The sequence below is a fragment of the Homo sapiens genome, chromosome 7, assembly GCF_000001405.40.
Source record: "Homo sapiens chromosome 7, GRCh38.p14 Primary Assembly".
Classification (NCBI taxonomy): Eukaryota; Metazoa; Chordata; class Mammalia; order Primates; family Hominidae; genus Homo; species Homo sapiens.
The window spans coordinates 56,631,405-56,703,493 of NC_000007.14; the positions used below are offsets into that span (position 1 = coordinate 56,631,405).

Consider the following 72,089-nt stretch of genomic DNA (forward strand, 5'->3'; position numbering starts at 1 on the left):
AAATTAAGATGTTGATCCTTTATTTTAATTAGGTCGTCATACAAACCTTTTGTTTTCATGAATTTTCATGCCAGTCATTGAATTTCTGTTTTCCTCTTTGTTCAAATTGTCACCTGTTTTAGAGGCAAAAATCTTAAAAAAAAAAAGCCTCACAAATACTAACAGTTGACAGCAATTTATTTAAAATGTAATTAGATTTCTTAAATAAGTAAATAATTTAAGAAAACAGCTTATATTACTTGTATGAATTATTTTACATCTTATCTTCAATCTTAAAAAATTTTGGCTAGGTATGCAATTCAAAATTGACAGATTTTTAAAATTACTATTATTTTGAAAAATTGCCCAATTCATAGTCCAAAAAAAAAATACCAATCTTACTGGGTTTTACTACTAGCAGAAGCTGGGTTATCTTAGGATCTGATGCAACAAAACCACTCTTTATATATCACTCAATTGCCCAAAATCTACCCAAAACTGAAGGCCGATCCTGTCAGTTCCTAAGAAGACAGTCTTAAAACATGCCCAATTTTCATTTAGCCTTGTTTCCCACTTCTACCTTCCAGTAATGTCTGCCAGAACTACACTTCTGAGAGCCCAGGATAGCAGGGCAGAAATAAAATCTCCTTGGGTTATAACACGTTTGGTTTTGTTCTTCCATATCACACAGGTTTTCTCATCTCGGAGACAGTAAGTTGAAGATGTGCTGTGTCAAGATCTAGAACCAAGGCTGGGTGCAATGGCTCATGCCTGTATTCCCATTACTTTGGGAATCTGAGCGGGGCAGATCATGAGGTTAGGAGATCAAGGCCATCCTGGCTAACACAGTGAAAACCCATCCCTACTAAAAGTACAAAAAATTAGTCAAGCACGGTGGGGGGGTTGCCTGTAGTCCCAGCTACTCGGGAGGCTGAAGCAAAAGAATTGCTTGAAACTGGGAGGTGGAAGTTGCAGTGAGCCAAGATTGTGCCATGGAACTCCAGCCTGGGCGACAGAGCGAGACTCCATTTCAGAAAGAAAAAAAAAAAAATCTAGAATAAATTCTACTTGAAATGGCTTGATAATTCTGTCTAAGCCAGAACATAGACAAGGAAGACTAAAACCCTATTTTGTTAATCTAAATGAAAAGAGTTCAGGGCATTTTCAGTTTCAAAACTGGTGGAGCATACTCTTAACATGTGTCAGCAATTCCAGATTTGACAGCAAAGACTTCCCCTCTAACTCCCTCAATAGATGTTCAAATGTAGAAACACAATCCAAAAACTTTACAAGGTTTTCACTTAGTTTTGCTAAAATGTCCATCTCTTCGTCTTGTTTTAATTGGGAGAGCCAATTGTGCACCATAGGTACAATTATGCTCTCTTCATATGCAGAACTAATGTCACTACTATAAATATTTTCAGTTTTTCACCTGAGACCACAAACTAATTTCAAAGAGAATATTGATTTCTAATTACGTAGCTTCTACTACATAGCTAGTATTGTTTTTGTTGGTTAACTTCATGTATATGCCAATATTAAATGTTCAACTGTTTACTTGAATAAATTGACCCAATATATTTAATAAAGTATATCAATTTTATAAAGTAAAATGATCAATAACTAAATGAAAATTGGATTAAATAGCATTCTCTAAACAAAACAGAAAATGTACTGAATAAATAACACACAATAATAAACTCAGTGTGAAATTACTCACATGTGAAAATTATTCTGTGAACACCATTAAATTTTGTCAGTCACTGTCATAATCTCTGAGGGGATTATACAAAGAATGTTTTATGAAATTAGATGAATAGAAAAGTATATATTATGTCTATGGTGAGCAACAGGCAAACAGACAAACCAAAAAAAGAAAAAGAGAATTTGCACAAAATAATTCTAAGCCAGAAGCAATAACATTTTAGATAAATGAATTTCATACAAAGCAGAGAAAATAGATTTGCTTTCAAAATCTTTGAAATTTCTGGTTTGCTGGTAAGATATCAACACTTGTAAAATTATCTGTTTCATTCTAATATTTTTCTTTTCAAAATAGGTATACAAACATAAACAAATGATTACTTTCTCTATAAATCTGTTACAACTAAAGTTTATTTTACATTACACGTCTGTATATTTAAATCTATATATATCAAAACTAAAGGTCTCTATGTTTAACAGACCAGATACGTCACATGTTCAACAGAAAAAAGAATATTTTGTAACTAGTTGTTCAGAATTCAGAAACATATAGCTCCATTATACTCATATAATCTTCATTACAACCATCATAATAACCTGTAGTTACAAGAAAAACAAAAATGTTAATTTGTAGGAATCATATTCTCCAAATTATGTTAAGTTAAAGACCACTGACAAAGAAATCACTAGAGATGTTATTCCACAGTCACACAATAGTATATTGTTACCATCTGTTGACCTACAACCTTGGGTAAGATGAGATAATTAACATCAGTGGCAAGACACACATTAGGTGTAAAATAGCCTTAACTCAATAACAACAATTTTGGTTTATTAAAACAAGTTCACACATTGTCATTAAAAAGGCATTTTGAAATTCACTGTATTTTAATTACCTTAGTTTGCAAATGGTAAAGCAATTTTCTCCTAAAATTCAAATTGTTTCTCTTACTATGCAGAATATTATCCTAATCACTTACCACACTTCTATCACCCTGTCACTTATAATACTGCTGTAAGCCAACCACTAAGTGGCCTTTCCACTTAGAATTTCTTCATGTATCTTAGATTTCAGTTTCCTTAATCTTCCATGGGAAAGTACATAAATCTTTTTATCTAATATGGAAGAACTTCTCCTAACTCTGGTGCAGCAACCATTGACCATGTTCTTTCACATAAATTCTAGAATGAAGACATAGCATCAAATGTAAGAGTTAAATTATGTGAATACTTGCTTTTGAAAATATATTAAATTCTTTTAAAATAAAAAAGTAGAAGGAGCTAGACTGTGTAGCTTCATAGAGAGGAATGCAAGGTGTGTGTAGATACAGCACCTTCAACTGAAACATCCAGGTACTTGCATTGGAACTAATGAAAGAAACAACTTAACTTACGGAGAATGGAGTAAAGCAAGGCAGGACAATGGGCCACCCGGGAACAACATGGAGCCAAGGGAACCTCCCCACCCAGTAAGGCAGTGAGTGCATGTGTGACCCTAGAAACCCATGATTCTCCCACAGACCTTTGCAACCTTCAGGTGAGGAGATACCCTCATGAACCCACTTCACCAAGGCCTTCAGTTTAACACACAGAGCTACACGGAGTCTCAGCAGAGCAGCCACTGAGGCCTGCATAGAGATTCAAGAGTCTTAGATACTCTGGCTTTCCAGGCTTCCCAGAAAAAGTAGCTGCAACTCTAGCAAAGTAGGGCATTACACCTCTGTACATACCCATGAGAAAGAGGCGGGACCCAAGTGGCTGAGCAGTGATGGTCTGTAGGACCCACTTCCACAGTGCCTCACAGGGTAACACCTACTGGCTTAGAATTACAGCCAACCACTGGTAGCAGCACTGCACCCCCCAGGGATGGAGCTACCAGAAAGAGGAATGGGCCATCATCTTTGCTTCTTGGGCAACTTAGCCATTCCAGCCTTCATGCTTTGAAGAGCCCAAGCTGACTGGGGGCAGAAAGCATCTCCTAGCACAGTACAGGTGCTCTAAAAAGACATGGCCAGACTATCTGTTAAAGCAGGTCCCCAATCTAGTTCCTCCTAACTGCAAACTACTTCCCAACCAGGGTCTCCAGCTACCACCACTGGTGCTCTTTGATCAGTGGAGTTTTGAATCCTCTTTGGGATACAGTTCCTAGAGGGAAGAGTGAGCTGCCATTTTTGATGTTTGTGTGACTTAGCTGTTCCAGCCTTCTGGCTTTGGAGAGTCCAAATAAACTGGGGGTGGAAGTGGTACTTCAGCACAACAGAGCTATCCTATAAAAATGTGGCTAGACTGCTTTTTTTTTGGGACAGAGTCTCACTGTCGCCAGGCTGGAATGAAGTGGCACAATCTTGGCTCACTGAATCCTCTGCCTCCTGGGTTCAAGCAATTCTCCTGCCTCAGCCTCCCGAGTAGATAAGATTACAGGTGCGCGCCACCACACCCAGCTAATTTTCTTCTTTTGTATTTTAGTAGAGACAGGATTTCACCATGTTGCCCAGGCTAGTCTAGAACTCCTGAGCTCAGGCAATCCACCTACCTTGGCCTCACAAAGTGCTAGGTACTGCACCCAGCCTACACTACTTTCTTAGGTGGGTCCCCAATCATGTTCTCCTCACTGGCTAAGACTTTTCAACAGGGGTTTCCAGGTACCTTCTACAGGTGCTTTGGGGCTGGAAACAGGCCTGTACCTCCCTGGGATGGAGCCCTTAGAGAAAAGGGCATGTTGTCATTGTTGCTGTTTTGCAGCATTCAGCGGTGTTAAAAGTCAGATGCTGGAAAATCTGAGGTGACTAGAAACTGCAGTGGACACCCAGCATACTGCAGCAGCCCTTCAGTAAAGTGGCCAGACTGTTACATGAGTGCCTTTTCTCATATATTCTCACTGGTCAGGTTCTCCAGGCCTGGGCCACTAGCCAATTTCTTCCAGAGCTATTCAGCCAGTAGCAACTTAGAAACTCCCTGGCCAGAGCCTCCAGGGACAACTGAAAATATTTCTGCCTCTGCTTCTGCAGTAGAACTGTCCTTGCTACTGTCAGACTAATGAAAAATCCAAAACCCTAAGTGCCTTATTCACACCTCAAACAAGCTGCAGTTTACCCAAGGAGAGGAGGCCAGTCCATCCTCCATGGGTCCCACAAACTACACACTGCTTATCACCAGACAGTGAACAACTAACTTGGCCAAAAGCACAGATCCTCCATCCTGGGCAGACTGCACTGAGTGATTACTGGCCTAAACGTCTCTGAGATGCAGCCCCCAGAAGACAAGCAAAGAGGTGGGGCAGCAAGCCAGCTCATGTGGTGCCCAGAGGGTTGAGCTCAAGAGCATCTGTAATAAAGTGTGGCCATTGATGGCCATTTCTCTAGGCTCAACTTTCTCCCATAAGAGACTTTATCCTTAGGGGAACTGTTGGACCTAATTTCTGCAGGATGGTCTTGCAAATCAGAAGAAGCTGGTCCAACTGAGCACTCCTTGGTCTGCTGGCCTCTCCCAGGAACTCAGTCTGACCACAGCTGCTTACAGGGCAGTCTCAGGTACATTAGGAGCCCATATCAGAGCATATGCACTGGTGGGCCATGCCTGACCCATGAAGAGCTCCAGCAAGGTAGCGTCTATGAATGGACCAGCCCACATGTTTCTTCTCCATACTACAGCTTCCCCTGAGACCATGACAACTCCCCAAATTACTTTGCTGGCATATGCCTGCAAAGGTGAGTTTGGCTTTGCTTGCTCCACCATCAAATGGAAATGCAGTATGACCCTGCCACCCCCAAGCAATTGCCATTGTAGATGAAGCTTTGGTGGGTAGACAGCCAGAAAGCCCCACCCTGGCCTTTGTGGTAACACTGTGGGGAGAACAGGGTATCCTCCCACACTCTGAACAATCACTCCTTCTTGGGGGACACAGAGAAGGCATCAGAACCTTCACTGGCCAGTATCCTGCCCCAAGCCAACAATACCTTTAGTGCAACAGCACACAGTCTCCAGCAGGTAGCCCCTACTCCCCCACCAGCGGCTTTGCTCCTGCCACTGAGGTGAATACCCAAAGACAGGCAGAAACCCCATATCCACTAGCACTCTGCTACAGCTGTGGCACGTTAGTCCCATAGAGTGGTGGACTCCAAATCACAAGGAGCCACAGAACACAGTTGGGGCTCAATACAAGTCCCCCAGAGTTAGAGTATACAGACTCTGAGTTGTGAGCTGAGCATTACCTCCTCTCCGTCACCAAAAAAAAAAAAAAAAAAAAAAAAAATCTCCCAGGAACAAAGCTTGTTGGCTGAATCCACCTTTTACCACAATCAAATACTCAAGACCATCAAATAGGATCCAAAAATCCAAAACCCCATTCAAGGTTCAGCAACTTCAAAGATATGCCCACAGAGATGAGAGAAAATCAGTGCAAAAATGTTGAAAACACAAAAAGCCAGAGTGACTTATTTCATCCAAATGACCAAATTACATTTCCAGTATGGCCTAAGCTTAATGACAGAAGCAAAATTCAGAATATGGATAGAGACAAAGTTCATTGAGTTACAAAAGTAAGTTGCAAGGAAGGACAAATGCAAGGAAGGACAAAATTGCAGGAACTGACAGAAAAAAAACAACCAGTCTAGAGAAAAATATGGCCAAATTAATAGAGCTGAAAAACACAATACAAAACCTTTATAATGTAACCACAAGTATTAATAGAAGAATACACCAGGCAGGGGGAAGAATCTCAGAGCCTCAAGACTGACTTTCTGAAATAAGACAGACAAGAATACTGAAGAAAGAATAAAGCAGAATTAACAAAACCTCTGAGAAATATGGGATTATGTAAAGAAACCTGTGAAGAAACCAAATCTATGATTAAAGAGAGTGCCTGAAAGCAATAGGAGTAAGAAAACAACTTGAAACACATATTTCAGGATAACATCCATGAGAACTTCCCTAACCTAGATACAGAGGCCAACATTTCAAAGGCAGAAAATGTGGAGAACCCCAGTGAGATACCCCATAAGGTGGTCATCCCCAAGATACATAATCATGAGGTTCTTCAAGGTCAAAATAAAAGAAAAAATATGTTAAAGGCAGCTAGAGAGAAAGGCCAGGTCACTTCTAAAAAGAAGCCCATCAGACAAACAACAAAACTTTCAACCGAAATCCTACAAGTCAGAAGAGATTAAGGGCCAATATTCAACATTCTTAAAAAATAATTCTAACTCAGAAGTTCATATCCGGCCAAAGTAACCTTCGGAAGCAAAAAATAAATATGATCCTATTCAGAAAACCAAATGCTGAGGAAATCTGTTACCACAAGACCTGCCTTACAAGAGCTCTTGAAGAAGGCACTAAACAAGAAAAAGACGATTACCAGTCACTACAAAAACATACTGAAGTACACAAACTGCTGACACGATAAAGCCACCACATAAAAAAATGTGCAAAACAGCCAGCTAAGATCATACTGACAGAATCAAATCCACACATATGAATATTAACCCTAAATGCAAATGGGCTAAATGCTCCGATTAAAAATAGAGTAGCAAGCTGAATAAAGAATCAAGATCTAACGGTATGCTGTAATCGAGACACCCTTCTCAAATAAGCTCAAAATACAGGGAAAAAGAAAAATCTACCAAGCAAATAGAAAACAGAAGAAGAGCAGGGATTGCAATCCTAGTTTCTGGAAAAAGAGACTTTAAATCAACACAGATTAAAAAAAAAACAAAAAAAGACAAGGGCATTACAAAATAGTAAAAGGCTATATATGCACCCAACACAAAAGCACCCAGATTATAAAACAAGTTCTTAGAGACCCTCCAAGATGTTGAATGTTCTTCAACAGTCATTAAATTTATACTTTATTTGTTCAGTATTGTCTCTGATGTTGAACACAATATGACAACTTGTTAAAGGCTTCTCCACATTTTTAACACTTGTGGAGCTTCTCTCTAGTATGAATCCTCTTATGTCTAATGAAGTGTGAGAACGAGCTCGATGCTTTTCCACATTCTTCTCATTTGTAGGGTTTCTCTCCAGTGTGAATTCTCTTATAATTAGTGAGGTCTGAGAAGCACTTAAATGTTTTGCTGCATTCTTCACATTTGTAAGGCCTCTCTTCCATATGAATTCTCTTGTGGTTAGTAAGGGTTGAGGAGCGGGTAAAGGCTTTGCCACATTCTTCACAGATGTAGGGTTTCTCTCCAACATGAATTATTTTATGTTGACTAAGGGCCAAGATACACGTAAAAGCCTTTCCACATTCATTACATTTGTAGGGTTTCTCTCCAGTATGAATTCTCTTATGTTGACTAAGGGAAAAAATCCACGTAAAAGCTTTTCCACATTCATTACATTTGTAGGGTTTCTGTCCAGTATGCATTATCTTATGTCAAGCAAGGTTTGAGAACCACTTGTAGGCTTTGTTACATTCTTCACATTTGTAGGGTCTCTCTTCCATATGAATTCTCTTGTGGCTAATCAGGGTTGAGGAGCGGGTAAAGGCTTTGCCACATCCTTCACAGATGTAGGGTTTCTCTCTAGTATGAATTTTCTTATGATGACTAAGGACCGAGATCCATGTAAAAGCTTTTCCACATTCATTACATTTGTAGGATTTCTCTCCAGTATGAATTCTCTTATGTTTAGCAAGGTGTGAGAACCACCTGTACGCTTTGTTACATTCTTCACATTTGCCGGGTCTGTCTCCAGAATGATTTCTCTTGTGTTTAATAAGGGTTGAGGAACAGGTAAAGGTTTTGCCACATTCTTCACATTTGTAGGGTTTCTCTCCAGGATGAACTCTATTATGTTCAGTAAGGTTTGAGAACTTTTTAAAAACTTTGGCACAATCTTCACATTTGTAGCATCTCTCTGCAGTATGGATTCTCTTCTGTAGAGTAAAATCTGAGAACAACCTACAGTCTTTGCCACATTCCTCACATTTGTAGCATTTCTCTTTGCTAAAAATTTCCTTATGTTCAGTGAAGATTGAGCACAACCCAAAAGCTTTACCACATTTATTACATTGACTGGTTTTGCTACGGGTAGTTGACAAACATTGATGAAGGCCATTGTATCTGCTTTTCTGCCCCTTGCAATTACCCACACTTTGGTAGTCTTTCTTTAAATGTAAAGTATTAAGGTCACTGCTTCCATATTTTCTAAGAATCACCTTTTGAAATGAATCTTTTATGTCATGCTCTGGCAATACCTCCGCAGTAAAATGAAAACAGCAAGGTGAAAAAAAAAAAGAACAAAATGTCTCCCTCATTACACTCAGGTGAATATACTTTACAAATATATAATTATACAAAGCACATTAACAAGGTGACACAATAAAATACCACAGGCTCTAATTCCTTTATAGACATATAAACTTAACAGAAATATACTGACCAAAATGCCTTTGTGAGAAGTGTTAAGAACCAGTTAAGCATTTGCAGCACCCCAAGTGAGCAAAATGCCAAGAACCATATAGAAGTGTAATAAAAGTATTTCATATTTGCCCACCACAGCCATTCTTCATCCCATGATGACTTAAATATAGACTCCTGTCTTCCCCCTCCAAAAATAAATAAAATAGTGGTACATATGTCCATGCTTCTGACTTTTTAAGACCTTACCAAAGACTAATTTCTGTATTCCATGACAGTGTTGAAAGGAAAGGTGGTATAGTTTGACAGTTTCGGACAGCGGAGACCAAAGGTAAATGACTGTTACAAGAGAAGAAAGACTTCAGCATCACAGACAGAGAATGGGTATAGCAAGTGATTACAGGGTCTCAATAAGAAACATGAGGGATGGCAAGGAGTAGTGGCTCATGCCTGTAATCCCAGCACTTTGGGAGGCTGAGGTGGGCAGATCACCTGAGGTCAGAAATTCAAGACCAGCCAGGTCAACATGGTGAAACCCATCTCTACTAAAAATACAAAAACTAGCCGGGTGTGGTGGCAGGTGCCTGTAATCCCAGCTACTCAGGAGGCTGAGGCAGGAGAATCACTTTAACTCGGGAGGTGTAGGTTGCAGTTAGCCAAAATCACGCCATTGCACTCCAGCCTGGGCAACAAGAGTGAAACTCTGACTGGAAAAAAAAAAGAAATCTTTTTAAACTAAAAAACACATTCCCAGAGAAAATATCCATAGAACCAGCTTGAGAGACTCCAAGAATCTCCAGCCTAAAAAATTGGTATCATATTCCCCCAGACAAAAACCACTTAATAAAGATCTTGACATGTGGCTTTTTATTATACAAATTAGAACCTAAGATTACAACAAAAAAGTCTAAGCAAGAATACTATATCCAGCAAAAGTATCCTTCAAAATGAAAAAAAAAATCTAACCATATTATGATCTATATCAAGACCTAAATATGTCATGTCTTCAAGAGACTCACTTCAGAGCCAATAAAAAAAAATAGACTGAAAATGGCAGGATGAGAAATACATTCCATGCAAGTGTCAACCAAATGAGAAGAGGTAACAATTTATTACATCAAAAACTCTCATATTTCATATAATTTAAGTCAAAACTCACAAGAGAGAAAGTAGGACATTCAATTATAGCAAGAGGGTTCATTCGCTGAGAATCTGTAAATATATCTGACAGTTTTCACAGACACATAGAGCAAACATTGACAGAATTTAAGCAAAATTAGACAGCAATATAATAATGGAAGGATACATCAATATCCCACTTTCAGTAATAAATAATGAAGACAGAATATCAATAAGGGAACAAAAAACTTCAATGCACTATAAAATAATTATACCTAACAAATGTATACAGACAGCAAAATACACATTCTTTTCAATAACTCATGAAACATTTTCCTAGATAGACCACCTGTGACACCACGAAAGAAATCTTAACAATTTTTTTTAATTGAAATTTTACAATTCTTTATGGCCCAAGTGGAATGAAACTAGAAGTCAGTAACAGAAGAAAAGCTGAAACATTTAAAAATATATAAAAATTAACCACACACTCTTTTGTGGTTTTTTTTTTCTTTTTTTTTTTTGAGATGGAGTCTCACTCTGCCACCAGGCTGGAGGTGCAGTGGCATGATCTCGGCTCACTGCAACCTCCACCTCCCAGGTTCAAGTGATTCCCCTGCCCCAGCCTCCCAAGTAGCTGGGACTACAGACATGCACCCCCATGCCCAGCTGATTTTTTGTATTTTAGCAACAGGGTTTCACCATGTTGGCCACGATGGTCTCAATCTTGTACTCTTCCCACCGGCCTCCCAAAGTGCTGGGATTACAGGCGTGAGCCACCACACCCAGCCAACAACACACTTTTGAGCATGCTCTTTTTCAAGGGCTGGAAGACATAATGTGAAGATGTCCATGCAGCTTAAAGTGACCCACACATTCAACACACCCCTTTTCAATTTAATAATTTTCAAACACAAAACAAACCTACAGTAATCAAAGCACTTTGGTATTGGTATAAAGGTAGAACACCAAAGTAATGAAACAAAATGCAGCACAGATATAAACTCTGGAACATATGGTCAAGTAAGTTATTTGCACACCATACTGAAGCATTATTCATGAAAGCCAAGAGGTAAAATCAATTTAAACTTTCCTTACCAAATGGATAAATATAATTTAAGATACAAAAAAATGGAATATTAATTAGCTTTTAAAAAGCAGGAAATCTTCCAATATCTATTATAAAGACAAATTTTGAAGACATCATGCTAAATTTAATAAGCCAGACACACACACACACACAAATACTCTATGAATCTACTTACATGGAATATCTAAAATAGTTACATCCTTAAAAACAGAAAATAGAATGATGTTTCTTAAGGGCCAGACAATGGGAAAAATGAGTAGTAGATTCATGTGTATACCACATTTCTTTTATAAAAATAAAAATGTTCTAAAGATATGTTGCTAACCATCTCAATATACTTAACAAAGCTGAACTATATAATTGAAAACATTAAAGATTATAAATGTTGCTATATTTTATATATATATATATATTTTTTGTTTGTTTGTTTGTTTTAAAAGATTAAGTTTTACTTTTGATGCCTAGGCTGGAGTACAGTGGCACAATCTCGGCTAACTGCAACCTCTGCCTCCCGGGTTCAGGCGATTCTCCTGCCTCGGCCTCCAGAGTAGCTGGGATTACAGGCACGCACCACCACACCTGGCTAATTTTGTATTTTTACTAGAGATGGGGTTTCACCATGTTGGCCAGGCTGGTCTTGAACTTCTGACCTCGGGTGATCTGCCCACCTTGACCTACCAAAGTACAGGGATTACAGGTGTGAGCCACCATGCCTGGCCCTTGTATTTTTTACAATTAACAATAAAACAATCATTGACTAATAACAACAACAACAAAAAGCAAATATACAAGTCATAAAATAGGGGCAACATTTTACACAGGCAAACAAACACAGAAATAATTATACTGGCAATATACATATGACTGATTCATACTGGTATATTATGTATTGCTAAGTTGTGGGATATTGCTACTACTACTCAGGTAGATAGCACAGCACCCAATAGGTAGCTTTTCAGGCCTTGTCTCTTTCCTCCCTTCCTCCGCTAGTGGTCTCCAGCATCTATTGTTTCCATCTTTATATCCAATGTATACCAATATTTAGCTCTCACTTATAAGTAAGAACATGCAGTATTTGGTTTTCTGTTTTTGTTTTAATTTACTTCAGATAATGGCTTTCAGCTGCATCAATGTTATTACAAAGAACGTAATTTTTTTTGGCTGTGTAGTATTTCATAGTGTATAGGTACCACAAATTTATCCAATCCACCACTGATGGGCAACTAGATTGATTTTGTGTCATTGCTATTGAAGACAACAAAGTTTGAATAACTAGAATACAGTGATAGCAATAACATTTTAAAGAAAATGCATTATAATCATTGATAAAAAACTTTGATTAAAAATATGAAGAAATAGGCCCTTAAATAATACTGGACATATCTATTATGTCATTAATATATAGCTGCTATTTTAGCACAAAATGTAAAGGCAATAAGGCAACCTTTGGAAGCAAAGCAAAGCATTACATTACTAAATAATATAAATATAAATATAGTACAATACGATATAAAATAAAATGAATTAGCAATAAATTTATACAATTACGTAGACAAAGTTTGAGAAAAGTTGATGAAAATGCTGATAATTTTGTATGTAGTAAACATAAACATATAAAAAAGATTTTAATACATGTGGTGTGCCTATTATCTAATTCACTTTTTATATAACATACATTTGAGCACATTAGCTCAGAACTTGTGAAATTACAGGCATAGTTGGTATACAGCAAACCAGAAAGAAAAAAATATACATAGGACAGAGCCCTAGTAAAATTCATAGTAAAGAAGATAAAATTTAAAAATAATAGTTATTAAGAAATAGATAATGATTTGGAAATTATATGCTGGACAGTGTTCTAAGTAACCTATGGTATTACTGTTTTTAGGAATTCTGTGAGCTGGGTAGATAAAATCAACTATTCCACAGTAGAGGTATTTGCCATACAGCATTTAAATTTCTAAGCTTAGTTCCTGCTTAAAAAAAGATACTTTCGAAGTGAAATAGATGTTTAGATTTTCTTGTAATCAGAAGCTTTGTGCTCTGATAAAAGTTCTCACTTTCATTTTCTGTATAAAGAATTGACTGGAAATTATAAAGCAGAAGACACATGACATCTGTCCCTAGCCTCTCTCAAATCTCTTGACCAAATCTGAATGTCTCCCTAGTCCTCTCACAGATGTCTAACATAAGGCACAAACAGATTTTTAAAAACAGCTTAACATAGTGGTCTCCAAAAATCTGCACAAATTTTCCAGATCCCTCAAAGAAACAGAAGAGCAGTTAGATTATTTAGAACCTCACAACATAAAAAGAGGAGTTTGTCTCTCACTGTGAATGCACCAGCAGATTATTAAATGAACTGAAGACAGAGAATTCAAAAGCCTAATAAGCATACACCAAAAAATTTTCTTCCATGACAGTAAGAGGCTTTTCAAGAATCAATTCCATTGGAGAACAGCTTCCCAATCCACATTTTAAGCTCTTGTTTTCTCCTTCACCTTTGGACATTTCACATATGTTATCTGCTAAATCATTCATACCTATCTGAGTGTATGGCTATTCTCTCCACTCTTCTCACATTCTGGTAATATTTTCTATACTGCAGAAGGTAACCAGGTCTAGCTTAAAAGACTTTCCAACACAACCTTTCTTTCACTCAACTGCAACTGGGCTAAGTAAAGCACAATCAACTCCCAGTATTACCCTCAGGAGAGATCTAGAAGAGTGGGTCTGTTTAAAGTTCTGAAATTATACGAGATGGTCTAATTAATAGAGTCTGTCTCCCTCAACATGAAAATGATGGAGTAATGAGAATTATAGTTTGTATGTACTAGATGAAAGGTGAATGTTGCAATAGTAGAGGAACTGCAATGCCACAGTCAACTAGGGAAGCAAAAAATTATAGAATCTGAAAAGAAAATGAGAAAAAAATCTCTTTAACTTAGAAATTACACACAAAAGTCCAAAGACACAACTGAGAACATGTTTGTGAAGCACTGAAAATCTATAGCCTGGCTCACTGCTGTAGCCAGTCTTTAAGCAAATCCTTAAATATTAGATTAGAAGGCTGTTTTTAAGTTTCCAAATTTCATAAAAGGATCACATGACATAAAAAGAAAACATACCCCACTTGAAGAAATAAATTTCCAAAACTCAATCCTTAAGAAGATCTTTGCATTATCTGACAAAGATGTCAAAATAATGATACTAAGTATGCTCAATAAGAACAAAAACAAAAAAAGAACCCAGAAGAAATTGTGGAACAGAAAAATAATTGTTGAAAAATTTTGTAGAATCACAACAGAATAACTGACCAGAAGACAAAAATCAGAAAACTAAAGACATGTTATTTATAAATATGGAGTCATGAAAAAAAAATTGAAAAACATCAACATGGAATATGTAACTTATTAGATACCATTAAGGAGACCAATATATTCATGAAAGGATCCTTTGAAGAAGAATGCAGGGGAAAAGTCATAGGTAGAGAGGTTATTTGAAGAAAAAAGGGACTAAGAACTTCCCAAATTTCAAGGTGATGAAAAAAAAATGCTACCAACCAAGGATACTTAATCTGGGAGAAATTTACTTTAAAAATAAGAAAAAAATAAAGACTTTCTAATATGAACAAAAGGTAAGGGTGTTCATTACCCCTAGAACAGTCTTATAAGAAATACTACATGGAGTCCATTATGTTGACAGACATCGTGGTTCACACCTGTAATCCTAGCAACTTTGTAGGTTGAGGCAGAAGCAGCATCATTTTAGGCCAGGAGTTTGAGACCAGCCTAGGTGATATGGTGAGACCCCTTCTCAAAGAAGAGACCATTATAATAATTTTGTTTTTCAGGGAGAGGGTTTTAAAACCTGCTAGGGCTAAAGATTGATTGGAGTCATTTTGAAAAGGCAGGCCCTCATTCAGGTGGCAAACTTGAAAACCCTTGGTCTTGGCTACAGACCAAGAAATGGTTCACCTATTTTGACCCCACTTAAAATTTTGCAGTGACTCCATAACCATCTCCAGCTCCTCCCAGCCATAGTCTAGGAGTGGTTCTGCACATCCAGGGACCCAGAGTAAGATGCCTATTTGTGGTTACAGTGGTAGGTCTGCAGACCTTGGCCTTTACTGTGCTCTCTGAAACAGTTCAGAGACTCAGTTTCAGCACTGATAGTCACAGTTTGTGGCCAGTTCTACCAACCTAAGTACCCAGAGAGTGAACTGGGGAAATCCTGCCACATACTCAGTAAGAAACACACATCAGGCCCACCATATACCAACCCTAATGCACAACACTGCCCTAGAGCTAGCCCTACAGATCAAAGTCCTAAAGGCAATTCAATCTGCCAAGAAATAAGACAGGATTAACAACTACCCAGGCTCCTGGTAACAAACCCACAAAACGCAAACTCCATAACAGACCAAGAAGCAGCCATGTGACCCACGTATAACCCCTCTCCACTGCATACCCAAAAAGGATTCTACCAGCTAATTGACCCAAGAGAAGATTTTTGTCTGCTGAAATCAGACTATAAAATTGGAAAATTTAGATTCAATAAATCCCCTATTAAAATTTTAGTAAAATTTTTCAAAGTAATAGAAAATGCAATCTTAAAATTTATATGAAATTACAAGAAACTTTGAATAGCCAAAGCAGTTTTGAGAATTAAAAACAAAGCTGGGGCATTATACTTTCTAATTTTAAACTACGTTTGAAGGCTATTGTAATAAAAACAGGATGCTCTGTGGATAAAAATGCACACCGATATCAGTGGAGCAGAATGGAGAGCCCAGAAACAAATCCATTCATGCGAGATCAACTCATCTTTGACACTGAGGCACTAAGAATACACAATGCAGAAAGTACAGTCTCTTCCATGCTTGGGGCTGGGAAAAGGGAATACCCACAAGTAAAAGAATAATATTAGACCACTTTTCTTACACTGTATTTAAAATTAACTAAATATAAAATAAGGACTCTAATGTATGACAAAAATCTCGTTTTTTTTTTTTAGTATTTATTGATCATTCTTGGGTATTTCTCGCAGAGGGGGATTTGGCAGGGTCATAGGACAATAGTGGAGGGAAGGTCAGCAGATAAACAAGTGAACAAGGGCCTCTGGTTTTCCTAGGCAGAGGACCCTGTGGCCTTCCGCAGTGTTTGTGTCCCTGGGTACTTGAGATTAGGGAGTGGTGATGACTCTTAACGAGTATGCTGCCTTCAAGCATCCGTTTAACAAAATTCTTAATAATCTTAAAAGAAAACATATTAAAAGACCTTAATATTGCTCTTCGAAATAAATTTTGGGATACGACAGCAAAAGTACAGCAATAAAAGCAAATATAGACAAATTAAACTGCATCAAACTAAAACACTTCTGCATAACCAAGAAAAAACAGAATAAGAAAACCATACCTGGTAAGTGGTTAGAATCAAAAATATATAAGAAACTCATACAAATAAAAGGTAACAACTATACTAATAGTAATAATAACAAGATTTAAAAGATAAGCCAAGGACTAAATAAATGTTTATTAATGAAAACATTTAATTGGGCAACGGGTATATAGAAAGGTGATCAATGTCACCAATCTGGCAGATGCAAATTAAATTCATGGTGAGATATTACTTATACCTGTTAGGATTGCTAATATCAAAAAGAAGATTTATAGCAAGTGTTGACAAGAATATATTAAAGAAAAGAAATGCTTTACGTTCTTGGTGATGTGTAATTTTTTGAGACATTATGAAAACCAGTATGAAGGTTCTTTAAAAATTTTTTTAATAGTACTACTGTACAATTTAGCTATCTCACATCTGCATTTACAATAAATTTACTATCTCAAAGAAATACCTGCACCTCCATGTTCATTGAACATTTTTCACAATTGTCAAGATACAAAAGCAATCTAAAGTGTTTGTGGAAACTGACTGCACAAAGAAAACATGGTATATATACAAAACAGAATATTATTCAGCCATAAAAAGTAATAAAACCCTGCCGTTTCTACAACATGGATGGACCTAGATGACATTATGCTAAGTGAAACATGAAAGAAACAGAAAGTATAATCTCACTTCTATGGAGAATATAATAAGGTTGGACTCCTAGAAGAAGAGAGTACAGAGATGAGTGCTAGGCCGTGGAGGTGGGGAAAGTGGGATATGTTGTTCAAATGGTACAAATGTTCAGTTAAAAGACAAATAAGTTATGGTAGCCTAAGGTACAGCTTTATGACTATAGAAAGTAATACTGTTAGGCATGCTGAAAATTTGCTGAGATCTTAATTGTTCTCACTACAAAAAAGGTAAGTAAGTAAGGTCATAAATGTGTTTGTTCACTAATTTGATTGCATTAATCATTTCATTATGTATACAGATATAAAATCAATACACTGTATACACTATATAGGTATTCAATTTGTGAAAAACATTTGTTACTGAGATTATATATGTGTGTCATACACATACATATATACACGTGTTTATATATATACACACATATGAATGACAGTCACAGTAAGCTTTATACTAAATAAAATCACAAAATGATGTCATTTAAAATAAAGTTAAAATTGAGAGTTTAATATGTACTCAGCAATGTTTCAAGCTCTCCAATGACATAGTATATTTAATAAATGTATGAAGTAGATACACTGAACTATATTACAGTTGAGGAATTTGGCCACATTTACGAACATTTGTTTATATGAAAAGAATAACATTTGAAGTAACACAATTTTAGAGTTTGTTTCATTTAGGGAGATGCTTAGTGTTTTGATATAATTACTGAGTATAAATTCCCATAAAATCACATTTGAAGCCTCCATAGAATAGAAAATTATAAAGCAGGAAGCACACATCTTTTTGTGGTGTTCCTGGGATTTCTGATCCAAACTGCAACATCACCAAAACTTATATATTTAGACATTATCCGAAAAGAGAACTTAAAAAATGGTTTAATATAGAGTTTCTCAAAAATACAGATATTGCTGTTTCTCCCAAGCAATGGAAAAGCAGTCAAATCACACATTTTCTTTTAAGCCATGAAAACAACTTTCATTATCACTGTAAACTTAAAGAAAAAAAACCAGCAAGAACAACAACAAAATACATTACTGAAGGTGAAGTACAGTGCTTGGAAAATTCACAAGAATGGGACAAAAAATGTCCCTATGTTAAAGCAAGAGAAAGAAATGAAGGCTTCCCAGAAATGATTTCCACTGGAGCAGAGCTTCTGGAAGCACGTTTAAAGGTCTGGCTTCCTCCTTGACATTGGGATCCGTCTTTTGTGTCATTTGCTTCATTCACTCCCACCTACCTGGGTGTTTGGCTACTGCCTCCTGTCTCTTCACATTCCAGGGCTCTTTTCTTTGCTCCAGACAGGTCATCAAGTCTGGCTTAAAGATAGCAAGACCTGTTTTATTAGAAAAAAATAACATGACTCTTGCTAGGATAATCCGATTACTAATCTAGTACTATGCTCAGTAGAGAAGAAAGAACATTATAGAAGACTCTAGAAAATTAATTCCAATCTACTGTTTACTAACATAAACTTTAGAATATTTAGAAAGTATTTTAAATTTGTGGGTTCTTAGCTCTATTACCCAGTGATACTGAATCAAAAGTCAGTTGTGAAAATTGCATTTTTAGGTGTGGGTAACAATATTTTATGCATTAAATTTCTGATATTACCACTAATTTAGACTCTACACAGATGAGCTCAAAAAAGGGAAAGATTAATGTTAAGATGAAACATCTTAAAGATTATATTTTCTACCTGAACAGATACCCAATTTTTTCTTTTTGAAGCAGGATTCTGGAACTCACTTATGCAAAGCAGAACTTCCAAAAAAAAAACCAGAATAAAATATTTAATGTAGAATATGAGTTGTATATTGAAGTTATTCTCACCCAAGGAGACCAGATTTCTGTAGTTCTCCAACATCACATCCCTATACAAACGCTGCTGAGCAGAGTCCAGGCATTCCCACTCTTCTGGGGAGAATTCTACAGCCACATCCCTGAATGTCAACACTCCCTGGAAAACAAAACATATTTACCAAGTGACCATAGAAAGAACTCCTGATTTGACGTCAGGTAAAATGAGAGTAAAGAGAGCTGGTTCTGACTTACATGAGTTACTGAAGTTATCCAATAGGATACTTTCCAGCACAGAGATATTCTCTAATGTATTTTTAACTCTGAGAAAAGGTGGCATAAGATCATGAAACCAGTGTATGTGCAATACTTTTCTTGATGATACAGTTTAAATAAAGGACATTAACACAGGTATGTACATTTCTTAATGCTATATTTACATAATATAAGATGAGTTGTCTATACTTCCCATATGGAAACTTCATGGTGAGTTAAAAGCATACTTCTCACATCTTATTCTCAAATCAATTAACAGGAGATCTTGTTAAAATGTAGATTTTGACTCTGAAGATCTAGGGTAAAGCTTGAGTTTTTGAATTGATAGTTTGCCAGTGGTATCACTGCTTCTGGCCCAAGGAGAATATTTTGTCAAAAATTCAGTAAGTGGCACAGCCTAGGTTTTTAGTTTATTTGACCAGTAAAGAAAGACGAGAGCCTTCACTTTCCATAGGAAGCGATATGCAAAGAGAAGGTAAGAAGAAGAGCTCTCAGATTAAATGTGGTTTAATCTTGTTTTTGCACATCACTTGATAAAACTCCCCAAGGTACCTATTAAAAATAAAGAGTAAAATAAGTAACTCTAGAGTGAAAAAAATATGTCAAAGAGCATATTTACCAAGTAAATAAATGAAGATCAACTACATTAAAAGAAATTTGTATCAGGTGCTGATTAACAAAGAAGGATATGACACTACTGTGCTATTATTAACATTAACACAAAAAAGGGTGAACTTAATCTGAGTCTAGTCATGAAGAAACATCAGTTTTGAGCAAAAATTTAAGCTACAAATATCTTCCATGTTCTGTAATCTCTAATGGTGTATATAAATAAGTCTTTCTTTTTTTTGGTTAAACTTTTTTTTTTAACTTTAAGTTCTGGGATGCATGTGCAGAACGTGTGGTTTTGTTACATAGGTATACATGTGTCAAGGTGGTTTGCTGCACCTATCAACCTGTCATCTAGGTTTTAAGCTCCACATGTGTTAGGTATTTGTCCTAATGTTCTCCCTCCCCTTGCCCCCAATCCCGACAGCCATCAGTGTGTGATGTTCCCCTTCCATGTGTTCATGTGTTCTCATTGTTCACCTCCCGCTTATGAGTGAGAACATGCAGTGTTTGGTTTTCTGTTCCTGTGTTAGTTTGCTGAGAATGATGGTTTCCAGCTTCATCCATATCCAAGCAAAGAACATTCTTTTTTATGGCTGCATGGTATTCCATAGTGTTTATGTGCCACATTTTCTTTATCCAGTCTATCATTGATAGGCATGTGGGCTGGCTCCAAGTCTTTGCTATTGTAAATAGTGCTGCAATAAACATACAAGTGTATGTGTCTTTATAGAATGATTTATAACCCAGTCATGGGATTGCTGGGTCAAATGGTATTTCTGATTCTAGATCCTTGAGGAATTGCCACACTGTCATCCACAATGGTTGAACTAATTTACACTCCCAAGAATAGTGTAAAAGTGTTCTTGTATCTCCACATCCAAGCCATCATCTGTTTCCTGACTTTTTAATGATCACCATTCTAACTGGCATGAGATACTATCTCATTGTGGTTTTGATTTGCATTTCTCTAATGACCAGTGATGATGAGCTTTTTTTCATCTTTGTTGGCTGCATAAAGGTCTTCTTTTGAGAAGTGTCTGTTCATATCCTTTGCCCACTTTTTGATGGGGTTGTTTTTTTTTTCTTGTAAATTTGTTTAAGTTCCTTCTAGATTCTGGATATTAGCCCTTTATCAGATGGATAGATTGCAAAAATTTTCTCTCATTCTTTAGGCTGCATGTTCACTCTGATGATAGTTTCTTTTGCTGTGCAGAAGCTCTTTAGTTTAATTAGATCCCATTTGTCAATTTTGGCTTTTGGTGTTTTAGTCATGAAGTCTCTGCCCATGTCTATGTCCTGAAGCCTAGGTTTTCTTCTAGGGTTTTTATGGTTTTACATTTAAGTCTTTAATCCATCTTGACTTAATTTTTGTATAAGGTGTAAGGAAGGGGTCCGGTTTGTTTTCTGCATATGGCTAGCCAGTTTTCCCAGTACCATTTATTACATAGGGAATCCTTTTCCCATTGCTTGTTTTTGTCAGGTTTGTCGAAGATCAGATGGTTGTAGATGTGTGGTATTATTTCTGAGGCCTCTGTTCTGTTCCATTGGTCTACATTATCTGTTTTGGTACAAGTACCATGCTCTTTTAGGTACTGTAGCCTTGTAGTATAGTTTGAAGTCAGGTAGCATGATGCCTCCAGCTTTGTTCTTTTTGCTTAGGATTGTGTTGGCTATATGCACTTTTTTGGTTCTATATGAAATTTAAAGTGGTTTTTTTCTAATTCTGTAAAGAAAATCAATGGTAGCTTGATGGGAATAGCATTGAATCTATAAATTACTTTGGACAGTATGGTCATTTTCATGATATTGATTTTTCCTATCCATGAGCATGGAATTTTTTTCCATTTGTTTGTATCCTCTCTTATTTCCTTGCTTTAGCATCCTAGAGAAGAAGTCTCTTCTAATTATTTTTTATTTAGAACTTTCTGAGTTATCCTGGGCAATAAAGACCATTCTCATTAAATGTGTGTTTTTACAAGCAGTTTTGCATAGATTTAATGGAAGCTAAACAGTACATGGTCTCCTTCACTGATAACCAAGCACCTGATCCCATCTCAAACAAGAATCTTGGGCATCCACATCTTTCTATGTTCTACAGCCACAAAAGGAACATTTGTAATGTTGCAGGTTATAAATTCATGGTGACAATTTTTTCATGGCTTATTAAGAGCTGGGATGTAGAGAATAAAGATGGATCTGTGATCCCTTCCAGGTGTGACTAACTGCACAAATTAAACCTGTTTCTTGAGAATACGCCTTTGAAGCATCAGTGAAACTCCTTCCCTTGAAACCGCCACACCCACAGGCAGAAGGACCTAGAATTGCAGATAAAGTCTGCCTTTCTTTGTCCTTTATCACAGGAGAGGTTCAGAACCAGTAAACTCCTACATAAAAACAAAATGTGAGTTTCCCCTTTCCAGTACTCGTTGCCCTTCTCTGCCACAGATGCCAGCAATTTCTACTGCAGCAATGGGAATACGGGCCGCACTGACCTGCCCCTACCAAACCCAAGCAGAGCAGTCTCTATGATCTTTATCTGGGACTAAAACTAAACTCACCTCTCGTGAATGTATCTGAAAACACTTGTGGTTGACGCTGGGCTCACCTTAGCCTCACATGTGGCACTTAATTCAAACAACATGGCTGCAGGGGAGAAGAGGAGCAAGATGACTTAATAGCACCCTCCAGCAACCATCCCCCGAATAAAACACCAAATAGAATGACTATCCAAATAAGAAGCATCTTCATAAGAACCAAAACTCTGGGGAGCGATCACAGGACCTAGTTTTAGCATCACATGAAAGAGGGACTGAGGAGGGTAAACAAGAAAGCTGTTAATTGCCAACAGCAGCCCTCCTCCATTCCCTGGCAGTGCAGCTTGGCAGAGAGAGAAAATCCATGTGCTTACAGAAGGGAGAGTGCAGTGATTATGAGACTGTGCAGTAAAACTCAGAGCTGCCTGTCATAGCAGAAAGCAACATGGGGCAGAATTCAGCCAGAGCCTACAGACGGAGCACTCAGACTAGCCATAGTCAGAGAGGAAGTGTCCATTTCAGTAATCAAAACCTGAGTTTCAGGTAGCCCCATCACCATAGGCTAAAGCGCTCTGGGGTTCTAAATAAACCTGAAAGGCAGTGTAAGCCACTGGGACTGCAATTTCTGGGCAAATCCTGGTGCTCTGTGAGATGCCAACTGGGATGGCCAAGAAAGTGCCTGCATCATCCTTACCCCAGGCACAGGCAGTGTAGTTCACAGCTCCAGGAGAAAATCTTTCTTTCTACTTGAGGAAAGGGGAGAGAAGTGTAAAGAAGACTTTGTCCTGCAACTTGGACATCATCTCAGCCACAGTAGAATACAGCACCAGAAAAAGCCCTGAGGCCCCCATTCTAGGACTTAGTTCCTGGGTGACAGTTCTAGACATAGCCTGGGCCAGAAGAGAACACACTGCCTTGAAGGGAAGGTACCAGTTCTGGCAGGATTCATCACCTTTGGCCATGAATAAACATCAGCAGTAACCAAGTAGTACTTGCTGCAGCCCCTGGGGTGTGAGACCCAGTGCAGTGCAATCCAAGCTGTGGCAGCCATGTGGAGAGACTTCTGCTTGAGGAAAAGAGAGGGAAGAGTAAAAGAGGCTTTGTCTTGAAGCTTGATTACCAGCTCAGCCATAGTGAGGTAGCAGTAACAAGATAGCTCCTGAGGTCACTGATTTCAGGCCTTGGCTCCTGGATGACATTTCTGGAACCACCCTGGGCCAGAAAAGAACCCACTGCCCTGAAGCAAAAGAAGCAGGCCCAGCAGAGTTCACCACAAGCTGACGCAAGATCCTTGGGTCCTCACTGGATATCAGCAGTAGCCTGGAAGTACTTACTGTGGGCTCTGGGTGGTGGTGACCATGGGGAGTGGCTTCTTATGCTTGAGAAAGGAGAGAAAAGAGTAGGAAGGATGTTGTCTCATGGCTTCAGTGCCAGCTAAGCCACAGCAGAATAGGGCAACAAGTAGATTCCTAAGGCTTCTGACTCCATGTTCTTCCTACCAAATGGCATTTTGCTATCCCCAGCCCAGGATGAGTAACAGAGCTCACTGCCCTGAAGGCAAGGACATAAGCCTGGCTGGATTCACCACCTACTGACTGAAGAGAACTTGGATCTTGAGTGAACATCAGCAGTACCTAGGTAGTGGTCACTGTGGACCTTATGTGAGAGCCAGTCCTGTGCTGGCTTTGGGTCTGACTTAGTGTAGTCCTAGTGATGGTGGCCACAGGGGTGCTTGTGTTTCACTGACCCTAGCCCCCGGCAGCTCAGTATGGAGAGAAAATTCCACTTATTTGACAGAATGTAAAAAAACAGAAAAAGAGTCTGCCTGGTAACCCAGAGACTCTCTTGGTTCTTACCTAAGACCACCAAGGTGGTACCTCTACAAGTCTGCAAGCATCACAGTGTTATTCAGGTTGGGGTGTCCCCTAATGCAGATATGACTGCAATGATCAAAGACTTAGATTACAACACTCGATTCCCTTTGAATACCTGGGAAGCCTTTCTAAGAAAGACAAGTATTAAAAAGCCCAGAATGCAAAGACTAAAATAAATGCCTGACTTATTAATGCCCAGACATTAATGAACATCCACAAAAATTAAGACTATTCAGGAAAACATAACCTCATTAAAACCAAATAAGGCACTAGTGTACAAATCCTGAGAGACAGAGATATGTAACCTTTCAGACAGGAAATTCAAAACAGCTGTTTTGAAAAAGCTCAGCAAAATTCAAAATAACAACAAAAAAAAAGAAATTCAGAATCTGATCCAATAAACTTAACAAATTGATTAAAATCATTTTGAAGAATCAAGCAAAAATTCTGGTTCTGAAAATTTAAATGATATTGAAGAACGCATCAGAGTCTCTCAACAGCAGAACTGATCAAGCAGAAGAAAGAATCAGTGAGTTTGAACACAGGTTATTTGAAAAGATACAGTCAGATGAGATTTAAAAAAAAGCCTCAAAAGGGCTAAGAGTTATGGCCTTCAAGAGGAGGTAGAAAAAAAGTTCTGGGTAGAAAGTTTATTCAAAGGTATAATGAGAACTTCCCATACCTAAAAAATTAATATTCAAGTATAAGAAGGTTGTAGAATACTAAGCACAATTCACTTAAATATGACCACCTGAATGTCTTTAATAATAAAATTCTCAAAGGTCAAAGATAAAGGATTCTGAAAACAGCAATAGAAAAAAAACAACATTCAAACAAGTACCAATATGTTTGACAGTGGACTCTTCAGTGAAAATCCTACAGGCCAGGAGATGGTGACATGACATACTTAACATACTGAAGGAAAAAACTTTTATCCTAGAATACACCCAGCAAAAATATACTTCAACTATTAAAAAAAAACAACTAACAAACAAGATGAGAGATTTTATTAACAGCCCCAGACCTGTCCTACAAAAAATGCTAAAGGCAGTTCTTCAGTCTAAAAGAATAGAACATTAATGAGCAACAAGAAAACATCTGGTACCAAACTCACTGGTAATATGAAGCACACAGACAAACACAAAATTTTCTAGCACCGTAAATGTGGCGTGTAAACTATTCATATTTTGAGAAGACTAAAAGATTTGCCTATACTTAAAATTATTAAAAATAATAACTCTCTACCTCCTTTTTAAGGCCATAACTCATATTTTGACTTTTTAGATAACTGTCATAGTTATCCAAAATACTAATTAAAACAAGTTTAAGACATAGACAGTATAATAAGATATAAATAGAAACAACAAAATGTTAAAAAGTTGGGAGAAAAAGTTAAACTGTATTTTTTATTAGTTTTTCTCTTTGCTCGTTTGCTCATTTTTACAGTAAGTGTTAAGTTGCCATCAGTTTAAAATAATGGGTTATAAGATGTTATTTGCAAGCCTTATGGTAACCTCAAATAAAAAACTTACAATAGACACACATACATAAAATCAAAAATGAAAACATACCAGTAGATAAAATCATCTTTACTAAAAGAAAGACAGGATGAATGGGAGAGAGAAAGAGAAAATACCACAAAACAACAAGAAATCAGATACCAGAATGGCTGACATAAGTCTTTACTTACTAACACTGAATATAAATTAATTTAACTCCCCAATCAAAAGACATAGATTGGCCAAGTGGGTAAAAATAAAAACAAGACCCAACAATCTGTTTCCTACAAGACACACACTTCACCTATAAAGACAAAGACAGACTGAAAATGAAGGGATAGAAAAAGATATTCCATGCAAACAGAAATCAAAAAAGCAGGAATAGCTACACTTACATTAAACAAAACAGATTTCAAGAAAAAAACCATAAAAAGAGACAACAAAAGTTATTATATTATAATAAAGTGGTCAATTCAGCAAGAGAATATAACAATTGAAAATTAATATGCATATGCACCTAACACTGGAAAACTCAGATATATGAAGTAAATATTAGAGATAAAGAGAGATCAAACCCCAATACAATAATAGCTAGAGACTTCAACAACCCACTTTCAGCAGTGGACAGATCATCCAGATAGTAAAATCAACAAATAAACATTGGACTTAATCTGCACTGTAAACCAAACAGACCTAATAGATATTTACAAAGCGTTTCATCAAGAAGCTACAGAATACAAATTCTACACCTCAGCCCCTGGGTTATTTTCAAGGATAGACCACATGTTAGGTCACAAAATAACTCTTAAAATAATCTCCCCCCAAAATAAAATTATATCAAGTATTTTCTCTGATGATAATAGAATAAAACTAGAAATCACTAACAGAAAAAACTCTGGAAACTATACAAACACATAGAAATTGAAATATGCTCCTGAGTGACTGGTGGGCCCATACTGAAAGAAAAAATTAAAATGTTCTTGAACAAAATGAAAATAAAAACATAACGCAACTATGAATAGAGTGAAAGAATCACTTAGAAGGTTTATAGCAATAAGTGCCTACATCAAAAACAGTTTTAAAAAAATCTCCAAATAAACTATTGATGTATCATATACAACTAGAAAAGAGCAAACCAAACCCAAAATTAGAAGAAAATAAAAATTATCACAGAAATAAATGAATATAAAACAAAATATGAAAAGATAAACATAATGAAAAGTTAGTTTTTTTGAAAAGATAAACAAAATTTACAAAATGTTCTGAATCTTACAGCTGGAGGCAATTGAAAGTTGGATGTGTGATTCTCATACATGGATCCAGATCACGGGTAAGACGGTGATTTTTGAATCAAGATCAAACACCCTTGTGAGGCTGTGTGTCCCCTATTAGGACACTGCTTGCAAATGAGGTTGGGGCTGTCATGCACAGATCCTGTCCATTGTTGAGACTGTGACTTAGGTACTTGGACAGAACTCACAAGAGGTGCCCAGCACCGGATTGATTTTACTTTTCTGCCTTGGTCCAGTCTAAATGTGGGATTGTGACATATACCTAGGCCAAGCACATAGGTGATGGGACTCTCCTGCCCAGGCCAATCTCTCAGAGGTGGTTTTGAAATATTTTATTCACCAATCACCTAGATAATATGACTCTCTTCTCCTGCCTGGGATCAGCCCATAACGGGCACTGTGACATATTACTGGGTCTATCACCTAGGTGACATGACTCTCCCCTTCTGCCTGGGCCAAACCCCTGTTTGGAATTTTGACATATCCCCAGGCCTATCACCTAGGTGATATGAATCTCCTCTTTTGCCTTGGACCTGCTTGCATGGGGAATTGTGACAGATTACTGGGCCCATCACCTAGTAGATGTTACTGTCTATTTTTTACCTGGATCCTGCCTACAGAAAGGATTGTGACAAATCAGTGGGCCAAGCATCCCGGTGACGTGGCTCTTCTGTCTTAGCAATTCCTATAGTTGGAATAGTGACATAAACCTGGGTCAAGCATCTGGGTAATGTAACTCTTCTTTCTGGACACTTTTCTCAGAGAACATTGTGATATATCTTTGTGCCCATCACCTAGGTCATGTGACTCTCCTTTTTTTCCTGGGCTCTGTCCACAGGGTAATTTGTGACATACTGCTGGACCCAGCACCCAGGTCATTTGACTCTCCTGCCTTGGCCCTTCCCACAGAGGGCATTGTGACATTGAGTGGGCTCAGCAGCTAGGTGATACGACTTTCCTGCCAGGACTCTTCCAACAGAAGGGACATTGACCTACTCAGGCTCAGTATTCAGGTGATGTGGCTTTCCTTCCTAGTCCCTGCTTGCAGGTGGTATTGTGACATATAATTGGGTCCAGTTCATAGGCATGCTGATGACTATCATACATGGACACAACCAATAGAAGAGATTTTGACTCTTTTAGCTGGATTTATGACAATGTATAATGTCTTCAGCCTCCTGCTTCCGGTAAGATGGCAAAGTATGAGCAAGCTTATGCATATTCTATAATGCCCTTTGGTGGTACAGAGCATGTCATTCCGGAGCCCAGCACATAGCCAACAGTTAAAATTGTCAATCTCACACATAGAGCCCACAGTTAAGGTCCTGAATGTCACTAGTAGACACAGTTTACAGTTGGAATTTTGACTGTCATATGTGGATCTGGCCACAGGTAAAATGGTGACTTATTGCTGGACCTAGCTCACAGGCATGGTAATGACTCTTATATCTAAACCAGTCAATAGAAGAGATGGTGAATCTCATCCCTAGACTTGGAGAAATGAGTAAGATCATGGGTTCATATAGGCACAAATGTTTTGGAGTGCATTGCAAGTCTTACACATATTATCTACCGCCGCAGATGGTGCAAAGAGTAATAATATAACAAGGCCCAGTACACTGTTGAGATTTTGACTCTCATATGCATACACTGCCAACAGTAAAGATTGTCACACTCCCACATAGACACAGCCCACTGTTGAGGTTCTGATTCTCACACCCAAAAGCAGTCAGAAGTTGGTATTGTTACTCTAATATGTGGATCCAGCCTGAGTCTCTGACCAAGATTCAGCACCAATATTAGGCTTTAACTCTCCTAATAGGTGCTGTCTGAGGTTTGGCTCTCATGCATGGGTTCAATTTGCTGTTGAAATTGTGACTTGCAGCTCGGTGTGGTGGCTCACGCCTGTAATCCCAGTACTTGGGGAGGCCAAGGCAGGTGGATCACCTGAGGTCAGGAGTTTGAGGCCAGCCTGGCCAACATGGTGAAACCTGGTCTCTACTAAAAATACAAAAATTATCTGGGTGTGGTGGCACGCACTTGTAATCCCAGCTGCTTGGGAGCCTGAGGAAGGAGAATCACATGAACCCTGGAGGCAGAGGTTGCAGTGGGCTAAGATCACACCACTGCACTCCAGCCTGGGTGACAAGAGTGCAACTCTGTCAAACTAAAGAAAGAAAGAGAGAGAGAGAAAGAAAGAGAGAGAAAGAGAAAGGAATAAAAAGAAAGAAAGAAAGAAAAAGAAAGAAAGAAAGAAAGAAAGAAAGAAAGAAAGAAAGAAAGAAAGAAAGAAAGAAAAAGAAAGAAAGAAAGGGAAAGAAAGGGAAGAAAGAAAATGGTGATTTGCATTCTTGGACACATGGTTAAATTTCAAGAGGTGTGTACTTTTATACCTGGACCCAGAACATGTGCAGAAATGTAAATTCCATTCCTCAACCTTCCCACAGGTGTGATTGTGACATATAACTTTGCCCAGCCAGAATTTGACTGATTTGACTATACTGCCTGAATAAAGCCCACAGTGTGGGTTGTGACATATGCCTAAGCCAAAAGCCTCAGTAAGGTGACCCTCCTGCCTAGTCCCTTCTCACAGGTGGCATTGTGATATACCTCTGGTCTCATTCCCAGATGATGTGATTGTCATCTCCTGCCTGGGCCCGGTTCATAAAGGGGATTGTGACATATTGCTGAGCCAGGAATCATGTGATGTAATCTTTCAGCCAGGGTTCTGCCCACAGGAGGCATTGTGACAAATCACTCGTCCCAGCACCATAGTGATGTGAATTTCCTACCAGCACTCAACTCACAGAGGGGATACTAATACACCCCTGGCTGAGTATTCAGGTGATGTGACTCTCCTGCCTGGTTCTGCCCACAGGTGGGATTCTGGCATATACCTAGGTTCGGATTACAGGAATAATAATGACTGTCATGTGAGAGCCCAGCCAATAGACGAGATTCTGACTCTCATAGCTGAGCTTAGAACAATCAGTAAGCTTCTAGGTCTCCTAATTGTATCACAGTTACAGAGGATTTTGACATTCATAAATATTCTATAAAATACTTGCATCATATCAGAGCTCATTACAGAGGTAAAATTGTGCCTCTCATATGAGGCACACTATCCAAAAATTAGGATTGTCACTCTCACACCTGGACAAAGCCCACTGGTGAGGGTTCAACAGTCCACAGTTGAATTTGGGACTGTCATATGTGGATCTGGCCACAGGTCAGGTGACTTGTTTCTGGACCCAGCTCATAGGCATGTCAATGACTCTCATACCTGGTTCCAGTTAATAGAAGAGATCTTGACTCTTGTATCTAGGCTTAGGGCAAAAGATAAGGTCCTGGATTTCCTACTTTTACAGAGGTCTCAGAGAATAGCAACACTCATGCATATTGTATAATGCCCTCAGGTGGTACAAAAAGTGTCAAAACAGGGCCCATGTCAAAATTGAGATTGTGACTCATGTGTACACAGGCCACAGTTTGGATTGTAACTATTAAATCAGAACAGAGTATACTCATGAGGTCCTGGATGTCACTCACAGAAACAGTTCACAGTTGGAATTGTGACTGTCATATATGGATCCATCCACAAATGGGATGGTGACTAATTTCTGGACCCAGCTTACATACTGATGACTCTTATACCTGGACCCAACAAATAAGAGAAATGATAACTCTCATACCTGAACTTGGGGCAATATGTAGGATCATGAGTTCATACCAGCATGAAGGTCTCAGAGCAGGTTTTCATTCTCATGCATACTGTATGAAGCTCTTGAGTGGCACAGAAGGTGTCCTACAAAGACCCAGCACACAGATGACACTGTGATTCTTCTGTGCACACATAACATACAGTGAGGAATGTCATTATACTATATGGACACAGCCCATTGTTGAAGTTCTGAGTATCACTCCCAGATCAGTTGAAAGTTGAATTTCATACATGGATCCAGTTCACAGGTAGAATGGTGACTTTTATACTCAGCACACCTGTGAGGCTGAGACTGCCCTAATTAGACAGTGTTTGCAGGTGAGTTTGGAGCTGTTATGCATGAATTCTGTCCACAATTGAGATTGTAATTTGTGTACTTAAACACAATTCACAAAAGGAGTTTTCTCTTATAACTTGAGCCAGGAAATGTGTGGGACTGTGACTCTCATCCCTGGACCTTCTGCAGGTGTGACTCTGACATAATTTTTTCTCAGCACCTGATTGACTTTACTCTCTTGCCTGAGCTCAGCTAACAGTTGGGATTGTGACATATACCTGGCCCAAACACCTAGGTGATATGACTGTCCTGCCTGGGCCCTGCCCACAAGGAGCATTGTAATGTTATCTCTGAGACCCTCACCTAGGTGATGAGACTCTACTTTCCTGACTATCCCTTTCTCCAGTAAAATTTGTGACATATAATCTGGGCATGTTATCTAGGTGATATGACTCTCCTCTCATGACTGGGCCCTGTTAACAGGGTGGATTGTGACATATTACTGGGCCCAGCACCTAGATGATGTGACTCCCCTTTCCTGCATGGGCCCTACGTACACAAGGGATTGTGACATATTGCTGGGCCAAGCACCAAGGTGATCTGGCTCTTGACTAGGTTCTTCCTAAAGTGGGCTTTGTGACATATTACTAAACCTAGCATAAAGGTGATATGGCTTTCCTGCGTGGGTCCTGCCCATGGAGGGATATTGATATTTCCCCAGCCCAGCATTCAGGTGATGTGACTTTCCTCCCTGGTTCTGCCCACATGTGGGATTATGACCTATACCTAGGCCCAGGCAACAGTCATTTGATGGCTTTCTTACATGGACCTAGCCAATAGGAGAAATTTGGACTTTAATAGCTATGCTTAGGGCAACAACTAAAAACCTTGGTCTACTAATTATAAAAAGGTCACAAAAGATTATGACACACACATGTATTTTATAAAGCCCTTGGGCTTTATAAATAAAACAGGGCCGAGCACACAGGTGAGATCGTGGCTCTCAGTAGCCAACAAGTGGAACCGTCACCTTCACAAATGGACAGAACCCATTGATGAGATTCTGAATCTCACACATGGATGCAGTCCAGAGTTGGAATTCTGACTGTCATATGTGGATCTGGCCTCAGGCTGGATGGTGACTAATTTCTAGATCCAGCTTACAAGCATGGTGGTGAATCTCATGCTCAGACCAAGTCAATAGGACAGATACTGACTCATAGATAGACATAGGTCCATGGGTAAGGTCGTCTGTTTCCTACCTCTACAGAGGTCACAGGGGCCTATGAAACTCTAACATATGGTAGAATTCCCTCAGGTGGTACAGAGTATGTCAAAACAGGGCCCAGCACACAGTTGAGATTGTGACTCTCATATAGACATCTAGTCAAAAGTTAAGATTGTCAGCCTCACACACAGACAGTGCCCACTGCTGAGGTCCTAAATCTCTCATGGATGCAGCTCACGGTTGATATTGTGACTGTCGTATGTGGATCTGGCCACAGATGGGATGGTGACTCATTTCTGGACCCCACTCACAGGCACAGTGATAAATCTCATTCCTGGACACAGAAAATAGGAGAGATGTTGACTCTGGGCTTAAAGTAATAGGTAAGATTGTGTGTCCACACAAGCATGCAAATCTCACAGATTATTGTGACTCTGGTGCATACCTTATAATGCCATCAGGTACTACAGAGAGCATTATAAAAGGGCCCAAAACCGGTGAAATTGTTACTCTCATATGCACAACCAGCCAACAGTATGGTTACTTTCCAAATGAACACAGTGCACTGTAAAGGTTCTGAATCTCACACCTAGAGGCAGTCAAAAGTTGGCATTTTTACTTTTATATATGGATTCTAAACACAGGTAACATGGTGATTTTTGCACCAAGAATCAGCACCACTGTGATATTTTGACTTTTTGACTGGGACACTCTCTGCGGGTGGAGTTGGGGCTCTCATGCATGGATCCAGTCCACTGTTGAGGTTGTTACTTGCCTTTTGGGTGAAACTCACAGGAGGTATTGACTCTGACCCTGAAGCGGGGGTGTGTGAGAGATTGTAAATTTTATCTCTGAACTTTTTCACAGGTGTGATTGTGACATATATCATCGCTTAGTATCTGACTGATTTTTCCCTTTTTCCTAGGCCCCACCCACAGTTTAGATTGTGAAATATAACTAGGTTAAGTATCTAGATAATGTGACTTTCCTGCTGGGCTCTGCCCTCCTGGGTATTGTGACACATTACTGGGCCGATCACCTAGGCGATGTGTCTCTCCCTTTCTGCCTGGGCCAGTCCACAGGGGATACTGTGAGATATCTTTAGGCCCATCACCTATGTTATGTGATTCTTTTTTGCCTTGAATTTGTTTACAGGAGAAATGGTTACATATCACTGGGCCCATCACCTAGATGATGTGGCTGTCTTCTACCTGGAACATGTTTACAGGGTGGATTGTGACATATTGCTTTTCCTAGCACCCAGGAGATGTGACTTTTACTGCCAGGACCCTGCCCATAGTAAAAATATTGACATATCGCTGGCCCAGCACCTAGTTGATACGACTCTCCCCGCTAGTCTTTGCCCACAGGTGGGATGGTCACACATTAGGCCCTGCTCACAGGTATAATGAAGACTCGCATATGTGAACCCAGCCAATAGAAGAGATTTTAACTCTTCTAGCTAGGCTTAGACAAACAGGTAAGGGTTATGGGCCTTCTACATGTAGAAAGATCACACAATATATTACTTATGCATATTCTATAAAGTCTTTGCATGATATAAAGAGTGCCATATCAGGGTCCAGTAAAGAAGTAAAATTGTGAATCTTATAGGCACACCCAGCTGACAATTAAAATTGTCTCCCTCACACACTGACAAAACTTACTGGTGAGGTCCTGACTCTCATATAAGGACACAATACACAGTTAGAATATTGACCATCCCATGTGGATCTGGCCAAAGGTCAGGTGGTAAGTCATAGCTGGACCCAGCTTACAGGCACAGCGATGACTCTTATACCTGAACTCTGCTAATAGGAGAGGTGTTGACTCGCATAGCTGGGTTTAGGCCAAAAAATAAAATTCTGGCTTTTCTACTTAAAAAAAAAAAATCACAGGTGATTACAACACACATGCATATTGTGTAATGCCCTCAGATGGGACAGAGAGTGTCAGAACCCAGCACAACACTGAGGCTGTGACTATTGTATGCACACTCAGCTGACTGTTAAAATTGTCACCTTTACATAGGGAGAGAGCAAAATGGTGAGTTCCTGAATCTCACTGACAGATACAGTCCACAGTTGGGATCATGCCTGTCACATGTGGATTGAGCCACAGGAGGGATGTTGACCAATTTCTGGAACCAGATTATAGGAACAAAAATGACTCTCTTACCTGGACCCAAAAACAGGATAGATGTTGACTCTCATGCCTGGGCTTAGGGCAATGGGCGTGATCCTACTTTTGAGATTGTAACAAACACCTGGGCAAGCACAAAGGTCTCAAAGCAGATTGTGAGTCTCACATGTGCCATATAAAACCCTCAGGTGGTACAGAGAGTGTCATAACAGGGACCAGCAAACAGGTGAGACTGTGACTGTCATATGCACACCTGGCTGACAATAAGGATTCTCACCCTCCCACCTGAACACAGCCTCCTTACAACGTCTTGAATCTCACACTCAGAGGCAGTCAAAAGTTGGAATTGTGACTCTCATACGTGAATGCAGTCCACAGGTAGGGCGGTGACTCTCACACCAAGATCCAGCACTCCTGTGAGACTGTGACTTTCCTACTGGGACACTGTCTGCAAGTGGGGTTTGGGCTCTCATGCACAGAGCCAGTGCACTGTTGAGGTTGTGACTTGAATACTTGAACACATCTCACAAGATATGTTGACTGTCATAAGTGAAGCCAGCACATTTGTGGGGTTTTAAATCTTATCTTTAAACCTTTCTGCAGGTGTGATTGTGACATATACTTTTTCCCAGCATCTGATTAATTTTATTCAATTGCCTGGGCCCAGTGTACAGTTGAGATTGTAACATATACCTGGGCTATGCACTTAATTTATGTTTTTCTTCTACATGAGCCCTGTCCTCAGGAGAAATTAAATTATACTGTGGGCCAATTGTCAAAGTGAAGTGAGTCTCTTTTTCTGCCTGGGTCTTGCCCTTAGTTGGGATTGTGACATATCACCAGACCTTTAACCCAAATGATATAACTCTTTTTCCTGGGTTCTAATTACAGAAGGCATTGTGAAATATCTCTAGACCCATCACCTAGGTGATGTGACTCTTCTTTCCTTCCTGAACCCTGCCCCCAAAAGGCATTGTGACATATCACTGGGCCCAGCTTCCAGATGATATAACTGTCCTGCTTTGGCCCTGCCCATGGGGGGCATTGTGACATATCGCTGGGCCCACCACCTAGGTGATATGACCCTCCTGAATTGCCCCTGCACTAAGGGGAGATTTTGACCCTGCCCAAAGTGGCAATTGTGACATATCTCTGGCCAGCACCCAGGTGATGCAACCCTTGTGCCTGGTCTGTCTCCACAGTTGGAATTGGGAAAAACACATGGGCACAGCTTACAGGTGGAATGATGACTCATACCTGAAGATATGACTCTTGTAGTTAGTCTTAGAGCAAAAACTAAGGTTCTGGGTCTTCAACTTGTAGGATGGCCAGAGACTATTATGAGTTGCATGCACATTGTATGAAGCTCTCAAGTGCTACAGAGTGCCAAAATAGAGCCCAGCACACAGGGAAAATCGTGGCTGTTGTATGCAAACTCAGATCAAAGTGAGGATTATCAGCCTTCCACATTAACAGAACCCACTGTTGAGGTTCCGAATCACACACCAAGAGGCAATGGAGTTGGAATTGTGAATCTCATGCATCAATCCAATCGACAGATGAGGTGATGACACCAAGTCCTGGATTTAGAACACCGGGGGGCTGTGCTTCCCCTATCAAAACAGTCTGTTGGTGAGATTTGGGCTCTTGTGCATTGATTTAGTCCACTGTTGTGACTGACTTGAATACTTGAACTCAACCCACAGGAAGTGTCGACTTTTATACCTCTAGCTATGTCCTGGAAAATGTCCCTGATTGTGAATTTCTGCTACTGACTGGGTCCAGGTCTGAGTTCCATTGCTGTTCCTGTGATCTGGGTTCAAAAATGAGTCACTTTCTCACCTGTGACTGCACCTACATATGACAGTCACAGTTCCAAGTCTGGATTGCATTTGCATGTGAGATTTAGGCCTCACCAGTGAGCACTGTCTATATGTGAGGGTGACAATTCTATTCAGCTGGATGTGCATATAAGAGTCACAATCTCACCTTTGTTCTGGGTCCTGTTATGACACTGTATTATTTGAGGACTTTACACAGTATGCCTTGGTATCATAATACACTATGACCTTTATTTAAGTAGGAGACCAAGGACCTTGCCTGTTGCTCTAAGCCTAGATATCAGAGTCAAAATCTGTTCTCTTAGCTGGATCCAGGTATGTGAGTTATCACCTCACCTGTGAGCTGTGACCATGTATATGTCACAATTTCACCTGTGGGCAGGAACCAGACATGAGAGTCCTATCACCTGGGTGCTGGGTAAGTGATGTCACAATTCTTACTTGGGCAGGGTCCAGGCAACAGAGGAGAGACACATCACCTATATGACTGGCCCAGTGATGGGTGAAAATCCTCTCTGAGAGCAGGGCCCATTCAGGAGAGTCATATCACCTAGCTGCTTGGCCAAGCAATATATCACAATGACCCCTTTGCACAGGACCAAGACAAGACAGCTCCATGACCAGGGAGCTGGGTCCAGCTATGTGTCACAATTCCTTTTGTGGAAAGTGCCCAGTTAGAAGAGCAGAGTCACAGCACCTAGGTGATGGACCCAGAGAGATGCCACAACGCCATTTGTGGGCTGGGCCCTGGGAGAAGAATAACATCACCCGGTGCTGGGCCCAGCAATATGTTGCAATCCCAACTGGAAAAAGGTACCAGGCAACAGAGGAGAATCACATCATCATGTTGATAAGCCAAGAGATATTTCACAATCTCCCCTGTGCACATGTCCCAGGCAGAAGACTCGAATTACCTTTTTACTTAGGCCAGTAATGTCACAGTGCTTCTTCAGGGCAGGGCACAAACATGATAGGACAGTCATGCCATTAAGTGCTAGGCTTGGTGATATGTCATAACCTTACCTGTGGGCAGAGTCCAGGCAAGAGAGAAGGTTTACATCACTTAGGTGCTCAGTAAAGCATATATTACCATTCCTTTGAGGGAAGTAGCCAGGCAATATAATCACATCACCTAGGTGCTTGGCCCAGGTAAAAGTCACAAGATAACTGTGTGTTGAGCCCAGAAGGACAATGAAATTACTAAGGTTCTAGGTAGAAGTGCATGTCACAGTTCAACCTGCAGGGAGGCCCAGGAATGAGACTCCCAATTCCACACATTTCCCCACTCCAGGTGTAAGAGTCAACAACTCCTGAGACTTAGGTTCAAGTGCATGAGTCACAATCTCAACAGTGGATTGCATCCTGCCATGAGAGCCCCAATCCCTTCTCCAAGCTGTGTTCCAGTAGAGGAGTCGCAACATCAATGGTGTGCTGAATCCTGGTTGGAGAGTTCCCACTTCACCTGTGGACTGGATCTGTATATAAGAGGAGAGATGTCGACTCTCATGCCTGGGCTTAGGGCAATGGGCATGATCCTACATTTGGGATTGTAGCAACAACTCTTGACTGCCCTTGGGTGTGAGATTCAGAACCTCAATTGTGACCTGTGTACACTTGGGCATGTGACAATTTCTACTTTTGGCTGTGTGTTCATACAAGACTCTCAATCTCACCTGTGTTCTGGGCCCTGTTATTAGACTCTCTGTACCACCCACGGGGTTTATTCAATATGCATGGGTGTCATAATTCTCTGTGATTTTCATACAAGTAGAAGACACAGGACCTTACTCATGGCCCTAGTCCTATCTATGAGAGTCAAAATCTCTCTCTTTTGCTGGGCCTATGTGTAAGAGTTATCATAATGCCTATAAGCTGGGTCAAAGTATATGTCACCATCTTAACTGTGGGGGTGCACGGGCAGGTGCAATGAGAGTTGAGATGGGAAGAGGGTTATGATGTCCTCTGTCAGGATGTAATTATTGTTTTGGGGCTGTTTTTAGATATTGTCAAATAAAATAAATTTAGATGTAGGTAAGAAGCAACTTTATTCTAAAGTAATGTTGTGGCCGGGCACAGTGGTTCACGCCTGTAATCCCAGCATTTTGAGGGGCGAAGGAGGGTGGATCACTTGAGGTCAAGAGTTCAAGACTAGGCTGGCCAACATGATGAAACCCTGTCTCTATTAAGAATACAAAAAATTAGCTGGATGTGGTGGCGGGCGCCTGTAAATCAGAGCTACCCTGCCTGGACCAGTATCTGTAGCACTAACCAGTCTTTTCACCAACTGGGTACTGTTTTCTACCCATAGGTTTTTTTTCTTTATTTTTTTTTCTTTTCTTTTCTTTTTTCTTTTCTTTTCTTTTCTTTTTTTTTTTTTTTTGAGACCTAGTTTCACTCTTGTTGCCCAGGCTGGAGTGCTGGAGTGTAGTGGTGGGATCTCGGCTCACTGCAACCTCCGCCTCCCAGGTTCAAGAGATTCTCTTGCCTCAGCCTCCCAAGTAGCTGGGATTACAGGTGCCTGCCACCATGCCTGGCTAATTTTTGTATTTTTAGTAGAAACTGGGTTTCACCATGTTGGTCAGCTGGTTTGGAACTCTTGAACTCAGGTGATCCACCAGCCTCGGTCTCCACAAAGTGCTGGGGTTACAGGCATGAGCCACCGTGCCCAGCCCCCATAGGCTTTTTATAACACATTCTCTTATTCTGCCTTTTTATTTTCCACAAACACTCTTTCACAAACCCAAGTCCACACCTGTGTGCCTTAATACAAACCCTACTGGAAATCAAATGTCCATGAGTTCAGGATAAATTTTTTTGACCTGCTTATTGTAAGCATAAATACAAAATAAAAATAAGACAATCATTCAACTTCAAAACAATAAAAGGAATTAACTCCTCTTTTTTTTTAAAAAAGTTTTATTTAGATACCTTTTATATGTAAATTCTTTCTCTGCTTTTAATATTTTTTGTTGTCCTTTCAGTATGTATGAAGTCTATTTCTTTTGTAATTTTTATTATTTTTTCTTTTTTCTTTTTTTCTTTCTTTCATTTTTTTGTATTGTTTTGTTTCGTTTTGTTTTGGACAGAGTTTCGCTCTTGTTGCCCAGGCTGGAGTGCAGTGGTGCCATCTCGGCTCACGGCCACCTCCGCCTTCTGGGTTCAAGCCATACTTCTGCCTCAGCCTACAGAGTAGCTGGAATTACAGGCGCCCGCCACCACATCTGGCTAATTTTTGTATTTTTGGTAGAGATGAGGTTTCGCCATGTTGGCCAGCCTGTTCTAGACCTCAGATGATCCACCCACATCAGCCTCCCAAAGTGCTGAGATTACAGGCGTGAGCCACCACGCCCGACCTATCATTTACTTCATTCTGCTAACTTTGCAATTATTTAGTTGTCCTTTTTCAAGTATTTTGTGGATTAAAGTTATGTTTTTTATTTGACATCTTTTCCTTTTTCTTAACATACAAAAACAGCACTATAAACTTGTGATTTAGAACTGTTTTGTGGTTTGTTTGTTTTTTTTTTGTATCCCAGGAGTTATTGTATGTTGTGTTTCTATTTTCTTTTTTCTCAATACACTTTCTGATTTCCCTTTGCTTTTTCTCTTTGACCCATTGGTTGTCCAAGAACATGTTGTTTACTGTCCCCATATTTGTGAGTTTTAAAATTTTTATTTGACTATTATTTTCTAGTTTTATTAAACTGTAATTTTAAAAGTTGATACAGCCAGGTGCAGTGCTCATGCCTGTAATCCCAGCAGTTTGGGAGTCCGAGGAGGGTAGATTACCTGAGGTTAGGAGTTTGAGACCAGCCTGACCAACATGGTGAAACCCTGTGTTTACTAAAAATACGAAATTAACTGGGCATGATGGTGCACGCCTGTAATCTCAGCTACTTGGGAGGCTGAGTCAGGAGAATTGCTTGAACCCAGGAGGCGGAGGTTGCAGTGACCTGAGATCATGCCATTGCACTTCAGCCTGGGTGACAGAGTGCAACTCTGTCTCAAAAGCAAAAACAAAAAAAGTTGATATAATTTTAATCTCTAAATTTGAAAAGAGTTTGTTGTTTTTGTTGGTCCAACATATGATCTATCTTGGATAATGTTCCATTTGTGCTTGATAAGAATGTGTATTCTCATACTGTTACATGAAATAGTCTACATAAGCCCGGGGGGTACAGTTGTTCTTCAGCACTATCCAAGCACATTGTTTTCTTTCTAGCTTTCTGTCTGAATAATCTATTGTTTTCAGTAGAATAAGAAAGTCCTCTGTTATTGTCATATTTGTCTTTTTTAAAGTTCTGTTTATATATGTTTATATATTTATGTGCTCCAATGTTGGGTTCATATATTTTTTAATTGTTAGATTCTTTTGACAAATTATCCTCTTATTATTAGAGAGTGATCTTCTTTGTCTGTTGGGACAGATTTTTTTTCTAAAAGTCTATTTTGTCTGATATAAATATAGCCACTCTTACACTCTTTCAATTATTATTGGTATGGGTTTTTAAAATTCTTTAACCATTAACATATGTATGCCCTTAAATCTAAAATATGTCACTTGTGTGAAGCATACTGTTAATTTAAAAAATCTAATTAGACATTCTGCGAATCTTTTATTTTATTTTCTGCTTTAATAACAGAATATCCTAGAATTGTTTTTTTTTTAAATTCGTTTATTTATTTATTTGAACAGAGTTTTACTCCTGTTGCCCAGCCTGGAGTGCAATGGCACAATCTCGGCTCACTGCAACCTCTGCCTCCTGGGTTTAAGTGATTCCCCTGCCTCAGCCTCCCAAGTAGCTGGGATTACAGGCACCTATCACCACACCCAGCTAATTTTTGTATTTTTAGTAGAGATGGAGTTTCACCACGTTGGCCAGGCTGGTCTTAAACTCCTAACATCAGGTGATCCACCCGCCTCGGCCTCCCAAAGTGCTGGGATTACAGGTGTGAGCCACCGCGCCCGGCCTTAGAGTTGGTATTTTCTAAAAAATAGGAGTTTACTTAGCTCACAATTTTAGATTATGGATGTCCAAGAGCATCCCATTGACATCTGATGAGAATCGTATTTCCACATCACAAAATGGCCAAAGGCATGAGGATGACTGAAGGTGCACACCAGAGAGCGTACTTTTATAATAGACCCACTTTCCTGCCGACTAACCCACTCTGGAAATAATGACATTAATTCATTCACGAGAGTAGGTCCCTCAGGACCTATTATCTTCTTAAACGTCTAACTTTATAATTTTATAACAATAGCAGTTAAATTCCCACATGAAATTTGAAGGGGAGATTCAAACCATAGCAATGTGTTTTTATTAGATAATTTATTTGATACTTAAACAATTATTGATAGGTAAGTACTTTCTACTGCCATTTTGTTAATTTTTGTCTGACAATTTAGTATTACGCTTTAGTATTTTTGCCATTACTTTTAATGGCAAAAACTGCAATTACTTTTGCACCAACTTAATAATATCTTTTTCTTTTCATGCTGTCTTCACTTGTGTTTGGTTGAATTTTTTTTGTTTTCGTTGCTGTTATATGCTTTGATTCCTTTTCCTTCCTTCCTTCCTTCCTTCCTTCCTTCCTTCCTTCCTTCCTTCCTTTCTTTTTTTGTTTGAGACAAAGTTTTGCTCTTGTTGCCCAGGCTGGAGTGCAATGGCACGATCTCAGATCACCACAACCTCTGCTTCCCAGGTTCAAGCGATTCTCCTGCCTCAACCTTCTGAGTAGCTGGGATTACAGGCATGCGCCAACCACTCCTGGCTAATTTTGTATTTTTAGTACAGATGGGTTTCTCCCTGTTGGCCAGGCTGGTCTATAACTCCTGATCTCAGGTGATCTGCCCGCCTCGGCCTCCCAAAGGGCTGGGATTACAGGCATGAGCCACTGCGCCCAGCCCCATAAGTCAGACACTTCTGTTGCCTATAAAAGTTACTTATGTGATATTTACCTGTGTAAGTATTGCCCCATTTTGTTTATTAATTATCTATTTCTTTTCTCGGGTGGTTGTCAGTGTTTTATTGTATAGATGAGTAGTCAAAAAGTCAGCCTAAAATTACCGTCTATTTATTGTCTGAATATATGTTATTGTGTGAGAAAAACACTTGTTATTTAAAGCAATTTTTAAAAATGTAACTTTTTTGAGAGATGTAAATATTTGTGATTAAAAAGATAAAATTACCATCTTAAACATTTTAAAGCTGTATACTTAAACTATATGTTGAGTGCTTTTAAGTATACTTCTATTATTTTGAAACAAATTTCTAGATCAATTTTATCTTTAAAAGGTACAATTTGGCTGGGCGCGGTGGCTCACACCTGTAATCCCAGCACTTTGGGAGGCCAAGGCAGGTGGATCGCCTGAGGTCAGGAGTTCAAGACCAGCCTGGCCAACATAGTGAAACCCTCACTCTACTAAAAATACAACAAATTAGCTGGGCATGGTGGCAGGCGCCTGTAATCCCAGCTACTTGGGAGGCTGAGGCACGAGAATTGCTTGAACCTGGGAGGCTGAGGTTGCAGTGAGCCAAGATCGCACCACTGGACTCCAGCCTGGGCAACAAGAGCGTTACTCCGTCTCAAAAAAAAAAAAAAAGTGCAATTTAATATCCAATAAACTGTCTTCTCCTTCTCTCTTTTCTGCTTCTGAAGAACATCATTTTACTTTCTGTTTTGTCTGTCTCTTTTTGGCTATCTTATTTTAGGCAACATATTTTTTCCTGCGTCTTTAATTTTAACAAATAAGTTATTCTCCTCTCAGTTCAGATTCATCAGGAAATTGAATCATATCCGGAAGAATTAAAACTGAAAGACCAATACATTTGTTAAAGCAATGCAGATTGTCATACTAATAAGCTCTAAAATTTCAAAGGCTTAGCAAAATAATGCATTTTCTGCTTAAATCACCATCCCCTTTGGTTTATTTCTGGTTAAGAAAACTTCTTTGTGATTATTCAGAGATTAGATTTTTAAAAAAAATTTCTATCTGCATTCTCTGTTTCTTCAGCCAATAGATGAAAAAAGATTCAAGGAAGACACATTTGCTTTTTATTCACTCATCACTTCCCATCACTATGCTGACCAGAGTCAATGTGAGCAGAGTTGAGAATAGCAGTTTTCTGGCAGGAGAGCCACTTCTCAGCAAAAAATGACACACTCAAAGTATAAATCTTTCATGGAAGGCTCACATATTTTCAGCAAATTAAGCATATGCATGAATAAAATTCTTGTGGTGAAATAAAGATTCATTTTATTGATTCCTATTGAGCTCAGGTAATATTGGATGAAAAGCAAAAAAATTATTTGAAATAGAAATATTGTGAATAAAGTTATTGTCAATTAAAGTAAAAATATTATCTCACACTTGTCATCTTATCTATAGTTGTACAATATCAAATGCTACTTTTTATTAACAATTGTACTTCATATAAGTATTCCATTTATTTCACCCTTCTTAACTGTTTCAATGCCTTCTGCACTTCATATCAGTGAAAAGCAGGCCGGCTGGTGCCAGGAAATGGATGTGGTGCTATTGCTACTTTAAGAGTAATGATGAAGAGCACTTGTCTGAATTGTTCCCAAGTGGCCAACACTGTTATTTGGCCCAAAGTACACACATTTCTTATTTTCCTCTAAATTTACTGCTGAAATAAAATTCTTAGCTAAGAAAGGCTTGATCTCATTCAAATATGTTTTATGAAATTTGGTTGACATTTCAGTGTGTCTGACTTAAATGGAATATTGAAAATTTTCATGAATCCAAATAGAGTGTTACACATGAACAATCTTTTACTAAAAGCCTTTCTGAGGCAGAGCAAGATTCATAAAATTTCTTTATAATATAGAAGAAATGTGTTAACTCTGTTCCCAGTAGTCAACTCTGAACACTGAGCCTCTCAGTTCCCAGTATTCACCTTGAGGTATTCAGGAAAATTTGGTATCTCTGTAAGGAGACAGAAAAAGATGTTTGGGGGAGGGTCAAAACATTGTGCATAAATGCTTTCTACATGCACCAGTTAGGATCTTAATCTAATTGGTCTATCATTTGCATGGCTAGATAGTTACTGAATGTAGTCATACTATTTTGGTTTTTGCAGCTAATGACATCTGTTACCTATAAGTTTCATACAATAACTTGCTCAGCTGAAACATGAATCTTTTGTTAATTTACCCTAAATTTAGGGACTAGATTTGCAATTTCCAACATTTCAAAGTTAAAGCAAATCAGAGAAGAGTAATGTGTGTATGTGGTATGCATTTTCTTGCCCAGCTATCAAAATTCTTCTCATATTGCCTTTGCCACTCTAGGCAGCCACCTAAAATATATTCCATCCTAATTTTTTAGCCAGGATATTAGATTTCAAAAGGTCAAGGACTTAATAATTGGGCAAAGCCAAAATCTTGTCTTTGCTTCTTGACCATATTAAAGAGCATGGCAATTATGCCAAGCCATTGAAAGATGTGATTCTGATGACTTTTATTTTATTTCAAATGTTTTCTCTAATTGTTAGTCTTATTGCATTAATCTAAAAGAGAAACTATCTATATAACAATTTATGCATTCAAGAAATATTCATGTTAAGGTGTTTGAAGTTCAGTATTGTATTACAAAAGAGTAGAATTCTCTAAAATTAGAAAGTCAGATTATTATTAATAAATTCATTATTTTTTCAACATTTTCCAATGTTGAAATTAAAGAATTGGGTATGCTTTTTCGTAAGTTCAGTTCTAGGAGGGTACTCAATGATCTGCATGGTATTTTTGTCATAAATTATGTAAAACTGAATTACCAGAATGGTGCAGAAATGCTAATTTAATCAGAATAAGAATGAATTCAGCCGTGTTGGTAGACTGTTGGTATCCCAGTGGCTGATCATTTACTTCAGTCGTGTAGACATTGCTTCCTAATGCCAGTGAGCCCTTTCAACCAAGTTGCCTTTGTTTCCCATCGATGTGGTCATGTTCTGGTCTCTGTTTTTCTTAAGCTGTCCCAGATGAGGGGTGATTATTTCTTGCATAAATGAGATTCCTTCTTTTTTCTCTGCCATGAGATCCTCCTATTCTCTCTACTGAAAGCAACATGTGGAAGGTAGAAATAGAGACAATATACAAATATATCCCTTGCCATGTGGCCACCATAAACACTTTACGACATGGCTTACCAAGAAGTTTGATTAATTTCAGGGAAGCAGGGATGTTTTTCTATGATGTGCTCTTTCTCTTAAAGGCAACTCTGATTAAGTTTAGTCTAATCAAGATAATCTCTCTTATGATAAACAGGAAGCCAATACATTAGTAACCTAATTACATGAATAATGTCCCACCACAGTCACACATTTTCTCACTCAAGAGAAAACGATTACACAGCAGGTGTGCACTGAAGTGGGAACCTTAGGGTCATCTGAGAATTTTGCCTACCCACCTGAATAGATTTCTAAAATCACCTTTCAGTTGCTTTTGTTGTCTTTCTAAGTAAACTAAGATACCATCTGCAAATAATAATTCATTGAACTGCTTTTTAATTTTATTAAAATAATTATTAGCTTTTCCTGGCTTATATGAAGTGTTTCTCATTTATATTATACATTCACATACATACATATATAACGATAAAAATGTATCCATTTTAAATTTTTGTTAAATTTTTAAGAATGGGTGTTAAAAATAACTTCTTTTCTGTTTGAAAGGGTTTTTACTGTTGTATTCAAGAGTATTATCTCTGGAGTCAAAGTTGCTTGTGTTTTAATACTGGATCTGCTATTGTAAGCAAGTTATTTCTCTCTCTGGCTCTGTTTTCTTCTTTGTAAATTGAGGATAATAATAATATGTTATTAAGTTACTGTGTCTATTAGTCCATTCTCACACTTTTATAGGGATGTACCCAAGACTAGGTAAATTATAAAGGAAAGAGGTTAATTTGACTCACAGTTCAGCATGGCTGGAAAGGCCTCAGGAGACTTACAATCATAATAAAAGGGGAAACAAATATGTCCTTTTTCATATGGTGACAAGAAGAGAAAATGTGCTGAGCAAAAGGGAGAAAAGCCCCTTAGAAAACCATCAGATCTTATGTGAACTCACTAACTATCATGAGAACAGAATGAGAGTAACTGACCACATGATTCAATTACCTCCCACCAGATGTCTCCCATGACACATAGGGATTATGGGAACTACAATTCAAAATGAGATTTGGGTGCAGACACAGCCAGACTACAACAATGTGACAACAAAATTTATTAACACGTGTACAGTGTTATGGTTAGTGCTCAGTACAAATTAGCTATTATTAACTAGATATTTATATGCTGAATTATGTTAATATATGCTTTCACACAAATATTTTTACATTACACATGATTTTTCCAACCATTAGATGAATATATATTTAAATTACAATTTTATTGTAAATGTGGTGTATATATTTAGAATAATAGTAAACAGAATGGAATATTATGTAGCCTTAAAAAGGGGGGAATATTGTCAATTGAAAAAATATGGATACATTTACAGGATACTTTGCTAGGTACAATAAGCCAGACACACAAAGAAAAGTACTGCATGATTTCACTTACATGTAGAATCTAATGAAGTTTTAATAACAAAGTAAAATGTGGAATAATTGGTTACCAGAGGCAGATGTTGACAAAAGAATGCAGTTTTACAGACAGAATAAAGAGGCTTTGAGATCTATTGCACAGTAGGGTGATTATAGTCAATGATAATGTATCTATATTTCAAAATAACTAACAGTAAGTTTTAATGTCTCACTGCAAAAAATGATCGGTAAATGAGGTGATAGATATATTAGTTAACTTGACTTATTTCATATTTTATACATATACAAAATATTACACTGTACCCCATAAATGTACCCAATTTTGATTTGTCAGTCAAATATACTGGTAGTAATACAAGTATTTTTTTTGTAAAACTTAACTTTAAAAAATTGGGCCAGAGAAATAAATGTTTCTTTCTATCTTATAATGTCAGGAAAGATATGTATATATTTCTAATTACACACAGCTTGGTTACCTAGTGATGTTGGTACTTTTGATATCATGAATAGTGTGAACCTATCACTCAATAATAAAATATGTTAATTATCATTGTTCAGAACAATGTAATTCTTTCTTATCTTTTCTTTTCTTTTTTTTTTTTTTGAGACGGAGTTTCGCTTTTGTGGCTCAGGCTGGAGTGCAATGGTGCGATTTCAGCTCACCGCAACCTCCACCTCCTGGGTTCAAGCGATTCTCCTGTCTCAGCCTCCTGAGTAGCTGGGATTACAGGCATGCGCCACCACGCCCGGCTAATTTTGTATTTTTAGTAGAGATGGGGCTTCTCCATGTTGGTCAGCCTGGTCTCAAACTCCCGACCTCAGGTAATCTGCCTGCCTTGGCCTCTCAAAGTGCCGGGATTACAGGCATGAGCCACTGCACCCGGCTTTATTTGATAATAGAATACTTTCCAAGAAAGACTCTAAAGCAACTGTTTAAAGTAAAATTATCTCAAGATAAATGATTTTCTTCACTTATAGAGAAAAGTTATTTAAATATACATTTTAAACTACCTTTAAATTTACCAAGTGAACTTAAAAATTAGTTGGCAAAAAAAATTTATTAACCAAGTAGATCAGAAAACAATTTGCCTGTTTCTCTAATTTAAAACTGACAACACTCAGCATTTAAGTGCTTATTCTCTAGTGTTACTAGAGTGGTAAAAAGCAGTACAAGATGAGGGATCTCTCTTTAGTATTTATATCATGCTGTATGAAAACATATGAGAATTTGCCAAAGATAGTATTAAAAATATCCATCGACTGTTACATTCCCAAACTGACCAATTAAAATGAACATGGATTACAACCCCCTGGTGTGGCCACCTTGTTGTTCCCAGGCTTAACATTGGTCCTGATCTAAAAAACTATACAAATCACCAGAGCTAATAAATTTTCTGTACATTCGTTCTATGCTGGGCCCTCTTCTGACACCTTTATTTGTATTAATTGCTTTAATTTTACCAAAACCCTAGGATTTAGGCAGTATTATCCTTACTGTACAACTGAAGCACAGAGATGTCAAGAAACTGTTTCCAGGTCACACAGCCCATAGTGACAGAACCGGGATGCAATCAGGAACCACCAGATACTGAGCTTTAATATTAACCATTATGGCCAGCCCCCTCTCACTCAATGTTTTTTTTCCATTTTTTTATTTAACATTTTTGCTTTGAATTTTCTAATTTAGTAGAGATTAAGCAGAATTTAAAAACAACTTTTTGACCCTTAGATAGTATGGAGAACTTCATTTTGCATTCAAAGAACTCATAACAAAGCCTAACACAAATGCTTTGGTTGGTAAATGGTTTCTAACAACCTTGTTCCTCTCATTACTTAAAAGAGTCATCAATGGTACTTTTGAAAAATAGCCTTTACATTAAAAGCTACAATGAGGCTGGATGCAGTGGCTCAAACCTATAATCCTAGCATTTTGGGAGGCCTAGGCAGGTGGATCACTTGAGGTCAGGAGTTTGAAACCAGGTTGGCCAACACAGTGAAACTCCATCTCTACTAAAAACACAAAAATTACCTGGTGTGGTAGCAGTGACTGTAATCCCAGCTACTTGGGAGGCTGAGGCAGAAGAATCACTTGAACCCGGGAGGCAGAGGTTGCAGTGAGCTGATATCATGCCACTGCACTCCAGCCTGGGCAAAAGAGCAAAACTCCGTCTGAAAAAAAAAAAAGCTAGAATAAACCTATTATTTTATTTAAAATTTGTGATCTAAATGTACAACCTTATTCATTGAGTGGTCTAAAGTTTCTGAAAGTTTTGAAAACACTAATAAATGAACACTTTTTTATATGGAATGATTAAAGAATATTGTTTTCTCAGTGACTAAAATGAAACAAATTAGAATTACTAATCAGTCACTTACAATGTGGTTTTAAATGTTATTTAATGACCACATGTGTAGTTTCTTTGAGCTCATTTTAACAACTTATTTCTATTGCTTCTTCACTTCTGTTAGAAAATAATTAAAATTTATGTTACTAAATAGGTGTGAATTTTATTTTAATCTTAGTGATCATCTTAAAAGGCCTTGTATGCTTACAATTATATAAACCCTATTCACTACTTACATTTAGAAGAGAAATAATTATTTTGCAGTAAACCAAATGAGGCAATTGTTGCTCAAAATTATCAGTGATTACAATATTAATATCATCATCTAGATAGAACTTATAGATATCTGCATGTTGAAATTGCTTCAACTTATAATAATTTAGAAACTAGAAAGTTCTATAAACTATAAAGAACTAAAAAATGTATCAATGCATTTTCCTCAGTTTTTCTGTGCTGTTTGTTATTTAACTTGTCAGCAATAGCAATAGAAACTCTGATATTTACAGCATATTCTGGGTCCAGCAGCACATGGGAGGAGCCAATATACTTCAGGGCTTTTACTTTCAGCTTGGGGACCTTTAGTTTCTGGTGCTGATGGCAATGTAACGGAGGGCACTAAAAATCAGCTGTTACCCTCTGTCACATGACTGGTCACTGTGTGACACAATAAACATCTTTGCATGAAAACAACTGAGTAAATGTTTTAACCCAAAAGCTGCCATAATCTCCAAAATTTTCCCAGAAAAATGACCAAAATGTTGGCTATGCTTAGGTGACTAAGAGTGAAAACTGTAGACTGTGAATCTCACCCAGTCAAAATAATCATAAAGTAATGGAAAAATCTCTCAAGATTGTAACATTAATATGAAAAAGAAATATTATTCCAAATTTTAAATCCACAGAACTCATTTTATTTGCAATATTTAACATTCACACTCAAAAATACATGATTCTGCATGAAAACATAAGTTGTGCTATAAATATATCATAAAAATTACATTTAATAATTATCCCTTAATATTAACTCTCCAATAAGTTTAATTTCTAAGCTATATTTTCTAACTAATTTTGTATATGCTACACTTTGTCTTAGAATCTAATAAAAAAATTTTACTAAGACAAACAGTGCTACTTGATTTAATCTTCTCACCTGTGGACAGTGTATGCCTCCTATCTCAATTAACTGATCTGGAAGTTACATCGAGAAGCTATAAATAAGCTCAAACTCCCAAGTTTAACACAGTTTTTCACCATATTAAAAAATTCCAAACTTCTCATCAGAATCTACAAAGTACTGTGTGAAATGACATTGTACAGAGAGAGCAGTGAGAAAGCTGTAGCCATAGCACAGAAAAAAGGGGAAGGGCTGTGATGGACACATCATTTGGATAGACATAAACAGACACAAAACAAAAGATAATCAGAAAATTAAAAAAGCAGAATTTTTATTTAAATTCAGAGAGGCCGTTCTGCAGCCTGGGAACAGATGTCCTCTGCACATGCAGAATCAATGTTATATTTTCACCATGAATATTTTCCATCAGTGGCTGAGAGTTACAAAAAAACTCAAGCAGGAATAATTATGGCTGATTACGAAGCATCTAGGACAGACATAGCCCTATCTTATATTTGTGCATTAGTCTCTTTTTACACTGCTGTAAAGATACTACCCAAGCCTGGATAATTTATGATGAAAGGAAGTTTAATTGACTCACAGTTCCACATGGCTGGGGAGGCCTCAAGAACCTTACAATAATGGGAGAAAGTGAAGGAGAAGCAGGTATCTTCTTCACTAGGTGGCAGGAGAGAGGGAGAGCAGGAAAAATTACCACTTATAAAACCATCCAATCTCATGAGAACTCACCCACTATCATGAGAACACCATGGGTATCATTCTGCTCCTGGCCCGTTCAAAATCTAATGCTCTTCTTATATTTCAAAAGCAAACATGCTTTCCCAACAGTCCCCCAACGTCTTAACTCATTTTAGCATTAACCCAAAAGTCTACGTCCAAAGTCTCATCTGAGACGAGGCAAGTCCCTGCTACCTATGAGCCTGTAAATCAAAAGCAAGTTAGTTACTTCCAAGATACAATGGGGGTACAGGCATTAGATAAATTCTCCCATTTCAAATGGGAGAAATTGGCCAAAACCAAGGAGCTACAGGCCCTATGCAAGTTTGAATTTCGACAGGTCAGTCATTAAATCTTAAAGCTCTGAGATGATATCATTTGACTCCATGTCTCACATGTGGGCCATGCTGATGCAAGGGGTGGGCCCTCATGCCTTGGGCAGCTCCTTCATGGACTGGAATTGAGTGTCTGTGGCTTTTCCAGGGGCATAGTGCAAGCTCATGGAGTATAGTGGCCTTCTCACAACTCCAGTTCGCAGCTTCAATGGGGACTCTGCATGAGGGCTCCAACCCCACATTTCCCTTCTGCATTGCCCTAGCACAAGTTCTCCATGACGGCTCTGCCCCTGTAAAAGACTTCTGCCTGAATACAAATTTGACCTATGGGGAGAAAGAAATTCTTTAACTTAGGGCAGTTAAAAACCACCGGCAGGCCAGGCATGGTGGCTCACACCTGTAATCCCAGAAGTTTGGGACACCAAGGCAGGTGGATCACTTGAGGTCAGGAGTTTGAGACCAGCCTGGCCAACATGGTGAAACCCCATCTCTAGTAAAAATACAAAAATTAGCCAGGCATGGTGGCGCGTGCCTGTAGTCCCAGCTACTTGGGAGGCTGAGGCAGGAGAATCACTTGGACCCAGGAGGTGGAGGTTGCAGTGAGCCAAGATCACGCCACTGCACTCCAGCCTGGGCAACAGAGCAAGAATCCATCTCAAAACAAACAAACAAACAAACAAACACTGGCAAGAAAGATATTACTAGAGATGTCATTCCCCTACATTAATAAATACTATATTGTTACCATCTTTTACTTAGAACCTTAAATAAGATGGGACACATTAAAGCTGATGCAAATTAACACTTTGTTCAAAGCACTATAGTTTTAACACATTAAAAACAACTTTGTTTAATGAAAAAATTATGTTCACACATAAACTTTAAAAAAATTTTTGAATTTATCGCATTTTATTTACATAAAATTACAATTGATAAAATAATTTATACTAATATTCAAACATTTTCCTCTCACTAGAATTCAGAATATTACTCTGAACACCGGCCTTATACATCACAAAAACAAAAAGTCAACAACAAAAAGCCTATCTATTTACATTTTTATTATGCATCTTACAACTTAATGTCCTTACTCTTCCATAGAAAAGTTCATAAATAATGGACACCTAATAAAAAAACTATCTGTCATGTCTGTGATGCAACATTGATCAAATACTTTCACAAACAAGGAGAAGAATCAGCATGAAGTAATCTGAGACTTGAGATACATTATTATTTGCTTTTCAGAAAATCTAATGTTTTTCACAGAAAAAGAAGCATACCTCGAATGTAGCTATAAAATCTCTAATCTACTTCTTTAAATTGTATATAGTGCTACCTTTGGACCTTTTTTATACTCAATACTCTCATTTAGTGTAATGTCTGAAGTTTCAGTGCCTTCATTCTTTCTACTGTGAATCCTCAAATGTTTATATAGACTTAATTTTTGATTATATATATTTTCCCCATTTACTGGATCTGCAAAAATATTTAGAATAAAATTGTGTTTTCTAAGCTGTAGTTTTTGAACAAATGTTTTTTCACATTAATTACATTTTTAGACTTTCTCTCCAATATAAAGTCTCTGATGTTCAACAAAGTTTGAGCATCTGCTTCAGGGTTTTCCTTTAATATAAAATGTGTACAATAACATCTGTAATGCAAGTAAAGGTATAACAATCCATTTTATGTTTGTATGTTTGTCTTCAGAATAAATAGTCTTTAAAGGCCTATATTTTCTGAAAGGTCTTTTTACAGTAATCACATTTATAATGCCTTTTTTTTTTTTTTGGATGGAGTCTTCCTCTGTCACCCAGGCTGCTGTGTAGTGGCTTGATCTCGGCTCACTGCAACCTCTGCCTCCCAGATTCAAGCAACTCTCCTGCCTCAGCCTCCTGAGTAGCTGGGACTACAGGCAAACACCACCACACCCAGCTAATTTTTGTATTATCAATAGAGATGGGGTTTCACCTTGTTGGCCAGGCTGGTCTTGAACTCCTAACCTCGTGATCCACCCACTTGGCCTCACAAAGTGCTGGAATTGTAGGTGTGAGCTACCACACCCGGCCTATGATGCTTTTATTAAGTATGAACTTTCTGATATTGAGTAAGATGTGAGCAGATATTAATGGCTTTTCACATTCTTGTATTTGTACAATTTTTCTCTAGCATAAATGCTTTCTGGTGCAATAAGGTGTGAGAATTTGTTAAATGTTTTGCCACATTCTTCATATTTGTAGGGGTTTTCTTCAGTATAAATTATCTTGCCTACCATAAACATGTGACTACCATTTAAAGGCCTTGCCACATTTAACACATTTAACACATTTCTAGAGTTTCTCACCAGTATGGTTTGTAGAAAAGATTGAGGTGTGGTTAAATGCTCCGTCACATTTTTTACGTATGTGGAGTTTCTCTCCAGTATAAAATTGTTTAATTAACAAGGATGGAGAACCAGTTAAAGACTTTGCCACATTTTTTTCTACAATTGCAGGGGTTCTCTCCAGTATCAATTATCTTACATTTATTCAGGTTTGAGGACTTTTTAAAGACATTTCCATATTCCTTATTATAGGGTTTCTCTTCATATTAATTCTCTTACGTATAATAAGGGTTCAAGACTAGTTAAAAGCTTTACCACATTCTTTGCTTTTGTAGGGTTTCTCTCTAGAATGAATGATCAGATATTGTGTAAGGCCTGAGATGTGCTTAAAGGTTTTGTCCCATTTTTAACCCTTGTAGGGTCTCTCTACTACAAATTCTCTTAGGCTTTGGGAGGCTGAGACAGATGGATCACCTGAGGTCAGGAGTTCGAGACCAGCCTGGTCAATACGTTGAAACCCCATCTCTACCAAAAATACAAAAATCAGCCAGTGTGGTGGCATGCACCTGCAATCCCAGCTACTCCGGAGACTGAGGCAGGAGAATCAATTGAATCATGCAGGCAGAGGTTGCAGTGAGCTGAGATAGTGCCACTGCACTCCCACCTGGGTGAAAAAGTGAGACTCTATCTTAAAAAACAATTGTTTTTAAAAATAAATTCTCTTAGGTTCATTAAGTTTTGAGGGCTGGTTAAAGGCTTTGTTACATTTTTTTACATGTATAAGATTTTTGTCCAATATCAATTCTCTCATGTATAAGAAAGGTTTGGAACTGGTCAAAGGCCTGGCCACATTCTCCACACGTGTAGTGATTTTTTCCAGCATAAATAATTTTGTGTATTATAAGGCCTGAGGGCTGGACTTTGCCACATTCTTCGCATTTCTCTCCAGAATGAACTCACTTACAGTAAAAGTTGAGCACAAATTAAAACCTTTGCTACATTCCTTACAATTGTAGGGGTTCTCTATCATGTGAATTATCTTATTCAGTAAGGATTGAGCACTGGTCAAAGACTTACGACATTCTTTACATTTCTAGGGTTTCTCTCCAGTATGAATTCTCTTAGGTTTAGTAAGGATTGAGCCACGCATAAAAGCTTTTCCACATTCTTCGCCATTGTAGGGTTTCTCCCTAGTATGAATTCTCTTATGATGAGAAAAGTATGAGAATCAGTTAAAAGTTTTACCACATTCTTCACATGTGTAGGGTTTTCTTCCAGTATGAGTTCTCTTGTGTCCGGTGAGATGTAAGCCCTGGTTGAAGGCTTTGCCACATTCTTCACATTTGTAAGTTTTCTCTCCAGTATGAATTCTCTTATGTCCAATCAGGTGTGAGCACTGGTTAAATGCTTTGCCACATTCTTCACATTTGTAGGGTTTCTCTACAGTACAAATTCTCTTATTTTGAATAAGGTTTGAGAACCAGTTAAAGGCTCTCTTGTATGGTTTCTCTCTTGTATGAATTCTGTCATGTTGAATAAGGATTGAGCACCAGTTAAAAGCTTTGCCACATTCATCGCATTGAAAGATTTTGCTGGCCAGGTGCGGTGGCTCACGCCTGTAATCCCAATAGTTTGGGAGGCCAAGGTGGGTGGATCACGAGGTCAGGAGATCGAGACCATCCTGGCTAACATGGTGAAACCCCATCTGTACTAAAAATACAACAAATTAGCTGGGCGTGGTGGTGGGTGCCTGTGGTCCCAGCTACTCGGGAGGCTGAGGCAGGAGAATGGCATGAACCCGGGAGGTGGAGTTTGCAGTGAGCCGAGGTCATGCCATTGCACTCCAGCCTGGGTGACAGAGCAAGACTCTGTCTCAAAAAAAAAAAAAAAAAAAAAGGAAAGAAAGATTTTGCTAAGGGTAGTTGATAAATATTGGTTAAGTCCATTATAACTTTTTTTCTGTCCCTTACAGTAACCCACACTTTTCCAGTCTTTTCTTAAGTTTAAATTTTCAATGCTATAGCTTTCATATCTTCTCAGTATCACTTTTGGGAATAAATGTTTTATGCTCTGCTCAGGCAAAAGGTCTGGAGTAAAATGAGAGAACACAGCTAAAAGAATAAAAATAAATTATACAACTTATTAGACTCAGATGAATATACTTTACAAATACAAAATATAAAATTATACCAAGCACAATAAAATGGCATAATACTACAAGCCGAAATTCCTTAATAGACATGTAAACTTAACAAAAATATATCGACCAAAATGCCTTTGTAAGAGCTCTAAAACTCAGTTAAGAGATTGCAGTGCCATAGATGAGAATGATGCCAAGAGCCCCATAGAAGACAAAAGAACATTTGTTACATTTACCCACCACAGCCATATCTCCTCCCCAATACAAAATAATGCCTTTAAGTGTAAACACTCAACTCCTGGCTTCTCTCTCAAAAGTGAAAAAAAAAAACAGTGGCACATGTGTCCATACTTCTGGCTTTGAGGGGTCTTTCCAAAGACTTTTTTTCTGTCTACCATGACACAGAGTGCTGAAAGAAATGGTGCTATACTTTGAATGTCAGGTTAGTGTCTGTGAGACAAAAGGTAAATAATTGTTACAGCAGCAGAGAGATTTCAGGATCACAGAGAAACAGCAGGTGTACAGTCTCTTAAGCAGAAACATGGGCAAACCCACATAACTAAATAAAGGGAACACAAATCTAGTGAAGAGACATCTTAAGAACAGGTTTGAGAAATTCTCAATATCTAGCCTGGTAAATTGGTGTCAGACACTGCAGGGAAAAAAGCCACTTTATACAGACTGTGATGGGTGGCTTTTTTTTAATGTACATATGTCAACAAAATATATACAAAGTATCAGACTAACATGGCCCAATCAAAGAAACAAGTATGCAAATATCAACCCTAAAGAAATGAAGATGTATAAATTATCTTTAAAAAATCAAAATAACCATCTCAATTATGCTCAATGTTTAACACAGGAACATAGAAAACTAAGCATAATCAGGAAAATAAGAATATCTACAAAATGACCAAAAGAAACAAATTTTAGAGAAGTATACAAAAAATGACTGAGAAATTATCTAATGTATGAAAAAAATATTAAAAACTGAAGCTCAACAAACTTCAACTCAGATAAAGAGACCCATAACAAGACACAATATAAGCAAAGTTTTGAAAGTCACAGAAAAGAAGGTAATCTTGAATGCAGAAAGACAAAAGAGATGTATCATCTATATGCATGCTCCTGCAAGATTACCAATGAATTTTTGAACAAAAACCCTGCAGACAAGAGGCGAGTTGGGTTATATAATCCAAGTCCTGAAGGAACAAAAACTTTTAGCAAAACTGTCCTACAAAATTTTTAAAAATAAAGATTTTCCAAGATAACTAAATGCTGAGAAAATACATCACCAGTATTACTGTCCTGCAAGAAATGCAAAAAGAAGTTTTTCCCATTGAAAATTTAAAATGATAGAAAACAAACCAAGTCACATAAAAATACACAGCTCTCTGGGAAAGATATGCATGCACACAAAAATAAAACTTTATAGTATTACAATAATTAAGCAGAAAACAATTGTGCTTTAAAATTTGAAAGACATCATGAAAATTAAATCACCCGTTAGTATATGATATACTTAGTGACATCATAAGTTGAGGGCAGATGTAATGAGCATGAATTTTTGTATGCAACTGAGTGCAAGTTGTTACCAGTTTAAAATATACAGTTGTAACTTTAAGAGATTTTATGTAATTTACATGGTAACCATAAAGAAAATGCAGATACGCAATAGAAAATAAAAAAGCAAAGCATATCACTGCAAATATCAACAAGACACAAAAAAACACAAAGTAAATAGGGACAAAATAGCTACAAGAGTCAAATAAACAATAAAATGGTAATTATAAGTCACTTCCTTTCAGAAAAGTATTAAAATATTCATGGACTAAACTTCCCAATCAAAAGGCAAATATTACATTTTAATTTAGAAAACAAAATCCACGTATGTCATGTCTCCAAGAGACTCACCTCAGATCTAACGATGAAAATAGACTGAAAGTGGCAGGATGGAAAAAGACATTCCAAGCAAATATTAACCAAATGAGAAGTGGAGAACTAATTATATTAAGTCAAAAGCTGTCATACTTTATAAAATATAGTTTAAGTCAAAACTCACAGGAGATAAACAAGGACATTAAATTATAATAAAATGGTTCATTCGCTGGGAACCTATTTATATCTCCTATCAGGGTTCCCAAATATATACCATAAGCATTGACAGAAATCAAGTAATATAACAGTGGGAGAATACTTCAATACTTTCAGTAATGAATAATAAAGCATGACAGAACATTAATAAGGCAACAAAGGACTTGAAAGCAATGTAAAACAATTACACCTCAAAGTCATATATGGAACGCACCACACAACAGCAGAATCCACAATCTTTTCAATAGCTCATAAGAAAATTCTCCTGGATACAAACCTATTATCTCACAAAACAAGTCTTAATCCATTTTTTAAACTTGAATCTTACACACTGTTATTTTTGGCCAGAATTAAATGAAACTAAAAATCACTAACAGAAGGAAAACCAAAAAAATTCACAAAATATGAAAATTAAACAATATACTCTTAAGCATGCTCTTGTTCAAAGGTTGGAAGATTGAATACTGTGAAGATGGCCATGCTGACCAAAGTGATCTATCTACACATTCAATACAATCCCTTTCAAATTCCAAATTTCACTTCTCCAAAAATAGGAAAAAAACCCCCAAATCATATGGAATATCAAGAAACCACAAAGAGCCTGATTATTTAAAAAAGAAAAACAATATTGGCAGCATCACGCTTTTTGGTTTCAAAATACAAAATGAAGGTAGGGTAATCAAAGGAAAGCACTTTGGTACTGGTATAAAAATAAAACCCTACACCAACAAAACAGAATGCAGAACAGATAAAAACTGTCACATGTATGGTCATATGAGTTATTAACACCATTTATTGTGGCATTATTCACAAAAGCCAATAGGTAAAAGCAATCCAAACTTCCCTCACCAAATAAATAGATAAATATAATTTGGAATATAAGAATAATGGAATATTACTAAGCAAAAAAAAAAAAAAAAAAAAACAAGAAATCTTCTAACATCTACCATAAACAAAAATCTTGATAACATTATGTTAAATTTAATAAGCCAGCCAAAAAAAGACAAATTCTATATGAGTACATTTATATGTGATATCTAAAGTAGTTACACTATTAAAAAGGGAAAATAAGATAATGTTTGGAAAGGGCCAGGCAATGGGAAATAGGATTCATGTGGACTGTGTATAGTTTCACAAGATACAAACATTCTAGACTGGGCAAGGTGGCTCACGCCTGTAATCCCAGCACTTTGGGAGGCCAAGGCAGGCACATCACATGAGTTTGGGAATTCAAGACCAGCCTACCCAACATGGTGAAACCCTGTCTCTACTAAAAATACAAAAACTAACCAGGCATGGTGGCATGATCCTGTAATCCCAGCTACTCAGTAGCCTGAGCCAGGAGAATTGCTAGAACCTGGGAGATGGAGGTTTGCAGTGAGCCAAGATTGGGCCACTGAACTCCAGCCTGGGTGACAGAGTGAGACTCTGTCTCAATGAAATAACATACAAATAGAAAACATTCTACAGATATGTGGCTAACAGTGTCAATATATGTAACATAACCTGAACTACATAATTTGAAGTATTTAAGATTGTGCATTTTGGTGTGTATTTTTCACAAATAAAAATAAACTTACAATAGATAGAGTTACGAAGCTTTTCAAAACTTACCTCCAAATCACAAAATGTTTCTCTCACACCAAGATCATACATATTCACCAATAAACAGATGTGGAAATTAAGACAATTTCCATGACTATTCACTGACACAAGAGAAAATAACCATCTATCACCAACCAAAATAACAATTATATTTTTAAAGTGTGAGTAATATTTATACAGGCAAACAAACACAAAGATAATTATAGTGGTAATAGATGTATGGCTGATTCATATTTGACTTTTGCTGTACCCTGGCTTAAAATGTATGAAGTTGAATATTGTCATAAAGAATTATAATATATAAATTAAAACAAAAATACAATTCACTAAAATGAGGTAGCCTAGCCTAAACCATGAGATATTGACATATAAAATTGCAAAACAAAAATTTAAAAACACATTAACCCAAAAAGTCTTGAATAAACATAGTTCACTATGGAACCCTTCTAGATACCTACAATGTTCAACTATGACTGGGCATCCATAAAGAGCAAACATTTGATTTTATTAAAACTTCAACTTGTAGGTTCAAGGGTTACATGTGCAGATTTGTTACATGGGTGTATTGCGTGATGTTGAGGTTTAGGGTAGGATTGATCCCATCAGCCAAGCAGTGAGCATAGTACCCAACAGGTAGTTTCTCAACCCTTGGCCCACTCCCCGCCCAACCCAGTGGTCTCCAGTGTCTGCTGTTCCCATCTTTATGTGGCATAATCACAACTTACTGCAGCCTTGACCTCCCAGGTTCAAGCAATTCTCCTGCCTCAGCCTCCTGAGTAGCCGGGACTACAGGCATGCACTACCACATACAGCTAATTTTTGTATTTTTAGTACAGACAGGGTTTCAATACATTGTCCAGGTTTGACTCGAACTCCCGGGCTCAAGCAATCCACTTGCCTCAACCTCAAAAAGTGCTGGGATTACAGGTGTGAGCCACTGTGCCTGGTCAATTTTGTTCTTTTTGTTATGGCTGCATAGTATTCCATGGTATACATGGACCACATTTTCTTTATGCAATCCACCATTTATGGGCACCTAGCTTGATTCTGTCTTTGCTATTGAAGAGCATAAATTTTGAATCATGAGTATAAAGTGAGAGCAATAAATTTCACAGAAAATGCATATTAAAAGCTTTGATGAGAAAATTTTAAGAAACAAGCATTTTCTTATTCCTTCTGTACTATGTTATTAATATATTGTATTATGTTATTAATATATTGCGTATTATGAGAAATGCTTCTGAGAAAGTTCTGTATTATGTTATTAGTATATTGCTGCTCTTCATATACAAAATGTAAAAGGTATAATCTGGCTTTTAGAAGCAAAGCCAGATTCCAGCTTATAAATATCTAAATATAATGCTTAAAATATATTTATAAACGATAAATATAATGGTAAACATTGATGTATAAAGTGAACAGCTAGGGATAAATTATCTTATCATTAAGATAAATGTTAAGAAAATGGATGAAAATGCTAATGATAACTTTTTTTTTTTGAGACAGAATCTTGCTCTCTCACCCAGGCTGGAGTGCAGTGGCACAGTCTTGGCTCACTGCAGCCTCTGCCTCCTGGGCTAAAGTGATTCTCCTGCCTCAGCCTCCCAAGTAGCTGGGACTATAGGCATGTGACACCACATCCAGTTAATTTTTGTAATTTTAGTAGAGACAGGGTTTCACCATGTTGGCCAGGCTGGTCCCCAACTCCTGACCTCATGATCTGCCCACCTTGGCCTCCCAACATGCTGGGATTATAGGCATGAGCCACTGCATTTTCATTAGCGAGGCTCATGCCTATAATCCCAGCACTTTGGGAGGTCAAGGTGGATGGATCACCTGAGGTCAGGAGTTTGAGACCAACATGGCCAACATGGTGAAATCCCGTCTCTACAAAAATACAAAAATTAGCTAGGCACGAAGGCGGGTGCCTGTAGTCCCAGCTACTCAAAAAGCTGAGGCAGGAGAATCACTTGAACCCGGGAGGCATGCACCTCGCTAATGACAACTTTTTACAAAGAGTAAACTTAAACATAGAAACCAAACATTTAAATAAAAGTGGAGTGCCTCCTAATTATCTAATTTTCTTTTTATATAACAAAATCAAGCATGTTATTTCAGAACTTTGAAACTAAAATTACAGGCAAATTTGGCATGTGATCAATCAGAAAGTAAAAACACCTAGGATACAGTCCTGGTAATTTCTATGCTAAAGACAGAATTCTAAGATGATAGTTAATAAGAAGTAGGTAACAATTTAAAATTTGCTACATGCTGGGCAGTGTTCTAAGTTTCTCTATGATATTTGTGTTTTTAAAGTTTTTATGAGGTGAGTAGATACAATAAACTATTCTACAGTAGAGGAATTTGACATACAGAGTTTAGATTTGTAAACTTAGCTCCTGCTAAGAAAAAGAAAATCTTAAAGTAAAACAGATTTTTTTCATATTTAATGAGATGCTTTATGCTCTGATGGAATTTCTCAGTCTCATTTTCTGTAGGATCATGTATGAAACCTCCATGGGACTGGAAATTATAAAGCAAAAAACATATGACATCTGTTTGTGGTGTGTCTGGAATTTCTGAACCAAATCCCAATGTCTCCAGTACTCCCATCACAGACTTCTGACATAAGGCACAAACAGATCTTTAAAAATAGCCTACCATAGAGGTCTCCAAAAATGTGCACAAATTTATCCAGAATCCTCAAAGCAATGGACGAGCAGTCAGATCACACAGGTCCCCCACAGCATAAAGGGAAGAGTTCAGCTCTTACTGTGAATGCACTGGTAGATCACTGATGGACAGGAGAAGTCTTAGAGAATTTAAAAGCATAATAAGCATAGTGCAGGAAATTGCCCTCTGTGACAGTAAAAAAAGAAATCTAGGCTTGTCAAAAAAAAAAAAAACAATTCCGTTGAAGCAGAGCTTGCAAAACCACATTTTGAACTCTGGTTTCCTCTTTGACCTTTGGGCCTCTCACATGTGTTATCTCCTCTGCTCATACGTTCCCGCCAATCTGGGTGTACAGCTATTGTCTTCTCCCTTTTACATTCCAGGGATACTTCCTTTGCTGCATGCTTAAAGGCTGTTCATCACATCCCTTCTTCTTTCCCAGAATAGCAATTAGGTCCAGGAAAAAACAAACAACTCCCAGAGTCTCCCTCAGGAGTGACCTAGAAGAGTGAAACACACATTCAAAGTTTTGGCATTTTAAAGAACTGTCTGGTGACTACATTCTGTCCCCCCTAACATGGATTGCTAAAGGAAATGATGGGGTAATAGGATAACAGCTTGTAGCTGTTGAGAAGAAAAGTGGAAGCTTATTACAACACTAGAGAAATTTCAGTGCCACAGTCAACCAGGGAAGCAAAAGACTACAGAATCTGGAAATGAAATGAGGAAAAATCTCTTTAACTTAGAAAATATACACACAAGTCCAGAGAAGATACATCTGGGAACATGTTTCTGAAGCCCCCAGAATCTATAGCCTGATTGACTGCTGTCAGTACACCCCTGTGGTAGGCCTAGCTTTAAATACTACTTAGATGGCTGCTTATAAATTTCCAAATCTCATCAAAGGACTCAGGACATAAAGAGAAGGCAGGAAACATGCTCCTCTTGAAGGACCAAAACTTTGCACTCTCTGACAAAGACTTCAAAATAATTATATTAAATATGCTCAATAAGCAAAATTAGAACATAGATGAACAAAATAAAGATGCAAAAGAAATGAGATAACAACAAAGAGCTAAAAACTATGAAAAAAAACCCAATTGAAATTGTGGAGCTGAAGAATAAAACAATAGTTGAAAAATTTACTAGAGTCAAAACAGCAGACTTAATAAAGCAGAAAAAAGAATCAGAAAGATGTATCATTTATCAATATTAAGCTGTAGAAATAAACTTTTAATAAATGGAGAAACGTGAAGATAGAATGTGGGACTTATTGGAGGAAACATGGTAGAGGGGTTATTTGAAGAAAAAAGGGACTAAGAACTCCCAAAATCTCAAAGTGATTAAAAATAAAATACTATCAAACAAAAGTACTTGATCTGGGAAAAATGTACTTCAAAAATAAAACATAAAGACTTTCTAAAATACAAAAGTTGAAGGTGTCTGCCACCTCTAGAACACACCTAGAAGAAATGATACAGGGAGTCCATTATATTGACAGACATTCTGGCTCACACCTGTAATCCCAGCTACTTGGTAGTCTGAGGCACAAGGATCACTTCATGCCAGGAGTTTGAGACCAGCCTGGGTAATTATAGTGAGACCATGTCTCAAAAAAATAGCCTTTATAACAATTTTGAGATTCAGAAAGAAGGTGGTGAACCCTGTTCAAGCCTAAGACCAATGGGAGTCATTTCAAGAAGACTGACTCTCATTTAGGTGGCAAAGTTGAGGACCTCTGGCTTTGGCTACACACCAGGTCCACTCAACTTGATCCCACTTACAATTCAAAAGTGACTCTACCCATCTCCAACTCCTCCCAGCCATGGTCCAGAAGTTGTTCTGCCCATCCAGAGACCTGGGAAGAGATGCCCATTCATGCCCAGAGAGGCGGGCACTTCAGTTGTACTCAGTTTCAGCCCTTGTAGCCACAGTCTATGGCCAGTTCTGTCCACCTAAGGACCCATACAGTGACCTGGGGAAATCCTGCCAGGTACTAAGTGGGAGCCATACTGATCCACAAACCTGGTATTAGGCCCACCATAGGGAGACCCGACTGTAGAACCGTGCCCTAGTGCCAGCCCTAGAGATCAAAGTCCTGAAGGCAATTCAGCCTGCTCAGGAGTAAGACAAGATTAATAACCACCCAGGCTACTGGTACCAAACCCATTAAAGCCAGACCCAAACAGAAGCCTTATGATTATGACCCACTTACCACCCATCTCCACTGCAAGCCCAAAAGGGGTCCCATCAGCCTCAGGACCCCACAAGAGAAGAGCTTTACCTGTTGACACCAGTTTATAACAATTGGAAGAGGTGTTTGCTCCTTCAGATTCGCAGATACCCATATAAGGCTGCATTTTGTCCATTTTTAATGCTTCTATTTTTACACACTACTGGAAATCCCAGACAGAACAATTAGGCTAGAACACTTTCTTAAAGCCATCTACATTGAAAAGAAGTAAAAATGTTGCTGTTTGTAGATGACATGATCTTGTATTAGAAAACCATAAACAATATACCAAAATAGTGTTTCAGAAAATAAGCACACTCAGTAAATTCGCAGAATATAAAATTAACATACAATTATCAGCGGTGTTTTCATACACTAATAGAAAACTATTAAATAAAAAGAGAAAAACTCAGTTACAATAGCAACAAAATCATAAACTTTTAGGAGTAACTTTAAGGCAAATTATTTTCTTTGGACCAATCTGTATGTATTTATTCACACATTTGATTAAACTGTCACAGTTGATACAATGACATAAGTAACTCCACAGACAGACCCCCAAGTTCAGAGTCCAATTGCCATAAGTCAGAACATGGGGCAACCGCAATGCCTTAGCACCTATGCATGCACTCACACTCACTCTTGCATTCTCTCTCTCTCATGCACTTCCATCCACACCCCAACGATCACAGGTGCTAATTTCAGAAGTAATCCGCTTCTGTCAGGTCTTGGGGAGAAGACAGAAGAGATGAATGAAAAGCAGCTGTGACTGCTCAATGCATCTCTCTGCTCTGCCAACAATGAGTCAGAGAAGGCAAGACATAGACATGGGGGCAGCTATTTCCTTGGCACAAAAGTGAACAGACACCAAGAAGGTCAAGGAAGGGTTTAAGTGAGTCTCAGGTTTAAGTCAGTCTCGGGTTTAAGTCACTTTTCAGTACCACAAAAGGGTAGCAAGCAGGATAAAAAGGAAAACTCTAGCCATCAAGATTCCAGAAACAGGGAGAGAGGAGGATTTAAAACTTGATCCCTATTGTCTCAACAGATTGCAACTTGACCATAAGCAAAACCAGCTGGGTCAAACTGAGAGCATCTAATTGTGACTTTTCCCAAACAGCATAGTTTGCTTTTATTCTGGCTCTGAAGAGAGGAAGAAAAACTTTTTGGAGGAACCTGATGGTCACATAAACCACATCCCCAGTATATTAGTATTTGCTGCAAGATTACATCTGTGTTCACACAGCTTGTCTATAGATCTGAGAGCTCCAAGAGAGTGGCCCAGCCCCCATTCCTCTGCCTTTAACCTTCTGAAAAGAACAAGTCAAACCTGAAATGTGACAAATGCCTGAATCAAACTGATGTTTTCTATAAAATGGGACTGTGTATGAATCCTCCTCAACTCCTCCTTTTTGACACAAAAGTTAAAGCATTTTTAAACTAAATTTAAATGTGATGTTTTGAGCATCAAAAAGCTACTAACTAAAAGGATTAGTTTCCCAATGCTCTTGGTAAACGGGAAAAGTTAGGAAGGAGGCAATGATCTAATGAATATAGAACTTGCCAGTTCAAAGTAAACTGCTTTGGATAAGGTGAATCAATGGGTAGTGGGTACTGGGCAGGCAGAGAGAGAAATTTCTTGGTACAAACCTCATGTCCCAAGGCAAAAGATTTTTACACTGAAACATATTAGATACTGATGGAAGAAGCTGAAGAAGACACAAATAAATGCAAAAATATTCCATGTTCATTTACTGGAAGAATAAATACTATTAAAATGCCTTATTACTTAAAGTGATGTATAGATTCAATGAAATCCCTATCAAAATTCCAATGGCATTTTTCACAGTAATAGAAAATATGATCCTGGCTGGGCATGGTGGCTCACACCTGTAATCTCAGCACTTTGGGAGGATACCAGCCTGGCCAATATGGTGAAACCCTGTCTCTACTAAAAACACAAAAAAATTAGCCAGGCATGGTGGCACATGCCTGTAACTCCAGCTACTCAGGAGGCTGAAGCAGGAGAACTGCTTGAACCCAGGAGGTGGAGGTTGCAGTGAACAAAGATCACACCACTGCACTCCAGCCTGGGCAACAGAGTTAGACTCTGTCTCAAAAAAAAAAAAAAAAGAAAAAGAAAAAAAAGAAAAAAGAAAAGAAAATACAATCCTAAAATTTATATAGAACTACAAAATACTCTGAATAACCAAAGCAATCTTGAGGAATAAGAACAAAGCTGAAAGCATTATACTTTCTGATTTCTATCTATATTTGAAGACTATTATAATAAAAACCATATGGTATGTGCACAAAAATGGACAAAAAAAATTGGAGAACCCAGAAACAACTCCAAGCATATAAGGCCAACTAATCTTTGACAGGGGCACTCAGAATACACAATGAAAAAAGTATAGTCTCTTCCATACTTGGTGCTGGGAAAGCTGAATACCCACAAGCAAAACAACAAAATTAGACCATTAATCTTACATCACACCTGATGATTAACTGAAAATAAAGACTTACACGTAAGACATAAATACTCAAAAATCTTAAAAGAAAACACATTTAAAAAACACCTTGAAATTTGTCTTGCCAATGAATTTCTGAATACAACAGCAAACAGAAGCAAATATAAACAAGTTGGACTGCACCAAACTAAAAGGCTTCTGCACAGCCAAGAAAACAATAAAATAAGAAAATCTGCAAACCATAAAGCAATAAAATAAGAAAATCTGCAAACCATATATCTGATAGATGGTTGATGTCAAAAGTAGGTAAGGAAATCATACAAATCAAAGGCAAAAACAATAATAATAATGGTAATAATAATCTGATTGAAAAATAAGCCAAAGACTGAATAGATATTTTTCCAGTAAAGACATACAGATGGATAACAGGTGTATGCAAAGGTGCTCAACATCACCAATCATCATGCACCTGCAAATTAAAACTATGTTGAGACATCACTTTCCACTTGTTAGGATGGCTAATATCAAAAAGAAGAGAGATAACAAGTGTTGACAAGAATGTGAAGAAAAAGAAATTCTGTACTCTTGGTAAGTTGTAACTTGGTAGGGTCATTATGAAAACCAGTATAAAAGAGTTTTTATTTTAAAAAATTCTTTTTAATAGTACTACTAAACAACCCAGCAATCCCACTTCTGCATATATAACTAAAGAAATAAAATCAGCATCTCAAAGAAATATCAGCAACATCATGTTCATTGCAGCATCATTCACAATTGCCAAGATGTGAAAACAATCTAAATGTTTGTGGATGCTGAATGGATGAAGAGAATGTGGTATATATGCATAGTACAATATTATACAGCCATAAAAAATGACATCCTGTCATTTCAACAAGATGGATGGACCTAGAGGACATTATGCTAAGTGAAATAGCCAAAAACAGAAAGACAAATACAGTATGATCTCACTTCTATGAAGAATATAAAAAGGTTGAACTCACAGAAGCAGAGTATGAAAGCAGTTGCCAGGGCTCAGAAGTGGAGAAGATGGAAGATATTCAAAGGGTACAAATTTTCAGCAATAACATAAATAAGTTTTGGAGATCTAATGTATAGCTTCATGACTATAGTTAATAATGTTATGTATACTTTGAATGTGCTAAGACAGTAGACCTTAAGTGTTCTCACTACAAAAAAAGGTAACCATGTGAGGTGATACGTGTGTGTCCTCATTAACTTGATTGTGTTAGTCACTTCACAATCTATGCACATATAAAATCATTACACTGTACACAATGAATACAATTACCCAATTATTTGTGAAAAAAATCCACATTACACACACAGATACACATATACACATGTAAATGCATATATACATATACATACACACACATACATATATATGCATATGTGTATATATATAAATGTATTTATATGACAGTCCTGGTAAATTTGATACCAAACAGGAGAAAATTATAAAATGACAGTTATTTAAAAAGAAAGTAACAAGTGGGAGTTTAATATATGCTCAGCAATGTTTTAAGCTCCCCAGTAACAGAGTATATTTGAGAAATGTATGAAGAAGATACATTGAACTGTATTGCAGTTGAAGAATTTGGGCATACAGAGTTTAAATTACCAATTTCAGTTTACACTAAAAACATTTGTAATATTATTTTGAAGTAAAATAGCATTAGACTTTCAAATATTTAGGGAGATGCTTTGTGTTCTAATAAAAATTACTAAGTATGAATTTCTGCAAAATCACATTTGAAACCTCCACTGGATAGGAAATCATAAAGCGGAAAACACACAACATCTGTCTGTGGTGTTTCTGGAATTGATGAACCCATCCCAATTCAGCACTACTCTCACACATTTCAGACATGGTGCAAACAGAGAAATGAAAAAATGGTTTAACATATAATTTCTCAGTAATATGCAGATATTTCTGTCCTCAAAAGCAATGGAAAAGCAGTGAAATCACACCATCTCTTACAGGCCATGGAGAAGACTTATTGTCACTGTAAACTCAAAGAACATTACTGAAGGGGAAGTAGATTACTTAGAGAATTCAAGAGCATGAAATAGATGTTCCCACGCGAAAGCAAGAGAAACAAACCCAGGCTTCTCAAAAACTACTTCCATTGGAGCAGAGCTTCTCAGACCACATTTCAAGACCAGCCTAGCCAACGTGGTAAAACCCTGTCTCTACTGAAAATACAAAAAGATAGCCGGGCATGGTGGTGCATGCTTATGGTCCCAGCTACTCGGGAGGCTGACGTGGGAGGATTGCTTGAGCCCGTGGGCAGGAGGTCGCAGTGAACCGAGATTGCACCACTGTTCTCCAGCCTGGGTGATAGAGTGAGATCCTGTCTCAAAAATAAATACATTAATTAATTAAAGTAATATTAAAATTAGCCAGGCATGGTGGCACATGCCTACAGTTCCAGTTACTTAGGAGGATGAGATGTGCAGATCGCTTGAGCCCAGGAGGTCAAGGATGCATAAGCCGAGATTGCACCACTGCACTCCAGCCTGGGTGACAGAGTGAGACCCTGTCTCTAAATACATACATACATACATACATATATAAGATAAAATAAAAATAATATATTAAAATTATTTTGAATTAAATAACAGATGCTAGTTGGATATCCGGGTCATTTCCAATTATGAAAAAGTTTACAATATGGGGAAACATGTTTCTAAAACTTGTGGAATGGTTTCATCTATAAAATACTAACATCTGATAGACAGCTCTGGGTTACTTGCTTCTTAGGTTTTCACTAAAATTTAAAGTTTCTAAGAATAAGAATTCTAGTTAGTATTTAATTCCGTAAGTTGTGTTCTTATTAAGAAAAAGATAATTTTATATAACTTGGAGGTTATTTAAAAGTTATTTAGCATGCTATAGATGGTCTCTGTAAGATGTGATAAGAAAATTTATGTAAAAAAATTTGTGTGTAATTAAAATTGGCCAAGGGGATCCCAAAGAAACCTGAAAAACTAGTTCAAGCCATGAAGGGAAGGAGGGTTGGACGTGCCTCTTCATACCCTCCCCACTTTGGAGTTTAGGAAAAACTGACCAGCATTAACATTAAAACTGATATCATAAGACTGACAATACAGACTCTTTGAAACAATAAGATACCAAATTATAAACAAGACCCAACACCATGCCTGGCAAGGGTTAAGTCACACACTTCTACACTTAAAAAGTTAACTAGATTCTAACTGCCACAGGATTTTTTTTTTTCCTCTAGAAGCCAAAGAAGTACTGGCCTCAAGATAAGTAATATTAAAACCATTTATGGGCCAGGTTTGGTGACTCATGCCAGTAATCCCAGCACTTTGGGAGGCCAAGGCAGGCAGATCACCTGAGGTAAGGGGTTCGAGATCAGCCTGGCCAACATGGCAAAATCCTGTCTCTACTAAAAATGCAAAAAAATTAGCTGGGTGTGGTGGCATGCACCTGTAATCCCAGCTACTTGGGAGGCTGAGTCATGACAATCGCATGAACCCGGCGGGTGGAGGTTGCAGTGAGCCACGATCTTGCCATTGCACTCCAGCCTGGGCAACAGAGCGAGGCTCCAACTAAAAAAAAAAAGAAAAGAAAAGAAAAAAGAAATTACACATCTGCATGCCTTTGTATCCTGAAAAGACCTTTTGACAGATAGGGTCTAACTGTACATTTAAATGTTAAGTCTCCATCCCAAAATGAACATGGGTCATATATTACATGCATATTTATTTGTTCAATACACATGTGTCAGGGCCACCTTCATGAATATTCACAGCTCCTCCTGTAACCTGTTAAATATGTTTAACCATTCTGCTATCAGATCACCATAGAAGCTGCGGGTACAACTGATAGTGCAGAACTTAATTATTAATCAATTTAATAGTTAAGATTGAATGCTGGCTGGGCACGGTGGTTCACACATGTAATCCCAGCACTTTGGGAGGCTGAGGCAGGTGGCTCACATGAGGCCAGGAGTTCGAGACCAGCCTGGCCAACATGGTGAAACCCCATCTCTACTAAAAATTTTAAAAACCTTAGCCAGGCATGGTGGTGCACACCTGTAATCCCAGCTACTCAGGAGGCTGAGGCACGAGAGTTGCTTGAACCCAGGAGGCAGAGGTTGCAGTGAGCTGAGATCACACTACTACACTCCAGCCTGGGCCACAGAATGAGTCTCTGTCTCAAAAAAAAAAGATTGAATGCTGTGTACTTCCAGGATAATTCTGGAAACATCCTCAGCCCTACAAGACATGCACAAGCAAACTAATGCTATGTCTGATCCCACAGTGTCTTTAAATCAATGGCTCGCCTCATGATTCGTATCCAGCCCCTTCTGATGGAAAAAGTTGCTCATGATTACAGGGATAGGATTATTCTTCTGCTGTGGACTGTATTGCTGTTACACACTCCCCATGATGCTCCAGCGGATCTCTTCTCTAAGTCCAGGGACTCTTGAGCACTTTCAACCCCGGGTGGATAGGTTCATTCCGCGGCCCCCTGACTATGCCCCTTTTCAATAGGAAGTAGCCAGAATGAACCACTTGCCCGTTTTCCATAGAGACAGAATGAAACTTGACAGTGGGGAGTTTGCAACCAGGGGCCTCGGTTATTTAAATCACCCTCTATTTTTCTTCCTTCCCTCCCTTCTGACCACTTTACTCCTAACCTCTCTAGATACTCCCCTCTGGCAATGCCTGCTTATCCAATTATGCGCTTAAAACATTCCAGGCTGGGTGCAGTGGCTCACACCTATGAGCCCAGCACTTTGGGAGGCCAAAGCAGGAGAACTGCATGAGCCCAGGAGTTCAAGACCAGCCTGGGCAACATAGGGAGACCTCATCTCTACAAAAAAATTTAAAAATTAGCCAGGCATGGTGGCACATGCTTGTGGTCCCAGCTACTCAGGAGGCTGAGGCGGGAGGATTGCTTCAGCCCAGGAGGTCGAGGCTTCAGCGAGCTATGACTGCACCACTGCACTCCAACCTGGGTGACAGAAT

General features: G+C 38.1%; 2 long non-coding RNA genes and 4 pseudogenes across 3 annotated transcripts; 2 read left to right on the forward strand and 4 right to left on the reverse strand.

The window, feature by feature from the left end:
* TRIM60P16 (tripartite motif containing 60 pseudogene 16) lies at positions 332–1,323 on the reverse strand (annotated as a pseudogene).
* On the reverse strand, positions 18,202–19,294 carry LOC100533632 (zinc finger protein 736 pseudogene; annotated as a pseudogene).
* On the forward strand, positions 27,745–43,678 carry LOC102723684 (uncharacterized). Its single transcript, XR_428154.4, has 3 exons — positions 27,745–27,947; positions 28,059–28,233; positions 43,448–43,678. It is a non-coding gene; the product is annotated as an uncharacterized LOC102723684 (long non-coding RNA).
* On the forward strand, positions 35,766–38,157 carry LOC105375289 (uncharacterized). Of its 2 annotated transcripts, none has more exons than XR_927278.2 (2): positions 35,766–36,847; positions 37,721–38,157. It is a non-coding gene; the product is annotated as an uncharacterized LOC105375289 (long non-coding RNA). The 2 variants fall into 2 exon arrangements; XR_927279.1 differs by lacking the exon at positions 35,766–36,847 and adding an exon at positions 36,855–37,242.
* On the reverse strand, positions 49,741–50,253 carry VN1R26P (vomeronasal 1 receptor 26 pseudogene; annotated as a pseudogene).
* LOC100533633 (zinc finger protein 257 pseudogene) lies at positions 53,632–54,792 on the reverse strand (annotated as a pseudogene).